Source organism: Rhincodon typus, chromosome 32, assembly GCF_021869965.1.
Source record: "Rhincodon typus isolate 14 chromosome 32, sRhiTyp1.1, whole genome shotgun sequence".
Lineage (NCBI taxonomy): Eukaryota > Metazoa > Chordata > Chondrichthyes > Orectolobiformes > Rhincodontidae > Rhincodon > Rhincodon typus.
Window position 1 is genome coordinate 21,234,304 of NC_063363.1, and position 63,703 is coordinate 21,298,006.

A 63,703-nucleotide genomic window follows, 5' to 3' on the forward strand; every position below is an offset into this window, starting at 1 on the left:
CGGATTCTCCAGCATCTGCAGTTCCTACTATCTATGTTGGGGACAGCTTTGTGGTGAGGTGTCTTTTTACCACTGCTTGTGGGCCATGAGGAGCCAGCGTATTTCCCTGCAGTCACCCAAATTACTCAGACTATTCCATGAGCTGGGATTCTGATCAACTGGAAAATTAAATAAGTGCGTAAAAAGACGGAACTAATGTGGGGAAATGCAATGTTGTCATTTCGCAATGGAAAACAAGAGAACAGAATATTATTTGAATGGAGAAAAACTGCAGAAATCTGCAACAAAGGGACTTGGAGGTACTGGTGCATGAAATACAGAAAGCTAGCTCACAGATGCAGCAGGCAATTAGGAAGGCTAATGGAATTTTGGACCTTACTTCAAGAAAGTTGGAAAATAAGAGAAGGGAAATCTTTCTGCAACTGTACAAGGTGCTGGTGAGACCATATCTGAAGAACTGAGAATAGTTTTGCCCCCTTATTTCAGGAAGGATATAATTTCATTGGAAGCAGTTCAGGGAAAGTTCATCAGGGTGATCCCTGGTAATAAAGGATTGTCTTATGAGCAAAGGCTGAACAGGTTGGGACTCTGCTCACTGGAGTTTAGAAGAATCAGAGGGGATTTCATGGAAACAGATAGGATTCTTAAGGGACCTGACAGGATAAATGCTGAGAAGATGTTTCCCCTCATGGGAGGTTCCAGGACTAAAGAGGATAGTATCAAGATAAAGTGGTGCCAAGTTAACACAAACAAGGAACAATTTCTTCTCTCAGTGGATTGACTGTCTTTGGAACGCCTTGCCACAGATAGCTCTGTTGGCAAAGTTCTTGTGTATATTTGAGGCTGACATAGATTTTGATCATTCAGGGAATCAAGGGCGATTGGGAAAAGGCAGGAAAGTGGACATGAGGAGTGTTGAGTTGGTTATGATTCTAATTATTGTCAGAGCAAAGGGTGAACAGGCTCGAGGGATGGATGGGCTCATTTCCGTTCCTATTTCTTATGGTCTTATTAACTATTCGTGATAAAGGATTGGCTTTGTGGCCTCCTCTGGGGTGCCTCCTTCCTAACTAGGAGCTAAGTTTGTCAATCAGACTGACCTCCAGGTGAAGACACTGTCTGGGCCACAGAGTATGGTGAGGTGTTAAAGCATACAGAGAAACTCAGCTTTCAAATTTTACATCTAAAGAACAGTTCAACAACACGTGTGCAACACCAGTTTGATTCAGTGTGTCCCTGCCATAGTTGAATTTTATGCATATTAAACTTTCACATTTATGGGCAAAGGACATTTCAATGTTCACTTGTTGGCTAAAGATGATTGTATGCTGGCCAACTAGGACTTGATGCTACAACAATGTTACAGGTTTGACTCTATGAAACTCTGCCTGTGATAATAGTGGGGTGCGCTCTAACACGATAACCTTCAAGAAGTTTGGCACTTTCTCAATGAAACCCCATTTGCACTGATGCCATATTTGTCAATTGGTCATTGAGATAAATCAGAACAACTTACCCTTTGGGCAAACAGTAGGTTCCACTGCGCTGCTGTTGCCGCACACAGTACCAGCAGGACAAGGCAAGCAAATACCAGCACCAGGGAATGCATTGTACGTCCCGGCTTTACAGGCTATTTCTCTGATTATACCAGCTGGACAGCGAAAGCCTCTGGGACACACATAACCCTGAATACCATCTGAGGGACGAGGCACAGTACTTCCAGCATGGCAGACGTACCTGTGAAAATTCCACAGATGCATATAAAAACAGCAAATATCCATTTTTAGACTGGAGCAACAGTTATGTTTGCTTAAATGCTTACATGCGTATGAGCGTGGATATTCTATACAAGGTGAGAGGTACTTTAACATTTATAAAGATGAAGGCTCAAGGGAAGGTATTTACAAAATCAAACTAACTTTCATATAAGTGGTTGCTGGAATGAGGAATATTAACAACAGAGGACTTCTTGTAGTGAAATGGTTTAAAATAAATAGAGAAATTTACATTCTTGATTCTAGACTTATAGGCTAGAAATTTATCTCAACTGGTGTCACAAACCAGGGTGTATTGGATCACCCACCTAGTCTGCACAGCATCTGATACCCAGTCCCGATGCCACCAGAACAGATGATTATTTTGATGCTGACCAATATGTGTCACTACTTCAGATTAATTTCTAGCCTCATTGAAGCACCTCACATGCATTGGATTGCTTCAAGTGTAAGCAATTGTTAGAACCTACTGTCTACAAATGTTTAAGCATTAGTTGCTTTTTACCCAAGCCAGTTTTTCAGGGAAGTTGGGTTGTCTCATTGATCACCTGCATCCAACGAGTGCAAAATCATGTATCAGATTAACTGGACTTCATTTCTTTCTCTTTCTATTATCATTGCATCGGTCAAATACGGTGACAGTGTCCAGTTACAACATTATTTGCAAAAGTAACTTGCTGCTCAAATGATCTAAAGCACTCACAATCTATAGGTTAATCAGTTCTAAAGAATGTTGTGGTTAAAAATATTTCAAAAATGCCTCAGCTAGAAATTATAATAATCACAAAGTGAAGGCAAAACAATAAACCAAACCTCAGAGAAAGCAAGAACTGCGGATGCTGGAACCAGAGTCGATAGTGTGGAGTTGGAGGAACACAGCAGATCAGGCAGCATCAGGGGAACAGGAGAGTCAATGTTTTGGGCCTAGACCCTTCATCAGGACTGGTGAAGGTCTGGGCCCAAAACGTTGACTCTCCTGCTGTTCTGATGCTGCCTAACCTGCCATGTTCCTCCAGCTCCACACTGTAATAAACCAAACCTACCAGACTGACAGCAAGAGTGAGAGGTACTTAAGAACATAAATGCAGAATAGAACAACTGTAAGTTTGAAGAGGTTGACACTTACCCAGGGTCACAAAGTTGAGCTTGACTCAAATCTGTCAGTCCTAACTGGTTACAATAGTAGCCATGAGGACAGCGTTGACACTGGCCTTCACTAGCCAGCCCCATGGTATGTGAGTATGATCCCTGTGGACAAGGCCATGGATGCTTACTACCCTCTGGACAGTAGTGACCAATGGGGCAAACATCATTACCAGTAAAAGTGGCATTATCAAATTCAACCTAAAACAAAGATATTTAAAAATGTACTAATTAATCCAGGATGCCACATTATGCAAAATTCTGTCTCTACCAACTCATATTTAATAATTCAATCCACAACATTACTTCAAAAGAAAAAAAGTTACACAGACTCTAAAGCTGGACACTGCTGTGTAAGGTAGTAGTTATGAAGAGATTCATATTTATAATACTTTGGCTCCACCCATCTTAACTGATACGTAGAGACATGGAGTTCCATTCTGGCTTTAAAAGAAAGCAAATATAATCGATACAGCTCCATAAGGCCCTAATAATTATATCAGACCAAAAGTAGGACTTGACCAAATGTCTTATTGTTATAATGCAAAAATCTTGTCATCTAAGTACAGTGTTTAATTAATATTCAACAGTGGTATGTCCTCCACTACTAACCACTAGGTAGGACAGATAATAAGATTTGTGGAGGTGAATGACCTCAAAAAATCCTTAGCTAGTCCTGGTAAAAATGGAAAATACCACAAGGTGACAGCAGTGGCCATCTGGCAAAATACTGCAGACCCATTCAACATCCTTTGGAAACTCTTAATTTTAATATGTACTGAATAGTAGACAGAGAAACATGAGCTTCAATATCTGAATTTATGTATTTTAATGAAGACAAATTAATACAGAAACTACAAATATGCTACACATTGTAGAAGCAGAATAATTTACTGGCCTCTTTGTTGCATTGATTATCCAATTAATGAGTTCAATCTTATTGTTTATGGACATAAACCTAGCATGTAGCTTTCTGCCATAATAGCTAAATAGGATGCAGGTAATCCCAGAACATGCTTAAAATGTAACTGATAATGAAGGGAATATATGGCAAAGCAGAGCAGATAAGCTATAAGGGAAAATTGAATGTACATGTGAATTCAGTAGGCAGGTGGAAAACAACGTTCCCTTGTTGAGAAAATTATAGTGCTTCACATTGGAATGAAAGAAGTCTGGGTCATATGTTGGAATATACAATAAGTTTAACGTAAAGCTGAAATAATGGGACAATCCTGCTGCTTTTATAAATCATTGACACAACTCTACCCACAGTACTCCAGCAATTCTAGTCATTGTAGCACAGGAAGGATTTTGTAATTATTAAGACAATACAGAGAGGACAACTGGAATAATTCAAAAATTGAAGAGATTAATTTAGGAGGATCCACCCTCCCCCCTTGGCTGTGGCCTGATGCCTCTTAGTCAGCCACTCTCTTAATCTGCTTGTCTGCAGCTAGGAAACGGAGACATAAATTTAATCAGGTTTTGCATTAAGGTTGATCAGAGCCGAGCTGTAAATCAGTCCAACTTGTCCATGCTGACCAGATATCCTATATAAATCTAGTCCCATTTGCTAGAATTTAGCATATATCCATCTAAACCCTTCCTAATCATGGATGCATCCAGACGCCTTTTAAATGCTGTAATTGTACCCAGCTCCACCACTTACTTTAGTAGCCCATTCCATATGTGCACCAACTTGTGTGAAAAAATTACCCCTCAGGATCTTCTAAAATCTTTCCCCTCTAACCTCAAACCCTATGCCCTCTAGTTTTGGATTCCCCTACCCTGGGAAAAAGACCTTTACTATTCACTCTATCCATGCCTTTCATGATTTCATAAGCTTCTATAAGGTCACCCTTCAGCCTCCGACCCTCCAAGGAAAAAAGTCCCAGCCTATTCAGCCTCTCCCCATAGCTCATCCTTGTAGATCTTTTCTGAACCCTTTCAAGTTTAACAACAATTTTCCTATAGCAGGGAGATCAAAACTGAATGCAGTATTCTAAAAGTGGCCTCACCAATGTCCTGCACAGCTGCAACATGATATCCCAACTCCAATACTCAATGCACTGACACTGCTGGTATCTTTGATTCATCACACAAAGGGCAAATTTGCTGGAATAGTCAAAAATGTAAATGTGCCCTTGGACATGGGAAATGTCAGTGGTGTTCCTGCATCATGGCTTAGAAGAAATCTTGGATTTGTATGGGAGGTTGTTGGATAGACTTTGTGCTTTTGTCTGGAATCTTTTTTCCTTTTTTTAATTGTGTAACTTCATGGATCATGCTAGGACACAGATCCATGCATGCTGCTGGGTCACTGATAGAGGGCCTATTGTATCAACAACATTAAAGGTTTCAAGTGTATTTCTCAATATGGCTCATCAGGATAAAGAGAGATAATGTCAATGTAAGACCCACTGTTAGCTAATCATTGTAGACTATATTACATTGTGTCTGTTTCCAGTGTAATCTCCCTGGTTAGTGGCATGGACGGGGATTAGGTGATGCCGGTTACAGGAATGCCTGTAAAAACGCTCAGTGAGGTTTGGTCAAGAGGAATGAGAGACGGAAAAGTGACCAAACAATTAGATGCCAGATCAAGGAAATCTACTCCTGCTGATTGTTGGTTACGTGTGTGTTCCGGATAATGGGGACTTTACTGTACATCTCTTGTAAGATGCTTAAAAGAATGATATTCACATTTGCACGGGTATCAATCTTGGCATTTACTGTACGTCATGGAATTTTTTGGGATACATTACTGGATGAAGATAAAGTTTTCATCTTTTTGACTGACAGCAATGTAGTGTGGCTAGTTTACCACACATCCTGTCTGACTGGAGACTGTGAGCTGTGATATTACAGATACCTCATGGACCTTGTTGACATGTTTCTTTACCATCAACGGGGCTTTGGAAATAGCCTTGAAATTGTTCCTTGGTTAGCTCTTCACTGAGGAACATTATGTTGCATTTTAGGTTTCTCTGGACAATTGGATTTTTAGCCCAGCATGCTGTTGTAGAAGTTATCTTTCTGTGTCACGTAAAATAGGACACTGTCTTGGTGGCTGAGACAAGCCAAATTTCATACAGGATTTGGATGTTTAACTGAACTTTTTGATGGCTGCAGTAATTGAATGTAGAGGTGATGAAAGTAGTAGATGTGATTCACTCAAATGCAAATTAGATATTTCACTCTCAGAAAGTAATATTATGGAATACAGTTAATGCAAATAAATGACTTGATAAGTGTAGAAAGTTTGGCAAGAAGGGGCAATTTTGCACCCAGGGTTCCCAAAACTGCTCATCACCCACAACTTTCTCTCATTTCATGTCTGGGTCTATTGTGGATTAATTGCTAGAAATTGATTGGTATGATTGATGAATAACTCTGCTGTTGCTACATCATGTGACTATCAGGTTGGATAATGGTCTATCTCTGCCTCATGATTCCTTAGTTGTATATTCCACAAATTACTTTCTAAGGCTAGCCCTAGTTTAATTCAGCATACACTTCCTGTATATCTGAGAACCCACCATCTTCACTGAATGTAGGAAGTTTAAGGGAAGAGCCTTGTGAATTGAGTAGTAACTAATCAAGAAAATCAACTTCAGAACCTCAAAACAGTAAATGACAACATGGGTATTTTCTCACTGAAACTGTACAAGGTCAGAAGACTCAATGTAAAATGTTACATTGTAATATTAATTTCTTCAGTATTCTCTAGTATTTGATACAAAAATATTTTGTTTAAATAATATTACATAACATTCTCATCCCAATTTGTCTACTATACCAAATGCTTGACAGGAGTTGGGCTAAAGGCACTTCCAGTGCAATAGTATCCAGGGTGACAAGGTCCAGTAGGAATAGAGAGTCCAGCAGAAGCACAGTGCATACCTGTGAGAAAGATACACAAGACCCTGAACAAATGGAGCTGAGCTTCATGCAAAGAGCAGTGTTGTCGTTATTGTACTAGGCTGGCAATTTTCTCCTGACTTCAAATGGCAAATTGTAATTTTGATTAAATAAACAGAGCAAATAATGATGATGAAAACTGCTATTATCTTGTAAAAGTTAACTGGTCGTTCAGGGATGGGAGGGTATCAGACCTACGCTACCCCAGTTTACGCAATGTGGTTGATTCTGAATCCCTCTGGAGTGACCCTGGCCCATTATATTATCTTCTCAGGGCATCTAAGGACAGGCATTAAAAGATAGTTTCATCAGAAATGGTCTACTTCCTGACACCAATCTTTGATACATAAATAGCACCTGTGATGTGCTTTGGGATGTTTTATTACATTAATGGAACTAGGCAAATATAAATTTTGTTTGCTAAAGCACACATGTACAAGAACTATTTATGCCAGAAGAATTACACGGTACAATATTAAAAACTTATCTCATTTGGCGTGAAATTTGCTTTTGGTCTACTGATAAATAAAGTAGAGTTATATCAAAAGTCAAATTGTTTTGACTTTTCCCAGGACAACGAAGGTGCTTTAAATAAAATATACAATTTCTTAATCTCATAGTTTGTATCAGTAATTGTCTCCTTGTTCCATGTATTTTCGTCAAAAAATAAAATTATATAACTTCAGCAATATTAATTTTAAACTTCCCTATCTTCCAAGGTTTAATTATCTTGATGTTAATCATTTAATTACCATTGCCTCAGAAGGACACACAGCACCTAACGTTAGTCAGAAAAATAATGCCCTGAGGATCAACAGAGAAATTGCATGTAGCATCCTTTTCACAGAACACCCAAACGTTGGTTCTTACTTGGTGAACAGGGAACACAGCTCGACTCATGAGCTAAACCAGGTCGAAGACCAAATGTACCCTTTGCACATGGATGCTCTGTGCCCATAGTAGTGCCAGCTGGACAGAAGAAACCTGCAGGACATAGTTCATACAACTTTCTGCTAGAACCTTAAGTGACAAAGAAAACAAGTAAAATGTATAACTGTTATTTAACAGTAAATGACTTGGTGCCCTGAAATATTCCATATTACTGAATAATTGAATAAATATGATTTTGCATTTTAGTGTAATGGATTGGCCTTTCAAAGCATATCTCATTCTATTAACGCAGGCAACTTAAGACCTCAGTCTACTAAAGGGATTCATTTACCAACAAATGAAGGTCTAGTCTTATTATTCATTTCATCGGATAGAATAAGGATCATGGATAAGAGTCCATGGCAGATGCAATTGAAAATATATACTAACAAATTAGTTCAACATGAGAGCTTGCTGCAGTGTCCTTTTGGACTAAATCTCATTTACAATCAATTACTTTGTGAACTTTCTCCTTTATCGCAGTGGTCATGACAGGATGGTGCTGAAACCAGTTCAGTCCTGAAGCTTACTATAGGCTGAACATGCAACTGGATTGAGATCAGTATGGATATAATACATGAGATGAGAAAACTGGGAAGTGTGACAATGCGCTGTGCCAATGATATCTTTTCACATATACTGACAGTGATAATCAGCCAAAGAGCAACAGTTGGTACATTAACAGCATTCAGTGGTGGTCTTGATAACTCGCCAATCTGACTTTCTTTTGAAGAAACTCTGCCTGGTAAATTTGTCTGATTGCTCTTCTCATAGCAAGTCAAGGAATGCAAGTCATGGTGTAAGCAAAGAGGGTACACAGTCGGATATCACGTTCCAAAATCATAAAATTGTGGACTGAAGTTGACATAGATATTAATGCAAATGCGTGAGTCAAAGTAAGTGTGAACGAAATAACTGCACAGCCCTTCAGATTACAAAGTAACCAAGCCTTGATGAACAATTATCCTTTCAAAAAATAAAGATTACATAAATATGTGTATTCAGCCGCAAGATATTTTGACAAGTTTCAAAGTTATGATGACTTCCTTACCATTATTGAACTGACAAAAGAAACCAGCTGGACATGGGTCACAGGATTCTTGGCCTTTATTTGCTTGGTAAGTTCCTCCTCTGCATGGTAATGGAACGGAAGTTCCTTCAGGACAAAAGAAGTTTATCGGACAAACAAACAATATGGGGCGAGCTGAACTTTGACCTGGAGGGCAGTAGAATCCCACGGAGCAAAGACCATCAGGAACCTCATTAGCGGGACCTTGAAAAGGAAGTAGTGCAATTTTAAAGATTGCATTTAAATAACTCATATATTTTAAATACCCAATAATTCTCCTATAACACGATAATTGTGTTCTTGCGCGCTATAGAAAATCACTATGCGTGTACAGCAGAAAGTTTGCGTTATCCAAACAGCGCCCACTATTCATCAATCACGTTACAGCCAATTCGCATTAATGAAACACGCATTATAGCAGAAATACCTATAATAATCTTGCCAATAAACTTCACATCACTGATGCAAGTAATGAGAAACATAGCACTAATCTAATACTAGAGAGAGACACGGAAGCATCAATACCCCAATGTACATGTAGGTGCAAGAGCCATTCAACTGCTTTATGTTAATTCCCTACTCTTGGTCATGCTGCAGTGAGGATGTGCTGATGAGGTAGGAGTTGCTAAATGAAGAACAGATGTGTCTGCACGAGCAAAGTGACATGCAGAGATTTCATTGTTTCAGACTGTAAATCCCACTGTGGTCACAAAAACAGCATAAAATCTCAGAGCAAGAAACATCTGCTCTCTTTATGACAGAACTCTACAGTCCAAAAAATCTGGGAAAAATATCTGGCATTGAAATTAGTGTTGGCAATATTTGTAGTGCAATGTTTACTGTGTTCTTTTGACAATATTAAATGCTAGTTGTGTAATGGACAGAGTGATACATTATGAAGATATTAAGGTTTCATTGTTGGAATTGCCAAAGCAAGTTCTGAGCTTATCGATATTTTCTCTTTGTTAATATTGCAATTTTAATGTTAGTGCAAAGTATCCCTGAGTGTGTTGCAATCAGCATTCCTATTATGCTGCGCAATGATTGGGAACATATCATTTGGGAAACAAACATTGTATGAAAACAGCTGCCCATTTGTAATCATGCAGGATTAGAAGGAGCAGTGGATATGTTTACAATATTTGTTGAAATTTGTACAATTTCTCAAGTGATTAAAGTAATTTTACGTTTAATGGTTCTATCCCATTATAGTGCCTCAGCATCTTGCCTACATACAAGGCTTTACTTAGATCCAGCTGTTAAGTCATTTTTACCATCACAAAACTGTCCACTGAGACAAGGTTGGCAGTCTGAATCTTTTTTGTTACCAGTGCTGTTGCTGTAAGTACCAGGTAGACAAGGCACAGGAATAGTTGTACTGTTTGGGCAGTAAAAACCAGCAGGGCAGATATGTTGGTCAGGCTGAGTGGAGGCTGCATCACAGTAATATCCTGCGAAACATCCATCTGTAGCAAGAGGAGGAAATAATCATCATAACTGGCTCAATCTGCCTTTTCACTTTACTCCCGAAACATAATATTTCTTCAACAATCCATCCTAGAATGCAAGGGAGCCATTCATTTAAAAACTACTGGAGCAACATTTAAATGTAATTTGAGTAAAGTAGAAATTGTTCTTTCAACAACTTTGTTGGGAAACTATTACAGCAACAGCAGAATAAAAAGGCAACAGAATATTAGCTAATTTAAATTTTATATTCAAAGAGATTTAAAGACTATCAGAACTATTGCTTTTCTGTTTAGGTAAACCACCTTTTCCTACTATTGTACATTTTGTAAATGCTCTGAAATTTTGAAGTGTTTGAGAAGATTTGAAGCTTGGGTTGTGGAGGAGGTTGTAGACTTGCTCGCTGAGCTGGTGTGTGTGATTGCAGACGTTTTGTCACTCTGTTAGGTAACATCGTCAGTGCGCCTTCGGTGAAGCGTCGGTGTTCTGTACGCAGTCTAGAAGTAATGCCAACCACCCCAACAAACTGAAGCATAAAAATAACAAGTGGGACAGAACACCAACGCTTCACCGGAGGCGCACTGACGATGTTACCTAGCAAGGTGGCGAAATGTCTGTAACCAAACAAACCAGCTCAGCAATTCTACAAGCTCTGAAATTTTAATTGACACTTTCTCATTTTACTGTAAATTAACATGTAAAATATTAAGAAAGAACAAACCTGTTGGCACACCAAGTCCTGGCTCGGAACAGTATTTTCCTCCATCACATGGTAGTGGAGCAGAAGATCCAGTTGGACAGTAATAGCCAGCTGGGCAAAGCCCACCCATCAAATAATATTGTTTGAAACACCACTCACACCTAGTAAGGTTATCAAAATAATAAATAAGTGGAACAGTTTATGGAAGTTTACATATATTTTAAACTTTAAGGATAAAGGAAAACATTAGATTACTAAACCTGGCATAAAGACTATCCAGTCCCTCTGATGTTTAGCCAATAATCAGAATATCGTACAAAATATATGATAAGAGAGTGATGGATATGGGGAAAGGCAGGAAATTGGAGTTGAAGCCAAGATTAGATATTACTGAATGGCTAACCAATCTCAAGGGGCCTTATAACTCAACCATATTCCTATTTCTAATGTTCTTGAAGTAACAGAAGCAGGAAAGCTAGATACAGCAGTTGGAATGACTACACTAATGAGTTTATTTAAATTGTACAGTTGTAAAAGAGGAAACATATGATAAACACTGTCTTCTGTTATAGAGTCATACAGCATGGAAACAGACCGTTTGGTCCAACCAATCCATCCATGCTGAACATGTTCCCAATCTAAACTAGTCCCACCTATCTGCGCTTAATCCACATCTGAGCTTATCCAAATGTCTTTTAAACTGTGTAACTGTACCCGCATCCACCACTTTCTCTGACAGTTCATTGCACACACTAACCACTCTCTGTGTAAAAAAAGTTGCCCCTCATATCCTTTTTAAATCTTTCTCCTGTCATCTTAAAAATATGCCTCCTAGTCTGTTGTTTTGCTTTTTCCTCATTCTGAAAAGATTGCTGGGTAAGACTAGATGAGAATGTTAGTTAACAGATAAATCAAATCAATAAAGTTCTTTGGAAGCTTATAATTGAATTATACCTTTTAAATTGGATACGCTGATGTTAAATTGTCATAGATGTTTGGAAGGGTAAGATCAGAAGGAAAGGAGTTTAAAACAAGCATGCATCAGATTTGTACGCAATATATTGGACAATCTCCATGAAGCAGCTTGGTAAGGTTGAGTCTCAGCAGAATTGAACATAACGCTCCATACATTTTCTGCTCTGATTACAAGAAATCATTCTGACTGTTTCCATAGACAAGGCAGTGTTGAGACCGCTTCAACTGAATCCAGATCCAGTTAAACGTTTGTTTAGGCCAGACGGCCTACTCCTGCTCCTAGTTCTTATGTATAATTACTGCAGTGATGAAATACTTCCAGCAGCTACTTTAAACAGTATCTATCTACATCTTAATATTGGAGCAACAAACCATTTTCAGGGTATGTATATGAAACAAAATGTATCAAATAGTATTTTAAATGCAGGTGAAGAAAAGGTGGATTTCAACACTCACTCTGAGGGGGAGTTCAAGGAAATGTTAGAGGTTAAATGACTCAGCGTTGGTTTGTCAGTTGTGGATCCTCCAGTACAGTAATAACCTGCAGCACAAAACCCAGAGGGTTTCGAGAGACCACATCCACTACAGTACTGTCCTGCAGGGCATACCAGACACTCCCTCTCACTTCTGCTGCCTGAAGAAAGATAAAATATTTGTATGAGTGCTGACGAGGCTCATGGCACCGTGGATTAACTCAGTGCCCTACTACAAAATTTAGCACCAAAAGCCCATCACATTTACAGAAACATTTTCTCTCAATCAGTTAGTGAAATCACCAACATTTCTTCACTAATTCCAAACCAGTTCCTTAACATTTTATTCAAAAATAAATATAGTTTTCCTATATTGTCAAATTCTCAAATCATATCAGAAAATCATGGACAGGTCACAGTAGGCTCACAATGAGAGAAACATTTTGATGTCTCTGTTTACAATATTGATGATTATTACTACCTGACTGGCCACCGTATGTTCCTGGAGGACAGGGATATTGAGTGCCTTCCTTTGTTGCAGTGGGGCAATAACAACCTGACGGACACAGTTCAGGAATCATCGAAGTGGGGGGGCAGTAATATCCTGCAACAACAGTTAAATTGCGATGGAAATTTTAGATGCCCTGAACATTCTTTAAAAAGAAAAAACAGGCAGTGGTCATTTTGAGTTGTAATTAGCTTATAACCAAACTTCTGTTGATCGCATGATCAAGACAAGTCTGGCGCACGATGGGTAGACTGAATCTGACAACCTTTTCTGCTGTACCACTCTGATTGTGAATTTCGCAGCAGCTGTTTAAAGAATTTGCCTCAGATAAGTTGCATTGTCAGTGTTGAGACTGAACACAACCATACTAAATTTGTTTCTGTCTCTAATCCTCCTGTACCTCAATCAAAGACTTAAAGAACTGCCACCTTCAGTGACAAATGACTAATTTACAAATCATGACGTTGGCAGTTTGACGGCTGCATGTAAAAGGATTGCAAACAAAAATTTTAAAAGTAAATTCATGACCAGACAACTTATCCATGAGTTGGCCCCTTTAAAATCAATTGAAAAGAACTGAATGCTATGAAGATACGAACAAGGAACAGGATAAGGCCATTCAGTCGCTCAGGTCTGCTCTGCCATTTAATAAGATCATGGGTGATCTGACTGTCAACTCAAATCCACAATCCCATCTATTCCTGATAACCTTTTACATAGAATCCCTACAAGTGCGTAAACGGGCCATTTGGCCCAACATGTCCACACTGACTCTCTGAAGAGCATCCGAGCCAAACTCAACCACCTACCCTATCCCTGTAACCCTCCATTTCCCGTGGCTCATACACCTAACCTTCACATCCCTGGAAACCACGGGCAATTTATCATGGCCAATCCACCTAACCTGCACATCTTTGGACAGTTGGAGGAAACTGGAGCACCTGGAGGAAACCCATGCAGACACGGGGAGAATGTGCAAACTCCACACAGACAATCCTCGAGGCTGGAATTGAACCTGGGTCCCTGGTACTGAGAGGTAGCAGTGCTAACCACTGAGCCACTGTGCTGCAAACATCCTCAACAAGATTCAATCTACCTCTGCCTTAAAAAATATTCTAGGATTCTGCTACAACTACCTTTTCAGGAAGAGTATTCCAAAGACTCAATCATCAGAGAAAGATTTTTGCATCATCTCAGTTTTAAGTGGGTGGCCCTGAACTTTAACAAAATTCCTAGCTCTAGATTCTCCCATAACAGGAAATATCCTCTTCACATATACCCTGTCAATACCCCTCAGGAGTACGGTTCAAGCAAGTTATCTCTTACTCTTCTAAACTTCAGCAGCTCTAAACATAATATATTTATATTTATGGAATAATAATGAGTGCAGCATAAAGAACAAACACAACAAAAATGGCACAATCAACAACAATATAGGGCTTTGAAACCAAGCAAATACTCAAATCAGACGTGCTCAATAGGGAGCTCTGGAAATTGTTGCAGGTGTCAATACTTCTGAAGCCATAGCAAGATCAATTATAAGGATGGATGATGGAGCAGCAATCTGTTGCATATGTAGGACAAGAAAAAAAATAAACATCTATGCTTATCGAGATGCTGTATCACTTAAGGATATTTTACCTGCTGGGCAGGTTTTGCAATGCTCCAGTCCCTCCTCTTCAGCATAGGTTCCTGGTGGACATGGCTGTGGTAGAACTGACCCTGAGGGACACTGTTGCCCAGTACCACACTTTCCACCTTTTCCCAAGAAGAGCTGGGCAGGACCAGGATTGGGAATGTTCATCCCTGCAAACACAGAAAAACTATAATCCTTCTCAATGATTTCAGAATTATCCTGCATCCAGATGTTTTATTTTCATATGACTGCTTTTCCATCTCACGTTTCTAAATAAAATGCTTCAACAAAATTTTGTAGAGTTTATTTTAAGATATCGGAGCAGAAGGAAGCTATTTATTCCATTGTGTCCATTCCACCATTCAATGACTGATCTGAATCCTCAACTCGAATTTCCTGCCTTTTCTCCATATCCCTGATTCCCTTATTGATTAAAAAATGCCTAACACAGTCTTGAATATTCTTAACAACCCAACTTTGACAATCCGCTGTGGTAAATGTACATAACTTCACATTTTCTGACATTTTATCCCACTTGCTGAGTTTCTTGCCCAACCCATTTATCATGTCTTTAGACTTTGCAGGCTGCTTGTTTTATCCTCACCATTTGCCTTCCCATCTACCATTGTGTCATCCAAAAATTGGCTAAAAACAATCACACAAGCTTTTCTGGAAGATAGTTCCAAAGATTTGTGATCGTCAGAGGAAACAGTTTTGCACCATTTGTTTTACATGGTCGAACCCCTGTTTTTTAAGCAGTGATCCATGGATTCTCCCAAAAGAAGAAACATCACTGGGAGCTCCCATGATGCTTATATCCCATGTTCCAGCTTTGATTCAAAGGCTGGATGTTTTGCAAGGATGTTAACTGGGAGACAACAGCTACCCTCTGCAAATATGCCTCATAACTCCATTACATAACCACCCAGTTGAGGTTGAGGTTGAATGTTGATAAATGCTGACTATTCTTCAACCAGGGTCATGGTGGCAGAGAGGGCTGGTCCACTGAAGACACAAATATGATGCTTTGATTGAGCTGGGGTACACGCCTTGTAGAGTATGTTGCATAATCTTTACGCGCTGTACTTTGCCCAACTGGAACAGGCAAAGAGAGGATATGGTGGACAGGAAAACTGAACAGGAGTTTCCTCACCTTCTGCACTATTGAGTGCTGCATCATTGGTGCAACAACCCACTCAGGACTTATTTGACACCTAGTTCTAATGGAATGTGAAGTGTCATGATCTTTCACTGACTGTAAATCGGTTGTTGCTCAAAAGGCCAGCAGTTCCTGTCCGTTCCAAGAAGCGAGTACAGCTTTTCTTTAGTCAATACAGTGTGGAGCTGGAGGAAGACAGGAGGTCAGTCAGCATCAGAGGAGCAGGAAAGTTGACGTTTTGGGTTTACAGCCTTCATCAGCACTGGGGAGGGGGAAGGGAGTTGGGAAATAAATAAAGGGAGGAGGGGTGGGGCTAGCGGAAGGTAGGTGGGATGGTGATAGGTGGGTGATAGATGAAAACTCTGCAGCTTTTCTTTATTTGATTTTTCTTTGCTTTCGTTCTTTCTGAATTGGAACCTGAGTTGGGTTTAAACTGTCATGGGACAGGTTAGTTTTACCCTACTAATGAATTGTTGTTACAATAGTAATCCTGCTCCGTACGGTAGGAAATGCAGGTTCAGACATTTAGTGTATGTGCTTGGCTGAGGTGCCAGCGTTGCAAAGCTACCGTCTGTGAGATTATGACTGAATGCCTCTAAGTCAGAATGTCGTCTAAATGTAACTATACCCTACCACCGCAGATCACTGGTTGGTTTGGGATAACCGACCGTGGTTGGTGCGTTGAGCTGCTCGATTCAGGGCAGGAGCTCGGCCATACGGGTGCTGCCTCTCTTGTAAATGCACAGAAATGCTCGTGGGGAACCTGGTACTAAATCATTCATAGACAACTTGATTCTGGCTCAGGATTTCGTAAGCAGCTACCTTGCAGTGATCTATTGAATGTCGAAAAAAAGCAAAAAAAAAAAAGAAAAATAAAAGAGAAAACAAAATGGAGGGGTGACACAGTAGCTTAGTGGTTGACACTGCAACCTCACTGCACCAGGGACCCGAGTTCAATTCTAGATTTGGGCGACCGTCTGCGTGGAGTTTGAACATTCTCCCCGTGTCTGCGTGGGTTTCCTCCGGGTGCTCCGGTTTCCTCCAAAGTCCTGTTAGGGTGAAGGGCAAGGCTGGTAGGCTGGTTTTGGTCATGAAAAAGAAGGAAGCATGTGTCAGGTATAGACAACAGGGACCCAGTGAATACCTAGAAGAGTATAAAGGCAATAGAGTATACTTAAGAAGGAAATCAGAGGGCAAAAAGGGGATTCGGCAAATAGCGTTAAGGAGAATCCGAAGGGATTCTACAAATACATTAAGGACAAAAGGGTAACTAGGGAGGGAATAAGGCCCCTTAAAGATCAGCAAGGCCACCCATGTGTGGAACTGCAGGAGATGAGAGAGATACTAAATGAGTATTTTGCATCAGTGTTTACAGTGGAGAAGGATATCAAAGATATAGAACATGGGCAAAAATAAAATCTTGAAAACTATCTATGCTGCAGAGGAGGAGGTGCTGAATGTACTAAAATGCATAAAGGTAGAAAAATCCCAGGGACCTGATGAGGTGTACCCTACACTCTGCAGAAGTGAGGGAAGAGATTACTGGTCCCTTTGTTGAGATATTCGTATTATCGATAGCCACAGGTGAGGTGCCGGAAGACTGGAGGTTGGCTAATGTGGTGCTGCTATTTAAGAAAGGTGGTCAGGAAAAGCCAGGGAAATATAGGTATGCCTGACATCGGTGGTGCGCAAGTTGTTGGAGGGACTCCTGAAGGACAGGATTTATACGCATTTGGAAAGACAAGTACTGATTAGGGATAACCAACATGGCTTTGTGCATGGGCAACCATGTCTCACTAACTTGATTGAGTTTTTGAAGAAGTAACAAAGAGGATTGATGAGGGCAGAGAGGTGGATATGATCTATATGGATTTCAGTAAGGTACTCAACAAGGTTCCTCATGATACATTGGTTAGCAAGGTTAGATCGTATGGGATACTTGGAGAACTAGCTATTTTGATACAGAACTGGCTCAAAGGTAGAAGACAGAGGTGGTGAAGGGTTGCTTTGGTATGCTACAAGGGTTGGTGCTGGGTCCACTGCTTTTTGTCATTTACATAAATGATTTGGATGTGAACACAGGAGGTATGGTTAGTAAGTTTGCAGATGGCATGAAAATTGGAGGTTTAGTGGACAGCGAAGAAGGTTATCTCAGAGTACAATGGGATCTTGTTCAGATGGGCCAATGGGCCGAGGATTGGCAGATGGAGCTAAGTTTAGATAAATGGGAGGTGCTGCATTTTGGTAAGACAAATCAGGGCAGGAATTATAAACTTAATGGTAGGGTCTTGGGGAGTGTTGCTGAACAAAGAGACTTTGGAGTGCAGGTTCCTTGAAAGTAGAGTTGCAGGTAGATAAGGTAGTGAAGAAGGCATTTGGTGTGCTTGCCTTTATTGGTCAGTGCATTGAGTATGGGAATTGGGAGGCCATGTTGCATCTGTACAGGACATTGGTTCAGCCACTTTTGGAGTATTGCATGCAGTTCTGGTCTCCCTCCTATAGGGAGGATGTTGTCAAACTCGAAAGGGTTCAGAAAAAGATGTTGCCAGGGTTAGAGCGTTTGAGCTACAGGGAGAGGCTGAATAGGCTGGGGTATTTTCTCTGGATTGTCGGAGGCTAAGGGGTGACCTTATAGTGGTTTATAAAATCATGAGGGGCATTGATAGGTTAATTAGGCAAGGTCTTTTCCCTGGCGGGGGGGGGGGGGGGGGGGGGGCAGTCAAAAACGAGGGGGCATAGGTTTAAGGTGAGGGGGGAAAGATATAAAAGGGACCTAAAGGGCAACATTTTCATGAGGAGGGTCATGCATGTATGGAATGAGCTGCCAGAAGAAGTGGTGGAGGCTGGTACAATTACAACATTTAAAAGGCATCTGGATGGGTATTTGAATAAGAAAGGTTTAGAAGGATGTGGGCCAAATGCTGGCAAAAGGGACTAGATTTGTATAGAGTATCTTGTCGGCATGGACTGAAGGGTCTGTTTCTGTGCTGTATATCTCTATGACTCTAAGTGCAGGTTAGGTGGATTGGCCATACTGAATTGCCCCTAGTATACAGGGATGTGCAGGCTAGGTGGATTAACCATGGGAAATGCAGGTTTACAGGAATATGGTAAAGTGTGGGTGTGGGTGTTGGTGGGATGTCCTTCAGAGGCCAGTATGGACTGGATGAGTTCAAGGGCTGTTTCCACACTGTAGGGATTCAATGAATAAAATCATGGAAAGAGTAGCTCTCTCGGACAGGGTTCAAAGACGGGATGATGCTAAGAATGAGTAACCATTTGTATCTTGGTTATTAAAGAACAATACAATTACGAATGTGCAGCTGTATTTGGAAAAACACATCCCATGCCATATATATGCCTCCAGAAACCTTTCTTTTTTCATTCCCCTCCAACTACTTTCACTGCAAAGGGCAGCTCTTGTGTGATAGTACTTAACTTGGTGCCTGACTTGGTGTGGTGCTAGGAATTCTAGAAGTTCCCAGCAGTGACATGTATTACTGGTGCACAGCAGTGTTGGTACAGCAGAGCTGGTGCTGAGATAATGGGATGAGCTGTTGAGAATTGAGAGAGAAAATTCACTGGAAGCTCAGGGAGAGAAATCTTAAGGTTCTGAAGTAGAGTTGTAGCTCAGGTTGTGGATGCCGTGGTTGGTTTGCTCACTGAGCTGGTTCATTAGTTTGCAGACGTTTCATTACGCTGCTGGGTAACATCATCAGTGCAGCCTCCGATGAAGCGCTGTTGTGTTTTCCCACCTGGTATTTAAACAATGAGGTCCATTGGAATTGGTTACCTCATTTTTGGTTTTCCTTCACAGTGGTGTATATATGGGGTCTAGTTCTGTGTGTTTATTGATGGCCTTCTTGGTGGAGAACCAGACCTCTAGAAATTCCTGTGCTTGTCTCTGTTTGGCTTGTCCTAGGATCCTGGTGTTGTCCCAATCAAACTGGTGGTTCTCCTTATCTGTGTGAATGGAGATGAGTGAGTATTGGTCGTGCCTTTTTGTTGCTAGTTGGTGTTCACGCATTCTTGTGGCCAATTTTCTTCCTGTCTGTCCAATGAGAAATCCTTCATGAAACTGCCCAAAATTGCCACGTAATCAATTTTTGGTAAAATTCAGCCCATTAACTCCATTTCTCTCCTTGTAGCTACAGCCAGACTTGCAGAGAATTTCTAACACTTTTTGTTTCAACTTCAGATTTCCAGCATCTGTACTATTTTGCTTTTGTATTAATACAACTTAGCAATCCAATTTGTTCAACAGGGAGAATTTGAATAGATCTAGTTGCCCGCAAAGAGAATTTAAACATATGGGTTCAATTACGTTTCCCCTTATGGAGACAAGATTTTTGTCTGGAACAAAATTTCTCATTGAAAGTACTAAAGAACTCAAGTATGTGAGTATTATTATCGGTGAAAGGTTGTAGAATTTTGAAGTAACAACTCCTAAAATATATTCATGCTGACAATGCTCCCACCTAAAAATTCTGATGGCACATTTATTCTAAGGTTTTCTCCTATCATTTTGCTTTGTCAGACTCTAGCTTGATTTAAATTCCATTTTTCTTTTACCTGAGATGCAGTAATGTCCAGGGTCACACTTCCCCTGTGGTGAAGAAAGACCAACTTGCGCACAGTAGAATTCCCCCTTTACGCGGAAAGCAATCATCCTCTTCTTTCAAACCCATACGTCCTCCATATGTGCCTGAGGCAAAAACGTAAATATCTCTAAGTTATTTATGTACTTGATGAATTTTAATTCAAAACAAAATTACAGAGAGTTGAAGGGGCTCAAATTCCTGTCAACAGTAGCCTTCAAAAAAACTGAAGTGGATAAACACTGAAGGGAAGAAAAGAATCCAGATGCTGGCTAATCAACAGCTTAGTGGGTTGAATTCTATAGCTCCTTAAGAGCCACCACAGGAATGTTGGACTGAGCAAGTGCATACTTGCTACAAGATTCTGATTAAGAACATAAAAAATTGCAATGTGAGTTGTGCATATGGCCTATTCAGCCTCTGCACAATGTGACCTGGGTTGAAACTGAACATTTTCGTACCTGTGTTATCCCTACATCCCTTAATTCTATGACTGAATGATTTGCTTTAATTGCTGTTTCCTATTAATATATCTAGATCACTTCAGGTGAAAATCTGCCATAATGCCACGGTCCCTTTTTTGACCTGTTTAGCACAAAGTCAAATTGAAAACAACTCAACTTGGCATGATCAACAGCAGCTATATTTGTCACAGTATATTGGAAACAATCATACAGCAAGACTACAATGAGCAGGCAAATCTGCTTCCAAATTTATTTAAATTTAAAATAGTTTAGACTCTGGTATTTACTTTCGGATTGTATTTCATAATTACTGTGAAATAATACATATAACAAAAATTCAGTTGTTTATTTGAAATATATAAATCATAATGATCATGATGAAGCTAAACCAACATCATGAAGCAATTTTATTTGTCTCCTACTCACCTGCAGGGCAAGATGTGATGTCTGCACCCGTACCTTCAGTACAATAAAATCCTAATGGACACAGATTAATCTTATTGCCAGAGACACAAAAATATCCTGCAGGACACACAACACATTCAGTCCCACCACTATGATTCAGGAAGGTCCCACTTGGGCAAGGGACAGGTTTATAGGTTCCAGCATGACAGTAAAATCCCTCAGGACAAACACCACCACTTTCTCCGTCTAAAAAAAGCAAGTTATTAAAAATACAAATAATAACTTTTATCTGTACTGGGAGATTTTATAGTTATCCACATTCTTTGATTAAATTATAATTGTCAATAACAGCGACGATGTTAGGGATAGCTTTGTGCTATGATCTGGTTAGGAACTATCAATGTTTAAAAATAAATCTGTTCTAACCAGTTCAACTATATCACAAGATTTTACTTTCTTTTAACAAAACAAATGTTACTATATAAAAGACTTTAAAAAGTTATCCATCCTAAGCATAGGCTTATTTCCTACTTCCCCAAGAATTCCTGTCCATACGCATCAATCTTAAAGTGATTGCGTTGTATGGTAATGCCTGATAAGTATGTCACTGTCGTCTGGAAATTCTCCTTAGCTCCAGCCAGTATCAAACATGAAACTTTAAATTTCTCTTTCTCGAGTGTGGAGGCCTCAGTCCCTTGTTCTTGTTAATTTTCTAAGATTGCCAAACTAATCAAATTATTTTATTTCACAACAAAACACTATAAAGCCTATGGTAGATTATCTTCTAGCTTCAAATTAGGCAGTTTTCTAGTTGATGTTCCCTCAATATTCAAACTGATATTAAACTCTGTCCCCGTTCAATGCAATTAATGAAGAGGCAAGTGTTCTTTATGCTTACAGCACAGGTCTAACTCTTTTGTTTTGACTAACCTGTCTCAGTGGGCTGCAAACCACACAATGTCTAAAGTGCAACAGACAACCTCGCCCAGCAAACACCCAGCTAAATGGAGAGCAGAGAACCTTCCCCTGCTTCTTCCATCTTCAGGACAGCTTACCCTGGTCTGGACTATTGTCAAAACAACTTTCAAACTAATTATCAGATCTTTACAATTTCTCCGGCTATGTAAACCCACCTGCTGGTTTATAGATTATACTTCTATTTCGAAGTATTAAACAAATAAGGGCAATCTTCAGAACTGCAATTTCTTTAGGTGTTCTGGCAATCACAAAGGCCCAGCATTTTAATGAACTCCCATTTCCCATAATAATCTTTCCAGAACTAAAGTTTGCCTGTAAAAAATTTAAAATGAATTGCACGCGAGAGCCAATCACACAGTTGCTGGCAGACAGAAGGCAATTTGTCATTGATAATCAGTTATCATTGTACAGACCAATCAGCTACTTCTTGCTGGCCAAATTTCATTTTGTACACACATCCCCCTCCCCCAGCTCTGGCTCCAGTCCATCAGTTGTCCTTCCCTCATTGCTTAAATAAGCAGCTGAGTAGACAGCACTTAAAATGAGTGTCAAGTAACTTGCTTTTAAAAAGTGTACTGATTCCTTCAACGATCTTTGGTTTTAAAACTATCCACTTCCCACTTCAGTCCACAAAAAAAAAAGCACAGAAAAATGATAAGACCTTTACATGTGTGAATCCTGTTACTGGTGATAGGATCTCCCTTCAATCAGGTTGTTTAACCAAGATTTTACTTCGCCCATCAAAGGATGATCTTTCTTCCCCCCGGGGCTCTATAAGTAGATGAGTTTAGCATCTTCTTATAGAATTATAGGATACTGTTACTTTAATTTGCCTAACTTTGGAATAGCTTTGGAAATTCTTGCTGAAACTGTCTCCAATTTTCAATTGAAGTACTGTATATACTCAAATTATGCGGCTTAGACAAAGAGATACATTTCTACTTAACAACGAAGCATTCTGATCCCCCCCATATATACAATACTTCATTTACATTTAGTCTTCTCTGATTAAGCTTTGTGGTTATTTACCTATACATCTTAAGATCTGTGTTTCCTGAACCTTGAAAGTTTTACAATAGTTGCTCTGACTCTCTCAGACTTCAACTATGACAAGCTGTCTGCCAGTATTGAACCAGTTGCTCCTGTGTCAAGTTAAATTCTGTTTCAAAGCTCTGGGGCAGATTCAAATTCATGGTCCAGAATCTGTTTTGACTCATTTTGACATCACTTAGGAATACTGTCTTTACGTTCTGTTCTGCACCTTTAAATTATTGAATATTTTCCTTAGAGTCTGATTTCTATTTTGCTGTAAATTTTACTTTTGCAGGATCTTGTCTTTGTTTTTGAAGTGATGAAAACGCAGTTAACTGGCGATATTTTCCAAAGTGTATCAACTGGCCACACTTCTAGCACTCAGCACCCCACTGGACATTTGTTGTGATTGTGATTCTATTTGTAGCCTAATCTTGTAGAATATATGATCAATGACATTAGTTACCATGCTTTTGGGAGTCTCATGATGTCACCTTGGGGCCTCTCCATCCAACTATATTGGGAGAATCTCCGATGTTGCCTTGTAGTACTGATAGATTCTGGCCCCTGATTACTGCTTGCATGTCAATTACATTGCCTCTTCCAGGATTACATTCCCCTTGGGGGGGATCTTGCGGCAAAATGGTTGTGTTCCTATCCCTGGACTGACAGACCCAGGTTCAAGGTTGTCTTGCTCCCGAGATGTGTAATAACATCTCCGAACACGTTGTTTGGAAAAATAGGTTAAATTCTCCTTTGATTATAGAAAATCAGAAAGCTTCTCATCTGCTACACTAATTACTATGGAATCTTTAAATAATTCATCCTTCAAAGTTCTGTAACTGAAAAACACTTTGAAGTGATACAAATCTGTTGGAAAGGCTCCTTTGATTCCCCCCAGTGCTGAGATCTTTAATTAAATCTCACCTGTCCTATCAAGTTTCAGATTTCACTGTTGGCCATAGTGGGATTCAAATCCATGTCCCTAGAACATTAGCCTGTGGTTATGCCTTACTAATCTAGTGACATTGCCATGACACAGCAATCCCCTATGACTTTGTACTGGAGCTCCTGTCCCTACAGGCGATCATGCCTGACTGACCTGGCTGAATTCTTTGGGTTTTCCTTCTTCCTTTCGAAATGTTCCAATCCTGTGTTTTCCTCTCCAGAGTGTTGCCAGTTTGTGGGTATGCTTCAAAGTATTTCAGGTTGTTTTTCCACCTTTCAAAGGTTTGTCTCTCTGTAGTTCCATAATTGAAATTTTCTGAGGTCTTTCTCCACCTTCAGTGTCTTCTCATTTTCCTGCTTCTTTTTCCACTATGTCTTCCGTGGTCTTCTCCTGCCTTTGGAGGCTTCCCTATGCAGCTGTGACCCCTGGATCTTTTAACATCAGCTTTTGGCTCTGATTATTTAGCCCCTGGCTGTCACTATGCTTTAGTTTGTGCTTGAAACCAATTCTGCTACCTACATAATGAGATACCAGTCTGGTAACGCGTGCTGTGGGTGTCTGCACGTACACTGTCCCTGAGGCTACTAATCCTGGTCTCCAAGAAAGGTTCTTCTAATCCTTGTATGTTGTAATACACATTTATTTACATCTGTACATAATATGTTATCAAATATAGCTCACCAGTGTGGTATCTATGACCTTGCTCTTCAAATATTGATTCTTGATTGTAGATTGTACATTGTAGATTCTAGACTGGTCTCTTCTCTCTTACTGATCGTAGTTACATTGTGTTTTACATATTATTGTGTGACAGAGTTAAGCCCAAAAAATATTTCATAAAAGAAACATAGGAAAATTATAGAAATGGTTGTTTGACTTGAACCACAAGCCTAAGCTCAACATTTAAACGAAAGGATTTAGGGAAAAAAACACTACAATTCAATCTCCTAGGATGAATTGCTCTCTTTTCAATAATATAGACATTCCTATCAAACCTCAGCCTTTAGGTTCAAGCATTGACATATCTAGAGTCTATAGATTCATTAGTGTAAAAATCATTTCTCTGGCCTGTATGACTCTCTTCATTTCACATTGAAAATATGATTTATTTACTGTCAAAAGGCTGTGACAAGTAATACATTTACCTGGAATGGATTATTGGAAAGTTCCTTAGGTGTTTCAATTGAAAGAATTCATATTATAACATAAAAACTCTTACACATACCTTGTGGATTAGGCTGGGAAGTGTGTCCGATGCAATAATAGCCTTCGAAACACAAGCCGCTGGGTTGAGTGAGACCAATGTTTCCACAGTAATGTCCTGGATCACATGGCAAACAACCAGCCACTGAATCCCTTCCTATAGAAAGCACCAGATCATTCCCATATTAGAAACAAATTAAATGCAAAGAACTGCAGATGTTGGCAATCCAAAACAAAAAACAGAGTGTGCTGGAGAAACACAGCACGATGGGCAGCAGAGAAACAGTTAACTTTTAAATGAAGGGTGACTGGATTTGAGATGTTACCTCTACTTTTGTCTCAACAGATGCTGCCTGACCTGCTGTGTTTCTCCACCACATTCTTTGAGAAATAAATTAGTATGGCAATATAAAATGATGAACCCTGAAGTGGGGTGTTCATAGTTGGATTTTTTTAGTAGCATAAATGTTTGCCTGGATGTAACACAATTGAAAAATCAGAATGGTTGCAATTCACACTTCTGAAGCAAATTATCAGGAAGGAAAATTGGGTGCCTTTCAGGTTCGGTCACCAATTCAGTTGACTGTTCCGTGAAGTCGCATCAGGCATCAAGTGAACTCAAATGGGGATCTCTGCAAATCTCTGTTTACAAAACAACAACTGCCATATGGATCTCAGTATCAGTTTTACTTGGAACTTAACTAAAACCATGAGTAGCCTGAGATCCAAGGTTGCTGCTGACATTCAAATATGGTTTAATTATTTCTATAATAGAACTATAGTGAACATGGAAGCAAAATTGCATATATGTAGTGAAACTAAGCATGTTGATATTGCATACTGAGGATATTCTTTGGGATTTCATGTATTAAAATGATGAATATGGTTTTGACTTAAGTTTCATAAGTTATTTATACCTTTTGAAGGATTGTATGTCCCAATTGGACAAGGCACTGGCCTCTCAGTCCCACTCACACAGTAATAACCAGCAGGGCAAACAGTACCTTCAATGCCATTATCTGGATTTGGTGATCGAGCACCTGTAAAGATCAAGCAGTGTGCTGTAATCCTAAATTATTAACAATGTTTTGTTCTACCTAATAATTCAAAAGTATGCTCCAGAATATGCAATATGTTCCAGATTCTCTCTCTCTCTCCAAGTGATCTTGATAATGCATTAACAAAAGGTAGCTTTGTACAGTATGGGTTTAGGTTCTAGACACTGCATTTGCAGATAATTCCAATCATTCTCAAATTGAAAAGATCTCTGCTTGTGAGTCAATTTCACCCAGATGCTACATTCTGTTATAATAAAACAAAGACTTGCAGATGCTTGAAATCTGAAACAGAAACAGAAACAGAAATTGCAGGAGAAACTCAGCAGGTCTGTGGGCAGAAAGCAGAGTTAATGTTTCTGGTCCAGTGACCCTTCTTCAGAACCAGGGAAAGCTTTTCAGTTGATATCAATCTGCTGATGAGCATCCTAGAATCTTCAGCCAACAAACAGTCTCTCAAACTCTGGATTCAATCATGATTAAACACATTAAAACATACTGCGGCTAGACTGCTACTCTAAGCTAGATAAATGACAGCCTATTCATTTATTTTTCATCATGTACTATTGAGACATATTTTAAGTTTGGCCTGCCCAGGTGAAGTTTGCAGGTCTCAGCATGGTGCAAGTGTTACAACCACAAACACATTCCAATTATGTTTTAAATAGCTTTTTGAAAGGCTGCTGCAGCTTGGATTATTTTCCTTACACTTTATTAAATGCCAATTACTATCTTGATGTACCACACAATATTACTTGTGTAATAGTAATTCTTTTCCTACTTTATGTCGAATATTTCATTCAATTTTTTTTGCCAAAACGGCTGTTAATAATGTAGCTTCTGCTGTTGGAAATGTAGAATAAAATTGTAAATGGATATAAATTACATCTACACCCATTTTTATACTCTATCGTTAGAGAGGCAGATACAGATATACATAATTTCATATTAGATAACCAACAGTGCACATTGTACACCCAATATACATTTGGTTAATACCCAAAATATATTTAAAGGAATGAAATGATTAAAAGCAAATCAAAACCTGAATGCTTAAGCCCAATCTCAGTTCTATCCTCTAATGTTTAAAGTCAAAAAGCATCAATGTTTTGACTCCTCATTGCATTCACTGCAATATCCTAGGGAAGGATACAATTTGTGGTCTTGAATACTGTAGAAAGTGAATTAGTCTAGTAATCAATTAAATAAAACATGGCAAGTACCAATATTGAACTAGCAGCAGAGTGATAGTCTAAAATCCACTACGGTAAGTTATTAAATGGAATAAATCTGATCAATATATGCTGTGAGAAGTTGCCTGGCAACCTATCTACTGTGTAAACAATCAGCCATCAGGGATGGGTAGTTAACATGCTCTTTCCAACATTGTCCAAATTGAAAGGGAAAATGTGAAGAAATTTGCTCTGTTACCCAGTTTGCAGTAATATCCTCTTGCACATGGACCCTGTGGAGATGTCAATCCAAGATGACTACAGCAGAAGCCAGGGTCGCAAGGAGTACAATTACTTGGAGAGGTCAAACCAGTCTTATTGCTGTAATGGCCAATTGGACAGTCAACACCTGCATTTGGTTTTGAAAAAAAAACATATTCAGATTAAATGTGAACTTGATAAGCTAAATTTTTACCCACCTTCAATTCCATCACAAAGTTTGCTTCATTAACCACGACTCAAACAGACGACTTGTGGCTCTTTCAACTTCCTGGCAATTCATTTTAAATACTGCGCTGCCCATGTTTCCAGTTCTCCAAGCAGCACTTTCCTTGATTAGGGTTGTGTGTCAGGATAGGACAGGGTCTGGCAAGTTTTATCCCATAATTTCTTATAAGAAATCAATAAGTAAGAGGATTAGTGCTTCATTATATGGGCCTGTGCTGTCATTTCCTCTCAATACATTTTATTCCATATTTGAACATATTTCTGAGCAGTAGTCTGTGCTAGTAATGAATGGAGCACTAAGGAAAATAAAGACAGACAAGAACCAACACAGTGACAAAGACAAAAAAAAGCAACTCTGGTGCCATTAATGGAAATATTTAACAGGAATAATAAAAGGCAAGATATTTATATTAAGAGCTATTATTTTGTGCAACAATTTGAAGTCATATTGACAAGACCCTTTTGGGGACCAAGCTGTGATAAGTAGTGCTTACTGCAATAAAATACTGTTACAAGTCCTTGCCTTCCCTTTTAACCACTTAAAGAGCTTATTAATACTATTTTCAAAAACTACCTTTACTGTTCATCACAAGAGTTTCACAATCACACGGCATTTATTTGAGGGGAACTGCTCATCTATAATTTCCAACTTCAGTCCAAGGAAATAATTCCCATATAATTATGAGGCCCATACATAACTCTGACCTATGTACACAGCGAATATAAAAATAAGCCAACATTTTCACATATGAGGTATATTTGCAGAGATTTTGTTTTAAAATATGAAGGTTTCTTACCTGCAACAGAGCCTGCTTCACAGAACTTGCCCATTGGGCAAATATCACCAGTGATGCCATCAGTTGGATTGGGGTACATTGCTCCAATGAGGCAATAAAAACCAGTCAAACAGGATCCAGAGGGTTCAGTCATGCCTTCTTGGCTACAAAACTGTCCCGGAGGGCAAAGGTCACACTCAGCTAGAAACAGAAGAAATGTTTTGGATACAATTTTTAAAAAAAATCTAGATTGTACACTAGAGGACACAGAAGAGGGAATAGTTGAAGCAGGCAGCGATAAGGACAGTAATAGCATGTAATAGTCCCATTATTTTAAGTATTTAGTAGTTAATTACTCCGAATCATGAATAGGCTGCAGGAAGCAAATAATTACACAGATCAGAGTCAATTGTGAGATATAGCACTTTTGGTTGTAAGCAGTATTTGCAGATAGCATACAGAAATTGGAAACAAGGAACCTCCACAAATGACAACCGGCATGTTCAAATGTGATTTCACTGGAGGTAGTTCAGTGAAGGTTTACTAGGATGATTCCCTGGTATGGAACAATTGTCTCATAAGCAAAGGTTAAACAGTTTGAGATGCTACTCATTGGTATTTAGAAGAATGAGAGGTGATCTCACTGAAACATAAAGGATTTTTAAAAGGCTTGACAGAGTAAATGCTGAGAAGGGTATTTCCCCTCATGAGAAAATCAAACACCAGAGGGGATAGTCTCAGAATAAGGGGCCACCAACTTATGACTGAGATAAGGAGCAATTTTTTCTCTCAGAGGGTTGAGAGTCTTTGGAACTCCTTGGCACAGAGAGGACAGAGACATTGTGTATAATTAAGGCTGAAATAAATAGATGCTTGATCAGTCGGGAAATCAAGGTTTACAGGGAAAGGGCAGGAAAGCAGGTGTAAGGAATGTTGGATCATCCATGATCCTATTAAATGGTGGAGCAGGCTCAAGGGGCGAAGCAGCCTACTCCTGTTAGTATTTCTTACGGTCCAAACATCATTCCCCTTTGGGAGTCACCACAATGGACTCAACACAGCTTCTGTTAATGAGCCCTGTTTAACCTGACACAACTAACTACTTAACATAACTTGACAATAAGTGAGATGCCAATATCATCAGAAGAAAACAGCAGGATATTGACAAAGATTAATTAGATGAGATGCAGCATTAATTTTTTTTTAAACAAACATGATTTATTTGTTGCCTTTCAGAACACACGTGGTGCTAGGTTGACCTTGTTTTTCTGCCATAATATTAGCATTTCTTCAGAAGGAACAGTTCTCCGAAGAGGAGCAAGCATTTACCTGCTGAGGTTCGTCCTTCTTTGTTGCTGAAAGTTCCATGAGGATATTTGTACTCGGTGGCAAATTCTATTCTTCTTGGGCAGAAATGCCCAGGTGGACATTGCTGAGGGGCTTCGACTCCCCAGTTGTCCAACTCAGATGTGTAGCAGTAGCTTCCAGCAGGACAAGGATTACACTCAGACTGGCCTTTCAGTGCTTGGTAGAAACCTATTAATCACAAAAATTATTGCAAGTATTACTACCCAGGGAGAAAAGAAAATACTTCAATAAAGAATCTAAACAAATTGCTGATGTGGGATATAGTTCAGCCACCCAGTTCTGGATGGTTTCTTATATCTATATTGGGCATTAAGTTGACCAAATCATCATGGGCAGCATCTTCAAGAACCAGCACTGTTACGCAGAAAGACAAGGGAGCAAGTGTGAGAACACCAACACCTTAGAATTCCTTCCAAAATACACAATATCCTGACTTAGACATGTTGAAATTCGCTCATCGCCTCTGGATCAACATTGCCGAACTTCTTTCTTAACAGCATTGCAAAAGTACCTGTATCACATGCACTGCGCAAAAAGGGTAAGCAGCGAAAATCATCTTTATTTGGCAGAGAATTGGTCACAAAGAGCCTAATTACAAAATATAATACGAGAAGCCGAAAATCAAGTGTGGATCAGATGAATTCTTTTCATGAAAAAGTAGTGTTCTTTGAAGTCAAGCCAATTAAGACATTTTCAAAATGTACTCAGGGATCAAACTATTAAAGGAGATCAGGAAAGAGCAATAAAGAGCTATGTAGTCCTATCAAAGTGTACAGAATCACCCAAATGCAGCGAAGTGCATGAGGCAGAAGAAGCCCCTTTTACCAAACACTTTTGATTTTCTTTCCATTGCTAGTTAATGGATTTTATGGATGTGTACTTCGCCCTGCTGCTACATCACTGTGCCCACATGGTCCAGTATAACTGGGCACAGGATGAGAAAAATCATCCTTCTAATTTAGTTGACAAAACAGAAGGATCAGTTGAAGTTATGAACCTTATGATTATTATTGATGAGTTTGGTGACCTCCAGAGGAGATGAGGGACATCTCATTTTGAAAGAGGCAAAAAAGACAAATTGTCACTGCCAACATTAAGCTATGACTAAAGTCATAGGTCACTCTATCTAGCAGACAAAGTAGGATGGAGAAGGGAACTGAAGCAATGGCAAAAGTAACTCAAAAGAACAGGGTGAATGCAGAAAACAGAAAAAAATCAGAATGTGTGTAAATTCACTAAATTTCTGGATCTTTTAAAATAAAATTAATTTACCTCTTGGACAAGGGTCAGGACTGGGGCTTCCTGCTGGACACCTGGACCCAGGAGGACATAAAAGGTTTGCTGTGGTGGGAGAACTCTGACCTCCTGGGCAGTAGTAACCAGATGCACAGAGGCCAGTTGGATGAAACAGCCTGACGCCTTCGCAGAAGAATCCTAACAAAAGACAACCATTAGTATCTATTTCATTTTAAAGACAAAATAGCGTACCTGGCAGAGTCATATAGTTGCACAGCACAGAAAGAGACCTTCAGACCAACTTGTCCATGACGACCAGATATGGTAAATTGATCTCGTCCCATATGCCAGCAGTTGGCCCACATCCCTCTAAACCTTTCCTGTACATACACTCAGCTAGATATCTTTTAAATGTTGTAATTGTACTCGCTTCCACCACCTCCCCTGTCAACTTGTTCTCTCTGTATGAAAAAGTTGCCCCTTAGATCCCTTTAAAATCTTTCCCCTCTCAACTTAAACCTTTGCCCTCCAGTTTTGGACTCCCCTACCTTGAGAAAATGACCTTGGCTTTTCACTCTATCTATGCTCTTCATGATTTTACAAACCCCTATATGGTTACCTATCAGCTTCCAGTGGTCCAGGGAAAAAGCCCCAGTCTATTCAGCCTCTCTCTATAGCTCAAACCCTCCAATCCCAGCAACATCCCTGCTAATCTTTTCTGAACTATTTCAAGTTTCCCATAGCAGGGAGACCAGAATTGAATGCAGTATTCTAAAAGTAGCCTCAACAAAATCCTGTACAGCTGCAACATGATGTCCCAATTCTTATATTCCATGCACCGACCAATGAAGGCAAACGTGCCAAACACGTTCTTCACCACCCTGCCTACATGTGACTAGTGGAATCATTGAATCATAAAATGGTTCCAGCACAAAGAGTCCATTCAGTCATGTCTGTGAGAGTGACTTACCACCTTTCTCAATAGCCTTATATGTTTATTCTTTTCAGAGAGTGAAGTTACCTTTGGCAACCATCATTATGTAATTAGTAAAATTATGTTTACACAGACAGATTTTTGAAAGTTTGCAAATTATTTTTAAATATATAAGAGCTATTTTGAATGCATATGAAACAAATCAAAAGACGAGCACAGTTTTTATACCTGGTAAGCAAGGCAGGCAGTTCTCAGGCACCTTGCTCATGGGGGTACTGGAGAATATTCCTTCAGGACATGGCTTGGGGGTTGGTGAGCCCTCAGGACAGTAATGCCCAGCAATGCACCTGAAAGAGTCTGGGGCATGCTCAGTACTATCAATAGGACAATAGTATCCTGCATCACAAGGACCTAAGATGTAATGAAAAATATTGCAAATAATGCTCTTATCTTTTGGATCAGAAGGTGCTTGCTCACATTAATGTCTCCTTAAATTATAGTGATCCTCTTTCATGATTTTAATGTTCTATTGGCGACTGAGAAAACAAACATGTTGATCATGTTGCTGAATGAAATCATCATATAACATACGCATGGCCTAACTTTATATTGCTAACAGGATCATTGGGGTACTACAAGTGACGAAATTCTAAGTCAGTTCTTTAAAAAAAAACACGCTACACAGTCCAATGATACCATTTGATTTACTTTTGACTTAATCTGGATCATTCCGAAAGCAACTGAAATTAAACTAAAAATGGTCCCATGAAGTAGTATTGCAGCAGGCAGCAAATAGAACAATTTTCTGCTTGGAATACACCTTATATTCAAAATGACAACAGTGACCATAGTTTCAGGAAGATATTACACCAAAAATCTTTTTAAAAGTAGCCAAAAGAATAACACTTTTCAACAAAAAAAATCAGACCCCAAAAGGCATAATTTTAAATTCTACTTCCTAAAGCACCAATGCTAATTTCTGTAATATGATTCACGTGAAGGCAGTTGCAGTTAAGAGGCAATAACACCTTCCAGGGCTTTGGAAAGTCAGAATATCTTGAAAATACAGCAGTACTAAGAGAATGCGTGGCTTGCTTGTGATATTTCAGGAGAGGATGTGACAATAAATGTTTAAAGAGAGTTTGGAAATCTGGCAGAAAATACAGTCAGGTTGAAAGCACTAGGCTAGGAGAAATTATTTAATACTGAGCTTGTATTGGGGTCAGAACAAAAAGGGAATCCGTGGGGTTCAATGAAGAGAATAAATCACAAAAGATAATTGAAATGGAAGATGAGTGACACTTTGCAGTGTTAAGGGTGACTGGGGTCCTGTTCAACAAGTGATGAGAGAGAGAATGATGAGTCAAGAGGGCAGAGAGTATATAGCTCAGCGCAAGCAATGAAAATCGATGCCAGAGACATGGAAGGTTGCCATTTGGTCCATTGAATATATGCTGAGTCCTTGTACAACTGGCCAATGTTGGGTATGGTGAAGTAGTTCAGTTCATCACATTAGGTGTTTGAAGTAGAGACACTGCAGTGGTCATCACCTGGATGTCAGAGCTGGTTTTGCTGGATGCTTGATGTTCGGAGTTGTCCTTATAGCCCAGGATGGTCTTATGTGAGTCAATTTAATTGAAAAAGAAAGCGATTAGCCAAGTTGCATGCTTATTAGAAACAATCAAATCTGGGGCTATTAAAAAATGTGTTGGAAAAGACTTAAAGAGGTACATGAGAAGCTTAACTAAAATGTAATAATATTGCTGCTGTTATCCAGTTAAATGATTGACAATTATAGGCATCCAATGAGATATATCTATGGTGATCCAGAGAACCTGCCATGTCAATTTTCATCATTTGCAGTTAATGTGGTTTTAATTTACTAACCTAAAATTCAACAGTTGTAATCTCAATTTGAGAAAGTGTAAGAACTCATCACCTACCCTGCAATGGTAAATAAATGATTTACAAGAAATGGTGTGGTTGTAAGTGTAAAGGAAAATCAAATGTCCGACTGGTATCCAGCAATAACCGTTGAAAAATGCATTCCCACTGCTAAATACGTGTAGGACTTGTAATGAAGTGTTTTGCCCTGTTGTTTCACCTCTAAACAAGTTATGGGAAAAACCAAACCTGTTGGTTCAGCGAGCTCATATTGATCACAATAATATCCTGCTGTACAAATCAGAGGAAAAGATGATCCTTCTGGGCAGAAAAACCCAGGAGAACAACGATTTCCTGGGAAAACATCTTCTTGGGAAGCACAATCTGAAATATTTGAGAAATCGCCTGAAACAAAAAGATTGAAAACAAAATGCCAATTTACATCAGCAACTTTTGAGAAATGTTATAAAAATAAGAAGTTAAGATTATTTTCAGTGAAAACATGATTTTAAAAAAAATATTTTTCCTCCGAATACAAGTGATACTGGCAGGATCACAATTATTGCCCCTTTGTTGTTGCCATGAAAAAATGGTGTTTAACCTATGCCTTGAACTGATGGAGTCCTTGGAGTCATGTGTCCTGCAGGATTTTTATGTCGAAAATTCCATAATATTTATACAACATCAATGAGGAATTGTAGATTTCTATTCAAGTGAGAATAGTAGCTGACAGCCTTAGCTTAATGGTAGCTGTGAACACATCAAGATTAGAGATTGTGTTTTAAAACCCCATTTCAGATACTGAGGAAGTGCAGCATTATTGGAAGTGCTGTCTTTTGAATGAACAGTTGAACTGCAGGCCCAGATTAAAAAAAAATAGCACTATTCAAAGGTAGAGCAGGGAGTTCTTCATTGATTGCACGTACCCTTCAATCAACAACAAAAACACATGATTTGATCATTTATATCATTGCTGTTTTTTGGACCTCACGAGGCACAAATAGGGTTTGAATTAGCAACCTGTAACCTTGATGTGGTTGCCACTGTTTCAACACTAAAACAATCTTTTCAAAGAGTACATAATTGGCTGTATGGTGCTTTGGGACACCCTCATAACAGAAAAGCAGTTTATAAGTGCAAATATCTTCCTCTATCTTTCATGGTAGTGGGGCTAGTGGAGAAGGGAGATGTTACTGAAAAGCTTTAAGGAAGTGCTGCAGTACACCCTACAGACATTACATTCTGCAGCTCCATGTAACTGTGACAGTGTGTGTAGAGTATACTGGACCAAATGATAATTGAGCACTCTATTTTTTTTTAAAACGGATGGTGCTGACTTTTCAAGTACTGTTGCAGCTGCAGCCATATTTGCAACAGGAGAGTACTCCTTCATCCTCCTGACTTCAGCCTTTGAAGGATCAGGGATAGCCACTGGTTGGAGAAAAGCTGGTCTTCGCCCTGTTCTCGCAAAAATGATGTTGATGTGGTTACTCAAGGTTAGTTTTTCTTCAACAGTGGCATTCCAAGATGCTAATGGTGGGGGAATTTAATGAGATTAGACCCATTGAAAATCAGTAGTAGATAAAGAAGATTCTCTTCTTTGTAATGGTACTGTGTCTTTGGTCTGGTTCATCACATGTTTGAAATGGTCATTTGTTCTATGTATAAATTTAACTGACCATTTGGCAAAACATCTGGATGTCATTAAAGTCATGCTCTAGCCTAGCTTGTCCTCCATTATTGGAAGAGTTTTGAAGGAAGCTGAACATTGTGGAATCTTTAGCCAAGATTCATGAACAGTTTCACTCCTGATTTTGTAACAAAGAGAAAGTTATTGATCTGCCAGTTGAAGATAGTCAAGCTAGCATTGTTTTCTGAGGAACTCTTTCTGGTGTCATCCGCTTTGGGCTATTGTGACTAGAATTTCTCAGACACAGCCATGACCATTTTTCTATATGTCTGTATGATTCCAGCTACAGAGGGCTTTCTCCTCTCATTCCAATTATAATTTTGGTTTTTGAAGGTTGTTTTGGCTGAATTTGGTCCATCTAGCATTCAGCTCTTAAGTCAATTCGTAGATTCAGGCTGTGTTGGAGGTGTGAACTGAAATGGACTGGTAGAATTGAAGATCAGTGAGTTGACGTCACTTGACTCCTTTCCATCACTTTTATTAATAATTGGGAGGACACAGAAGTTTGATAGGGAATTATTAAGTTGATTAGTTTAACAATTGGTTTGTAGTAGAAAGTACACAGTTAAATAGTGAGGTTATCCAGGTTAAATTCACTGAGGGAATTGAAAGCAGGTGCGCATACTTATGGAACCTTGGCACAAAATCTAGAACATTACTTATTTGATTTTAAGTCCTTCTCATTTCTTACTATTCGTGGAAATTTCATTTTGTAGCAAGTTGTAGATTTGAAAACTCAATCTCACTCAAGCTGCCTACCTTGGGGCAAGGGTTTGCTTGTTACTGACCCTCCGGTGCAATACCAGCCTTTAGAGCAGTTCCCACTCGGTGAGCTCAGAGCAATCCCTTCACAAAACTGGCCTAAAAATATTCCAATGTTTTGAGAAAATGTCAGAACATATTTCAGTAACATTTGATTCTATTTTTGACTCATTACAACTTTAGAGTGGAAATGTTATTCAAGCCATGTGCTCTCACACAGCTACTATATATCAGATACATAACAAACACAAAAAGCTAAAGAAAGTCAGCAGGTCTGGCAGTATCTGCGGAGAAAGAAACAAAGTTAACCTTTCAAGTCCCATACGACTCTTCTTTAGGAGAACCTTAAAAACTGATTAAATAAGAATACATTCATTGCTGATACTGAGATATCCACAGTTCATACATATATTTGCAACTGACTAAGCTGTTACTTCAGAAAGCTGCAGAAATGCAAATAACCTTATCTCTATTTCCTCCTCTTCTCAGCATTAACCTGATGCAAAGCATATTTCTTATCCCCTACCTTCCATTGCTGTAAGTTTACCATTTTTCTAAGATGTAAATCATTCCCTATTCCTTCCTCCTCAAAAAACATTTTTCTTTGTTACCTGTAATTGAAAGAGATTTTTCTGCCTCTTGTTTCTCAAGACTGACCAAATGTGCAAGACTGTGGTTATATTAGAATTTAAAATGCTTAAAATAAATGATGGCTCATTATTCAAAGCACTCAAAGGACTGTTGAAGTTATAAGATATTCATAAAAGGTGCTGTATTACTTTCAAATTATGTAAAATTTCATACAATGTGCACTTTGCTAATTTACAATAATTTGAGAAAACCTTCTTTACAAGAGTAAAAATAAAACGAGAAAAAACACCACAGCAATTCACAAATTACAATTAGCAAATATTGCAAGTGTGTTCGTAATGGCTTATAACTATAATGTTAATTTCCTCAATGATAATTGTTTAGCCTAGGCGGCTATACCCTTTATATTGGCTTAATATTATGGGTTAGTGAATACCTACTTGAAACTTACATGTTTAATAACAACTTTTGTTCTAAACCAAAACGCAAAGTGGGTAGTTTTGAATGATATATAGATTTAAAAAGAACTGTGCATATTTTAATCCACAGCCCAGGAGTCATTTCTGAAAGAGTATTAGAGGGAATATCTGTACTTCCTAATTTACCATTCCCACTTACCTGGAGGGCAAATTAAGCAGTCAGCAGAGCTTTGTTGACCAAGTAAACTATTATAGGTCCCAGGGGGACAATGGTATTCTTCTCCAAAGCGGGTACGTTCTGGACAGAAGTGACCTTTTGGGCATTTCAGTGGGAAGGGGTTGGAAGTTCCACCCAAACAGAAATATCCAGCCAAGCATATTTTGCAGTCACTCTGACCTGAAAGTTGTTCAAAGGCATGTGCAGTTAGATAGAAAAATACAGTGTGCTTCAGACACACAGAGAAAAGTAAACGCTTGTGCATTTTTATACATCAATAAAATATTTTTGTTGCTTACCCACGTTTCAGGAAAGCTTTGTACCAAGTTTCATTATATGGGTTAATCCTCATAAGTCTCCCAAGTTTTTTTCACTGCAATATGTATTTTCATAGTAGATAAAGAAATATTGCACAATGTTTCAAATACACTCTCTTCACTGAAGCCGCATTAAAATAGTCTATTCATAATTAGATGCTGTCAACATGCATTCTGCTATTGAAGGTCTCATAACCAGATGTGATGCATTGAGGTCACACTTGAAAACGAATACAATAATGTAACATTCGATTGTATGTTCTACTGGGAGCAAAGGCTCACTTCAGAGTGCAATATGTTATGACATGGATTTCTCCAAAGTGGCAGATTTGAATTATTAAAAATTGTGAAAAGCAGAAGTGTGCAGAATTCAAATTACTTTAACTATCAAAGAGATATTGATGTGATGTGATACGTATTGTCATATTTCAAGATTAATACAACTTAAAGATTGCATCCAGTTTTCATTTTTATGCAAGACTGGGCTGTACCTATTTCTGAGTTGTAGGTTCCAGGGGGACATGGTATAGACACTGTAGAGTTTCTGGGACAGTAGGAACCTACACTACATTCACCACCTTTCCCTGTATGAGCCGAATACTGTGAAGGCCGTGGTGAGTTCACTCCAGATTCACAATAAAAACCAGGATCACAAGGACCTTCAACTTCTGAGAGACCTGGCCGACTGCAGTAGGAACCACCTAAGAATGAATGGAAGAAGATTTTAATGTTGCTTGCTAACAAACTGCATGATAAAAGGCACAAAGCAATTTTAATTTTCTATCTTACAGGTTTTTTTCTTGCAGGTTTAGATATTTATATGCTATTCATACTAGAGAAGGTTGACAATGAATTATTTTCAGGCTCCTACTGAAGTTGCTCTTATAGTGGAAGCTTGCAAGAGCAAAATATTTCGCTTTTTCCCTTCAAGGAGCAGTGACCAGAGATGGTCAACTGAGATCGTGAACTCACTGTATGGGGGCCCGGAGTGAGGAAGCTGTACTTTAGACATAACACAAGCATACTAAAATACTCCAGGTTCAGAATATGGTAATATCATTTTTCTTCAGGGAACCTGCTGGAATGTGTATGACCGATACATGTAATGCTTCATTGTTGGAATTTTAAAAATCTTTAACAATGAGATTGTTATTAAGCATTTAATGAAATTTTAAAATATGCCATTATGAATATCTTGTTGATAGATGGGCCAACATCTATAGTTGTCTTCAGGTCTTACTTTTTTTTTTAACTCTTTCAAGATCAAGATATTATTAAAATCTACCAATTTAGACACAATTCCAGTTTAAAGTTTTTGAGAAGACTTGTCGATCGGGCTGTTGATTTGCTTGCAGGCAGTTCGTCACCATACTCAGTAATATCATCAGTGCGCCTCCGATGAAGCGTTGTTGGTCTGTCCCATTTGTTATTTATGTGGGCCCGTTTTGATGTGGTGCTTGCTTCATTTCTGGTTCTGGTTCTGCTTCGTAGTGGTTGGTATTTCAGGTCTACTTCCACATGTTTGTCGATGGAGTTCCGAGTTGAGTACCAGGATTCTAGGAATTCCGTGCGTGTCTTTGATCGGCTTGTCCTAGGATGTTTACGTGGTCCCAGTCGAATTGGTGGCCTTCTTTGCCTGAGTGTATGGAAGCAAGGGATAGTTGATCAGTTGGTAGTAGTATGAAGCAGGAAAAATCACAACAGGAAAGTGGATGCAAGGAGTGTCAGATCAATCTTGATCCTGTTGAATGGCACAGCATGCTCAAGGGGCGAAACAGCGTACTCCTGTTCCTTACAGTCTTATAGTAGATAGTTGATAATTGGTCCGAGTGTATGGAAATGACCAACTATCCCTTGCTTCCATACACTCAGACAAAGAAGGCCACCAATTCAACTCGGACTACGTAATCATCCTAGGACAAGCGAGCCAAAGACACGAACGGGAATTCCTAGAAGCCTGGTACTCAATCCGGAACTCCATCAACAAACAGGTGGAAGTAGACCCCATGTATCAACCACTACGAAGCAGAACCAGAAATGAAGTAAGCCACCACATCAAAGCGGACCCACATAAATAACAAAACGGGACAGACCAACAACGCTTCATCGGAGGCACACTGATGGTGTTACCTACTATGGTGATGAAACATCTGCGAACCAACCTACCAGCTCAGCGAACAAATCAACAATCACAATCCCCAGTGCTAGCCCATCTATCAACAAGATATTCACAATGGCATATTTTAAAATTTCACTAAATGATTAATAACAATCTCATTGTTAAGATTTTTAAAATTCTAACAGTGAAGCATGATGTAAAATTAAAATTATGCTTGCATGACAAAAAATTCAGTACACATGCATCACATTTTATAATTAATCTGAAGATTCACCAACCTAACCAGACAGTTTTGATGTGGATCAAAGGATTATAGCAACATAACAAATGAAAGCATTATACAAAATCTTTTGAGTTTGTGGAGATCTACAAGTAGATCTAAACACAAGTGAGAAAGATTACAATTAATCATTATTTGGTCTCCAAAATATTAAGAAAATGGATGCAAAATCATCATGGTCAAGGACCACTTTGTACTTTTTCTCACCAAGGCATGGAATGCAGTCAGACCTCTTCCTTAATCCCCTGGATGCTCCAAAAGTCCCATAAGGACAAGACTGTGGGAAGGTACCAGAAACTTCTGGACAGTATGAATCTTGATGGCATGGCTCAGTTCTTTCTCTGTAGAAAAGGAGAAGAAAATAGAGATGTTTGGAAATGTTAACTGTTAATCTTAAAGAAATATATGCTGAAATTGATCTTCAGCACTGGCACCAAATGAGAGTGTGAACTGCATCCAAACAGGGAATGTGTGAAATAGCTGATGATTCTATAAGACTGTAAGGAACAGGAGTACACTGTTTCGCCCCTTCAGCATGTTCTGCCATTCAACAGGATCAAGATTGATCTGACACTCCTTGCATCCACTTTCCTGTTGTGATTTTTCTTGCTTCATACTATTACTGAAGTCAATGTTTAGTAAGCGTTAGGACTATACTGATAAAGAGAATCTGTTGGTTCCTAATAATAGGGGTCTAACATTAGGCTTTTATAGTTCTGATCAGAATTTTGCACAGGCAGATGTGTGTAAATATGAGATTTTCAGGAAGGTCCGGTCAGGTCAGATGCAGAAAAGCAGATAGTTCTAAATTAGGTAATAAAGAGGCCAATTAAAATCTTTCTTCTGTGCTGAGTGGAGTTTTCCCATTAGCAGGTGGGACCGCACAGAGGCTGCAGTTCACTGAACAAAGGCAAGGAGGGGTGGCAGTGATGATCTACATTTTGTTGCACTAGGCACACTCCCTTTACAACCACACCCAAATTGAAGGTTGGGCCACAACTGCTGGCTGGCCATTTGAGTCCCTCCATCATCGTAACCAGACAGTTCCATTTTTTAAGAGTTAAATGCTTTTATCTTCTCTTCAGCTGTTCTTCCATTGTAAGGCACCCCTCTCTCCTACCTCTGTAAGTGCGATTGCCTCCTATAAGCCATCCCTCCAGTTTTGGAGCCTACCTGCCATCCTTATTTGGATGCCAAGCACACCCTTTTACCAATCCAGTCGAAATCAAAGTCAGATCACTGCTCTTGACATGGTCCAGAGTATCAGCGGATATTTGACCCCAACATCACAGTCCTGACCAATGACTGAACATCAGCCAGGTAAAGCCAAAAAGGGTTCTAAAGCCTCTTTTTCAGGAATTCAGATTCTATTTAAAGTTTTGACTTTAATTAGGTTTGGGAATCATTTAAAAACATGCATTACTTAAACAGTTTCACAAGCATTCATACTTTTTAGTTTCATTTTGAGTGTATTAGTTGAAATAGTTAGAAAAATGTTGAAGAATGACTACACATTTCTGTAAAACATCTGTTAGCTCATTTTTCTGTGTTGAACTCCTGATAAATGCGATAATGCTCATTTTCATATTCATCTTTTTTAGGTTTGTATAATACATGGTTCCATTCTGCAATCTTTTGTTCTTTGTTTATAACTATTTTTCTTCTAATCCAACTTCACTTTATGACACTCTGGTTGAAGGACTGTACCTGTCCATTACTTTGCTTCAGCTGGAGGTTATGTTTTACCTTTACTTTATATCTTACCTATTGGTGCAGAGAGACCCTTCAGGACAGATGTTAGATTCTTCAGTCCCTGTATGGTTCACAGATGTCCCATTCTGATGTAACTTGAGGCCACCAGAACCCAATGGACAATAATAGCCAACAGGACAAATGTCACCTGGATTCACATAATATAAAAAACAGCTGCTCAAGGTGAAGAAAATGCAGACCACCAATAATTGTTGTTTCTTTTTAGCATGGTTGAAAGACTGTGTTTTATATTTTTTTCTTACTATGCACTCTGTAACCATTCTGACTTGCAAATGACCCCAAACTTTATTTCTGCACATATTCTGAACTTGGTATTTCATATTTTTGAACCCTTCAGGTTAAAACTTGGGAAAGGCAAATAGGAAGGAAGGGAGAAAGTGTAAACTATTGAACTTTCCTCACGGACTAGCTGGAACAGGAGTAGACAAATTCTGCTCCACCATTCAATCAGGTTAGGGTGCACCTGAACCTTAAGTCAGTTTTCCTGCCTTTGATTTCTCTGACATTTTAACCTCACAAAAATCTATCAATCTCAGTCTTGTCAGCTCCAATTGTTTCTGAAACCACAGTAAGGGAGAAAGGGAAGGGGAGTTGCAGATTTCTATGACCCAATTTATGAAAACATGTCTCTGGAGTAGTCTAGCTGTACGCTAAGATTACAGCCTCCTATCGTCAATGTCCCAACATAGGAGATAGAAGCTATCAAATCCTTTTAATATTTTAAAACTTGAAAGGTGCTACAGCACTTACAATTTGAAACAAAAGTGTTAAGTCACAGCATCTTGATCTAATTCCTTAAGTTTGAAAGATCCTAAATTAGTGTGTTATGAACAATATAGATAAAAATAAAATGATCGATTTTTGCTGAAATCATTTTTGGAATTGTCCAAATCTGCAGAAAATATTTATACACTGGTTTCCATTAAAGTTGAAAGTGGGGCTTTCAGGTGAGTATTTAATGTGGAAGAATACACCAAAAGAAACAATAATTACCATTCCGAAGTGCAAAATTTCCAAATGCTCTACAGTGGAGGAATGAAGAATGAGCAAAGTTCAGCGAATTGATCACAACAATGGTCAAAAAGATAGGCTTTCAGGGGCTGGAGAGAAATACTGGATAGAGAGGTTTGAGGAAGGAATTCCATAGAATAGGATTGAGATGACTGAGCATTCTCCCACCAATCAAAAAAGTAAATGTTGGATACATGAATAGGTATATAATGTTATAATATGTTTTGAGAATTTTAAGTTTAATGCATCAGAGGAGCTCAATGCCACTGGTATCTGACCAGGGCAGCAAGGGTGCTGTTAGATGTGCTACCAAGTTCAAGACAGGACAGGATACTGACTGAGGTCAGTGCTGATGGTTGGTCAATTCAGGAAAAAGGATGGGTGATTGATATTTCAAGAAGTTGGAGATTGTGTCACTTAGATTTCAGAAGCAAAACAGGAAAATTGTTGAATCTCGAGGTGGCAAAAAGGTGGGTAAGAGGTTGAATGGAGAACCAGAAAGGCAGGGTGCAGAAAAAGAAATGGGAACAGCAACCTGTTTTGCCAAAATATCAAATTATATCTGATCAGCACATTTTATTTAATGCTTTGACATTTGTTCCGATGATAGAATTTATTGATCATAACACCAATCAAGAACAATATTAGAATACTTTCACTATTTCGTAACTTTCAGTGAGATTATTTCAAGCGACAACAGCAATTACTCGCATTGTTGTTACCATTTGTAATAAAATGTGGTACCTGTAACACCATCACGGGGTGTTGCGGTCTTTGCTCCAATTAGACAATAAAATCCTGGCTCACAAAATCCTTCAACACTGTCCTTGCCTGGTTCCTTACAATAGAAACCTACAAAAACATTCAGATAGGCACATCACATGACACCTCTGACATGGGACCTCAGGGTCTTTGGGAAAGCAGGAATCACCACTCTCATACAGACATGATTCAACTTAGTCCAATGGAGAATAAATTCAAATTAATTTAATACATATTCTGATCTTCAAAATGGCAGCTTAAATGTTACCACGTGCACTTGAACACCAGTCATAATAAATACTGCTAAAGAAACATCACCTGAAGGACACAACAGGCAGTCGTCTTCACTTTTTCCCCCTGGTGTAGATCGGAATGTTCCAGATGGACATGGAACAGGGGGGGCAGTAGCACTGGGGCAAAAGTGACCAGGGGTACAAATGTCACCAAAGACAGATGCAATGGGAGTGGGTGCTTTAGATCCCTCAAGGCAATAAAATCCTAAAGAGGAGAAAATAGCAATTATGAATAAGAAGCAGGAATAGGCCATTCAGTCCCTTGTGCCTGGAAAGTGATATCAAAGTATGGCAATATATAGAATATGGGCTCAGTATCTGGCTTCTCCTCTGAAACCTGGCAGGGGTTAACCTAAAAAATATACATGAGTAATGGCTTAAGAAAAACAAGAGGGTTTTGTTGCTCATGGGTAAATCCACAGACTGTTGGGGACTATTTAACTTTCACCTTTATTTAAGGTTTACATTTGTCTTTCGGGAGAAGAATTAAACTTCTTTTTGATGTATTCAAAATGTCTAGGGGTCAGTGGAAGCATAACATAAGTACTTCTAGCAGGTTATAAGAATACAAAATAGTGAGGTATTTATGATATTAATCCAATGTGGTATTGTATTTATCTTGAACTATCTGTTTGGTTGAAATCTGAGAAAAATTACAAAAAGTGGAGAAACTCATTTCCTTTTAAGCTACCAGTTATCTATCATCAAACATCATGAAAATTGAGTGGTCATGTGACCAAGCCTTCCTGTAGAAATATTGACACTTTTTTTCACAAGCATGGACAAAAACACAAAATATTGAAACCAAATTTAAACTTAGCTGGACTATGTGCATACTGCAGACAGTAATCATGCAGTCAGACCTTGGACAATTAACTTCCCGTCAAAACCAGACAGACCTTGAAGTGCCTGGGTAGGTGTTAATGCTTATACCTCCAAATAACCTCCAGTCAACCTGCTTTGTTAGAAGTACGCTACACAGACTTGCAGACGGCCAGAGGCAGAGCGTGACAAGGACAGCACTTGACAGCTGAAGATTCAAAACAATGTTCTGCGACCTCCAAATATTGGAAGTAGTCATCTGATTGGATCCTCCTGCCCCTGCCCGATGTGAGTATTGGACACGCTACAGAATTTTCGAGAAAGGCACCAACAGGAGACACAGATCGCTCTGCTTTTTTGTGCCTGCTTCAATAGCATCCCTAGAGAGATGACCCGAAGACCAGAACCAGCCCTAGATGAGAGGGGAAGCCTAAATTGACAACTGCAGATCCTGAAACATTAGTCAATCATCAAAACCTAGGAGCAGCCCGTCCCAGCCTTTTTGAATAGAACAGAATATCCTTTATTGTCACTTGCACTACAATACAGGAGTATAGGTGTACAGTGAAAATTTTTACAATGGCTGCCTTTTAATGGTGCCATCTCAGGTACAATTACCTAGGTATAAAGCTTACAGAGTAAAACAAAAAGTCTTACACAAAGAGGATTAAGGGCAAGCATAAGCATTACTTATAGAGATAATTACAGCATAGTGAAAAGGTTTTAAATTACAGTCCTGTAACAGCAGCCTAGCATGTGGCACCAGGCCCAAACCCAGCAATTGTCCCGCAACGCTTCAGCCTCCAGTTCGCTCCTCACCGGCATTCAGCACCAACCGGGTAAGTCGCTCTGTACCGGGATTCGTACTTTCGTCGCTCCGGGAATCGCCCCAAACCCCGTCTCTCTGGGGACACGGCCTCTCTAACCGTCCGGCGGCTGAGCCGCGCTGTCGCCGCCTCGAGCTGCCCTGCACCCAGTCACGCGGTTGGCTCGCGCTCGCGGCATGCGCGATGCTTTGAGGCTGCTGAGCTGCTGTTCCCCCGCCCTGCTCCGGGACTCGCTGCTCGCGGTGTTCCCAGGCACGGAGGCTCGCTGCTCTGGACTTGCTGTTGGCTCCGGTGCTGAGGGGAGAGAAGAAGAGAGAAGTAGAAGATACAAAAAGGAAACAGGAGGAGCAGAGGAACTCCGACAGAAGCGCCCTACTGTGCCACTATCGTGCACTTATTGATTGGATATTACCAGTCCTTTCAGAAAAAGATTTGAAATACAGCAGTAGGGACTTGTAGATAGGGTGTAGTGAATCCTCAGAAGCGCATGTCAGAGTAGATAGCTAGTGTAGGTTTGAGACTGGTTACTTACAGATTTAAGACTGTTTACTGAGGAGTCCTGTGAAGAGATTGATAGAGTTTAACTAAAGTACAATAGTAGAGTCTGATAACTATTGTTTTTCCTTGATGAAGTGTTCAGTAAAGTTGTGTTGGACCTTCCCCTGACTCTTGTCCTCATTGTCTCTCTCACCATGTCATGCACCTGAGTTTAAAAAGGTGACTGCAAACTGGTCAAGGTTAGTCAAGGTACATTTGCCCACCTTTCACTTTACAACATTTCCAATAGAAATCATCAAGGCTTATGATGATGTGCTGTGTATTCAATTTATTACCTGCCCAACATGGTCCTGACGCAGCAGTAAGTCCAATCTCTGCGCAGAAATGTCCAGGAGTACACTTCTGACAATGGTGAGCTTCTGACAGCCCTAGTTTATCACTGTAAAAGTCACAAAATCAAAAAGTACATTATAAGTAATTGACAGGAATTCCAGAGTAATGGTTTTGCTCCAAACATTCACAAGAGGAAGTCAAGAAAAGACTTTTGAGGCACAACTCAATGGATTGGATGTTAATAAGGACAGGTTACATAGGTCAGGTTTCTGATAGGAAACCAAGCAGTTCTGGTTTCCCTGCTGCTGTGAAATGTCAATTTCACAACTCGTGTTTGTTGGCCTTAGCTTGCTCCTTCCCAGAAGTCAGCCTGAATGCCAAACATGGCCTCAGGTTGCACGGGGAAGACTGTAAAGATAAAGGTAAAGTAGCCATAGTCTTTAAAGTCTAAAGTAGCCAGACTATAGAGCTGCTCTCTCATTAGAGATGACTGGTGGTGATTTAACCCAAAGGTCAGGTGAGGGAAGAGGTTGAGGAGGGGAGTCCTTCATGGTAACCTCAGCTGGTGTGGGAATTGAGCCCACACTGTTGGTGTCACTCGGCATTGCAAAACCAACTGTCCACCTCTCTGTGCTAATCGACTTCCAAATGTATAGCAAATCATTAGTTGCTGGTTGGTTCAATTGCCAAGCCTGCATGTAGGGTCAGGGTCTTTAGATGGAGTGTTGGTTAACTTGGTATGAGGAAGTTGTGGCAGTGGGAAGTACTATTTCTTCTCCTGGTTCACAAACAAAGCTCTAAAAGTAACTGACACAAATGCAAAGCTAGTTAGATCAGGCCATTTTCACTGTCAAAGCACCACTAGGATGGGAGTGGATTATTCACCCATTATCCCATCTCCATGAAACAGGGAAATGTGTATGTTGGAGACAGGTTTCAGGTTTCTAAAATGTTGGTACCCGATTACAATTGACCCATCTTACGGTGTCAAAATTCACCTTAATGTATTTTTTCCTTAATTTGCTCTGGGACTGTGGAAATAAAGATTTGCCTCTTCACAAAACCAGTGTCAGAAACATAAAATGTGTTGAGGTTTGGATGAATATAATGAATAAAAAATTAAAGAACGCTGAAATGAAAAAAAACCCTTCAAAATAGCTCAAAGTAGGAGACAACTAATTGGATGGAATGGTCTATATATTTCACTATTTTCAAGATTATTAAGATTTTTTTTTAAACTGACAGGCAAAAACGTCCCAACCAGCCAGCAGCCAAGGTTGTTATGGTAGCCCTTTAAAGTTTGTAACTCCCATTAGACAACCTTCCAAAGTTAGAGCTAAACCAAATGCCTACTAAAAGACATAAAATGTTTATGGTTATTGTCACTCCTGCAGGGGCACAATTTGAGAACAAGTCCTCAGGAATGTTAGATTTAAATTGAAAATATGAGTTATGCTATTGGTCATTTTGATTTTATATTGCTAAATGGTACTACACTTAATTAAATAACGATTACGTTATCAAAAATACCTGAAGGTTCCCTTTGGGCAAGGTTGCCCTGTGACACTGCCCCTGGTACAGAAGAATCCTGGCAAACATTTGTCTCCTGTAATGCCATCAGTTGGAGTTGGTAGAGCAGCCCCCAAGATGCACACATATCCAGCACTACAAGGCCCAGTGGGCTCAGTGTTCCCTAAGAAATATAAAGCAAATCAGCAAACAAAACCCTTCCTTTCCAGTTTTCTTTCTTCAGAGAAAGTTCAAACTAAACATCTCCCATACTGACTTTGGTAAACAGTAAAAGTACAATACTGCATTCATGACAAAGAGCTTCAGGTGGAACTACAAATCTAAATTTATCCCAAAAGCTCCACAGAAAAGCCAGATCAGAAGTTGGATGAAATGGAGTTTCAGATTATCAAAGTTTTCAACCAATCCTCTCACTTTCATACTTTAATTTACACACATTTTACATATTTTTTCTTCACTATTAACCACCCCTTTGTCTTTTGCACTGGGTATCTTCACCGCCTCCCCTCTTGCTCCTCCTTTGCTTCTGTCAAAAGTATAAAAAAAATCTTATTTCCAACAACTTTCAATTCTGAAGAGTCACACTGGACTGATTCTTTCTCCACAGATGTTCCATTTTCTCCAGCATTCTCTGCATTTGTGGAAAATTTGAAAAGACCACTTGGAGTCAAAGAAGATCAAGGTTTATGGGAGAAGGCAGGAGAATGGGGTTGAGAAACATAAGCCATGATCAAATGGTGCAGCAGACTCAATGGGCCAAATAGCCCAACTCTGCTTCTATATCTTATGGTCTAAGGCAAGCAATGTCCTTTCTCAATCACGATAAGGGTCTGTGCAGTCGGCTGTCGAAATAATTAAGCAAGGCTGACAGGGGAATTCCAAGCCCAATTTGCCAGTTCAAAGTCCTGGAACACTTTCTGTGAATACAAGTCAGTCCCTTACAATGCTAAACTAGCTGCTGATATTTCCTTTTCTTCTACCCTTCACATGAAGTGGTACCATAGAAAATGTCAACCACCAGAAAATAGACACAAGCCTACCACCCTGTTCAAAATCAAATCAGAAATTGCTGGAGAAAAATCAGGTCTGGCAGCAGCTGTGGAGAGAAAGCAGAGTTAACATATGAAGTCCATAATAAGATCATAAGAAATACGAACAGGAGTAGACCACTTGGCCTCTTGAGCCAGATTCACCATTCAATAAGATCAGTGCTGATTCGACGCTCATCACATCCACTTTCCTGCCTTCCCCTTTTGATTCCTCTACTGATCAAGAATCTATTTCAGCCTTAAGTATGCACTAGGATTCTGCCCCTTCAGTTCTCTCTGGCAATGGAGTTCCAATGACACACAATCATCCGAGAGAAGAAATTACTCCTCATCTGAGTCTTAAATTGGCACCTGTTTATTCTGAGACTTTGCCCTCTGGTCCTAGACTGACAGCCTCTCAACATTTACCCTGTCAAACCCCTTAAGAATCCTACATGTTTCAATGAGATCACCTCTCATTCTTCTAATTTCAACGAATAGAGACCTAACCTGTTTTACCTCACAAGATAACCCTTCCAGACCAGGGATCATCCCAGTTAACCTTCTTTGAACTGTCTCTCATGAAATAATATCTTTTCTTAACTAAGGGGACCAAAGCTGGCTACAGTACTCCAGTTACGGCTTCACCAGCGCCTTGTAATGTTGCAGTGAGATTTCCTTGTTGTTATATTCTGACCCCTTGGAATAAGGGCCAACAGACCACAAGTCTTCCTGATCTGAGTACAGTGACCCTTTTTCAGAACCATTCTGTCTCGCTTAGTTTGGCTTGTATGCCTAAAGTACATCAGACCATAAGCCAAATTGTTAGTACACTGCACAAACGTTGTTACCCTTCCAGTAATTTACTCGGAAGATGCTCAATACTAGATCAAAGGTGTTAAAATAAGCTTAAAAGATTGCGTTCAAGTATCAAAATCAGAAAATATGAAATTTCAACTAAGTCTGGGTTTGTACAACAAATTGAAAAGGGCCTTTCACTTTGGTTTTATAATTCAATGCAGCCTTCATCCCTATTGAATTCTATGTCTCTTGTTTCAAAATGTGGCAGCCTAGTCTGAAGCAGGTCTCATTCTCTCAGCACATAAAATGCTACATGGGGTTGGTAAAAAAACGATAAGTGTTAAAGGACAATACCACAGCTGAAAGCATTGGCATATGAGATTGAAGGCTGCCACATATTGTAGGTCAAATTATTTTGAAAAGTCAACAAAGAATTGGTGGTTAAATTATTCCAAACATTTCCCTCCCGATCAGCTCCCAAAAGCTTTGACTTTATAATGATACATAGTTCCACAGGGTCCAATTCCCCAGACCTCAGCCACGTAACCATTTCACCCCTCCAAATTCAGACTTTATGTGTTGAGAAGATATTGTTCCTAATTTGACCAAATGGTGCATACATGGCTTGTGCCCTGTTTAATACACTGTTAAAATGCAATTGGGGTTCTAACAAGACTGACTTGTGTGTTAATGGCACTCCTGTTTAATTGGCCAGTTGCCAATAAAAAAGCAGCAACAGAATTCCTGCAGGGGGGAAAGGAGCAGAAAATGAAAGTATTCAAGTTTAGCTAACGCTAATTTTACCCAATATCCAGCAAGTGGAAGGAGTTCAAATTTCTACCAGAGGTATCACATCATAAGTGCAATGCAACAGAAATTCATTTCCACCTAATGTTTTTCTTCAAACATTTGTTGACAAGTAGAAAAAGTGTTTTGAGAATACATGAACCCTGGCAGTACATTCCAGGATCACAAGGCAAGCAGCCTGATGCTTCGTGAAGCCCAGTTTGGTTTCCATAGGTACCCTCAGGACAGAAGTGCTGGCTTGTAGATTGAGGTGGACAGTAAGATCCCAATGGGCAAATAACAGGTTTGAACACTCCTTGAAAAAAATGGTAAAAGAGAAGAATGCAGACAATTCAAACATTATCAACTATCTAAGACAATCATTCAAATGTGGACTGCAACCAGAGACAATAGGGTTCAACAACAGGTAATGTAGTTATGGGGACCCAAGGGGCTGCTTTCATGGAATCTCTGCAACTATCCAACACTAACAAGAACAGTGGTTCTTGCAAGTTATGTGGATGAGAGCAGAGACGGCTGCAAGGATGAGAGAACTGACCACGTTACTGTGGGACAGGGAGCCATTCAAGTGGGGAAGAGGAAATAGGAATGTAGCGGTTGTAGGGGACAGTATAACAGGGAGATAGAAACTGTTCTCAGTAGCTATGACATGAGCCCTGAAGGGTGTGTTCCTTGCCCAGTATCAGGGTTGATGACATCTCCTCATAGCTGGAGTGAAACTTGGAAAGGAAGGGCAGAGATACTGCTGCTGTTGGCCATGTTGGTACCAATGACATTGAGAGGACCAGAAAGGAGGTTCTTCTGAAAGAATGTGGACAGTTAGACAATATTTTATAAAGCTGAACCTCAAAGGTAATAAGCTTGGAATGGCTACTTGAGCCAGGGGCAAACTTGTCAAGGACTTTAATGTTGTGGCTCAAAGGTTGGTGTGAGAGGAATATATTTCAGCTCATGGGCACTGGTGCCAATATTGGGATAGAAGGGAGCTTTTCCAGTTGCATGGGCTTCACTTGAACCACACTGAGACCACTGTCCTGGTAAATTAAATAACTAAGACTGTAGAGGGGGTTTTCAACTAAGTAGCATGGAAGGGTCTTGAAGAGCGGATATGTAGGCTTACAAAACTAAAGGATATGGAAGCACTACAGGGCAGCTATTTCGGTAATAATAATACCCAGAGTGCTACAGTGAGGGTAAATTTGTACAAACATTAATCAAAAAGCTGCAATAAGGAGGTGGTTGGGGTGGGGGCAAGAGAATAGTTAAAAAGGATAAATTAATGCGTGTAAATTTATATGCACATTCAAACAAAATAAATGAATAAACGGTGCAAATAAAGGTTAATAGATTTGATTTTATAGCCATTATGGCGATATCATTACAAGAAATTCTATACTGGGATCTAAATATTTGGGAGTATGTGACTTTTCAAAATGACTGGCAGGAATGTTAATTTCTGAGGAGAGGTTAAGTAGATTGGATCTGTATTCATGGGAGTTTAAAAGAATGATTGGTGACCTTACTGAAATATGAAAAGTTCATAGCGGATTTCACAGGATCGATATGGAGATGTTGTTTAGTTTGTGGGAGAGTCTAGGACCAGATGACATGTTCTCAGAATAGGGGCCATTCACTTAAAACAGAGTAGAGGAGAATTTTCTTCTTTCACAATGTAGTTGATCTGTGTAATTCTTTACCACAGAGAGTTGTGGAGGCTGGGTCTTTAAGTGTATTCAAAGCTGAGACAGAGATTTTCAATCAGTGAGGGACTCAGGGATTATGGGAAAAGGCAGGAAAGTGGAGTGGTGGATTATCAATTGGCCAAGATCTTATTGAATTTCGGAGTGGACTCAATGGGCTGAATAGCCTACTTCTGCTCCTAAGTCCTATGGTCTAAAGGAAATAAAAACAAAATGGAATTACATTTTTGAGGGTAGTGAGTCATTAGTTTTCTTCCCCATATCAACACTATAACAAATGGTCCATAAATACCTTTTTATTCAATGTTTACCTAAGGTTTGGCAGTAGTATCCTGGAGGCAAACCTCACACCTTTCCTTTGCCCATTTGGGCTGGTAATGACCAGGGGCACAGCTGGTTTGATTGGGACTTCCCTGTGAACATTGAACACAGAATTACTGTAACAATCAGATTTTTAGCCTGTTCAGAAATATCAGTACTTTTAATGAACAAGTCTTCAGTAATTAGGCAATGATTTGGAGTGTATGCTGCAAATATCAACATGGCTGACGAAGATGGGTGCTGTCCATTGAGCATGCAAAAATAGCACTAGCTATTCTTGGTGTTTGAGCTTTTGTCTTGACTGTGAAACAGCAACAAACTTGTAGCCTGTTGCAGTGATCACAAAATGATGTTCCTGGCCATGATAATTATTTTAAGAGTCATATTATAAATACCATGATTTTTTTCGGCACTTTCAAAAGACCTGGATCATGCTTTCTGGAACATGCTTGAATCTTTGTCATAAAAAAAAGGTGCCTGGTAGATTTTTCACTTGATCTCTTTACACATGTACACACTTTGCATCACCCAGAGGTGGCATCTGTATGATTCACTGCTGCAACGATTACTGAGGAACTGTCATTGCAGGGTTAGGATCTTCAGAAAGTTAGAAGCAGAATGGAATGAACTGTTACTGGGAGATCTGCAGCCACTGCACGTCACAAGTCAGAACACCGGTGACATTGCCAGTCAGCTGATGCTGCAAGCTGCCATGTTTGTCTGCAGTGTGGAGTGACAGGTACATCTTCTTTACAAACACCTTATAACAGTAGCAGCTTAACGTGGATGAACAATTAATGCCCATTTCAACCATCCTGAGAAGTCTTCCAACAGGATAATCTTCCCCAACATGTGCTAAGGGAGTCTTTGTTTTGCATTTTGATTACAGTTGCTCTCCTGCAGTAAAGGATTTTGAGTTTGAGCTCTTTTTTCATTTGGGTTTCAAAAACTGCCAGTAAGGATTAGAATAAATGAACACATATGTGTTTGATACCTGTGAGGACCATCAAAACCATTCACTGATTATGGGGAGGTACTCGCTGCTGCAAGTCCAGTCTGGTTTCTATATTTCTTTAGGGTTTGTCCAGCTTCGTCAGTAGTGATACAATTGGACCACTCTTTGTGATGGATATTTAAGTCCCTCTTCCAGAATACATTCTACTTCCTTGTCACACCCAGTAGCACTTCCAATTAGCTTCAACACGGAGAACTACTGATTCATCAGCTAAGAGGATGCTGTAGTTGGTATTCAGCAGGAGGCTTATTTACATACATTTGTCCTGATAAGGGACATTTAGGATTTCAAAAAAGTTATTTGTTCATGAGATACAGATGCCACTGAATAGGCCAACATTTAACGACCATGCCTAATTACCTTGAAGGTGGTGGTGATGAATTGTCTTTTTGAACCATGGCAATCCTCGGAGTGTAAAAATACCCACGGTGCTGTTCAAAAAGGACGTTCCAGGATTTTGATCCGAGACAGTGAAGGAATGACGAGACAGTTCCAAGGCAGGATGGTGTGTGACTAGGAGAGGAACATGCATGTGGTGGTTCCCATTAATTTGTTGCCCTTGTTCTTCTAGGTGGCAGAGGTCGCATATTTGGAAGGTGCTTTCAAAGGAGCCTCAGTGAGTTTCTACAGTGCATTTTGTAGATGGTATTTACTATTGCCACTGAGAGTCAGTGGTGAAGGGAGTGAAAGTTGAAGCTGGTGGATGGGACATTAGTCAAACAGACTATTTGTGCTGGATGGTGTTAACCTTCGAGTGTTGTTCAGTTGCACTAATCCAGGCAAGTGGAACGTATGATTTGGTGAGTAAGATTGTCACACTGTTGTTTGACTAATCTGTGGGAGAGCTTTCCAAATTTTCGGACATGCCTCCAGAAGGACTGAAGGTTAGTAAGGAAGACTTTGCTAGGTTGATAGAGTGAGTTTGCTATTGTTGTTTCTGGTGCTTAGGTTGATGATGGGTGGTCCATCTGCTTTTATTTCTTTTTTGAACTTGCGGCAGTCTAGTACAACTAAATGATTTGCCAAGGCCATTTCAGAGGACATATGAGGGTCAATACATTGCAGTGGGTCTGGAATCACATTCAGGTTCAACCATCTTAAGGATGGTAGATTTCCTTGTCTAAATGACATCAGTAATCCAGATTTTTATGACAATTGATTTTTTTAAAAGTCACCATTACTGAGATTATCTTCTAATTCCAGTTTGTTTTTTATTAATTGTGGATGTGGGATTTGAACCCATGTCCCTGGAGCATTAGTTTGGGCCTCTGGATTACTAGTCCAGTGACATCACTGCATTTGTTCTCCCAAAAGATCCCAGAGACTGTCACTAAGAACCTAGTATTAAGAATGAATGAATATGCTGTTCTAAGACAGTCTTCTACATGGCCTTATATTCTTAATGTGTTTTGTCATCACATTTTGCTTGGCCTCTGTTATATTTGTTCTGTAATTAAACTTGTCAATTAGTTTTAGCCCATGAAAGTATGGTCTGACATCATATTATTTTCATCTTTGGAAGTAACTGAAATACAGAGGGTAGACCTTGTACATTTCATGGTTTAACGATTTGCTGGCTAATCAAATCCATTCAGGCATCATTATCATGTCTAGGGTTAGATTTTTCCTCTTGCAGTTTCAATGTGGTGATAAGTGACTTCATGATGTCCAGTTTATAATAACCTAGAATACATTTTTGACTTAATTTTCTGCTTTTCATTTCATTAATTATACAACTGAGCTGATGGGTACAATCCACAGGGAATCGCACTGTTAGAGATGCCGAAGTCCTTGCCACCAGTGAGACCTTCAGTTTCATGTCTCCAGTGTCACGTTTAAAAACCAGCTCCACACCACTTCATACTCCAATCCAGGCAATTCTCCTCAAACAACAGTGGTCAGCTCTGAAGTTACAAGGTGTTGCAGAGGAAAGGCAAGCATCTGCTTTCAAGACAGGAACGCAGCGAGCTGCAGCCACGAAGGAAGTGCTCTGATTTACCTGTCAGGAACTTGAAACATTTTTGTTTCTCAGTAGCAGAAAGAAGAATGGGAATTGGTAAATAATTACGATGAGTTAGCATTTTAGTGAGGTGCAAATGCATGGGAATAAGATTGTCACTACTCAAGGATGAGATTCTGAAGTTCCCATTTAAGGCTTAAGGGGAAACCTAAGAAAGGTATGCTTAAATTCAAGAATCTGATTCTTTCACTCTCAGGGGAGGCAATGGCCCAGTGGTATTATCACTTGATTATTAATCCAGACAGTCAGGTAATGTTCTTGGACCTGGATTCAAATCCCGCCACGGCAGATGATGGAATTTAAATTAAATGAAAATCTGGAACTAAAAATCTAACAATGACCATGAAGCCGTTGTCAATTCTCAGAAAATCTCATTTCGTTCACTAATTCCCTTTAGAGAAGGAAACTGTTATCCTTATGTGCATGAGTCCATCTACACATGACTCCAAACTCACAACTGCCCTCTAGGTGATGGGCAATAAATACTGGCCCACCCAGAAACAATCACATCCAATGAATAAACAAAAAGGAATATACTTTCCCACCTTTCTTGTCATTACTCTCACCACACTAAGAAAGGGAAAATTCTGCTCTTGGGTTAGTTTGGTTATGATGAATGGAAAATGCAACAATGGTATTTCATCAAATTATTTTACCACTTCTTCATTACAAATATGAAATAGAACAATTAAATAATATCACTTAATACTCACCTCAGGACAGAAATGACCTGGAGAACATATGTAATCCAAAGGTTCTGATATACTCTGTCCTCTTGGGCAATAATATCCTGCAGCACATAAACCTGATGGAGCTGAGAGGCCATAGGTCTCACAATAATGACCAGATGGACAAGGACTGCAATCAGTCAATGCAACTCCTCCTGGACTTACTTTGTGTGAGGAAAGTGACAAAGAAATGATCAATTAACGAAAACATCTATATTACCTCATGTTAAATTAGACATTCAATTAACAGAATTTTTGCTTTGTGATATGAGCTTTGGTTTTTATATGTTTTATGATGATTTGTTTTAAGTTTGGATTTTTAATTTTTGATTTTTAAAAAATTTTTAATTAGTAACATATGGGTTGTGTATCTTAAGTTAATTATTAACTTACAAATATTTCTGTAGCAATGGTGATTTCTTTTAGAACAGTTTATGAGGGTTACTTTGGCAGCCTAATGGGCTTGCATTTACTTTATAATTTTATGACCTAGCAGCGTAAAAATTGTCCTTCAAGGTTTTTATTAGAAGGTTCTAGAGTTTGTTTTAAAAACTTAAGGGAAACACCCACAGTAGAGACAGAGTAATTTTTGTTTCAGTTTTGCTTTGCATGGAGAACATCTACAGAGTCCTTGCATAGAGATGCATGCACAGAGCATTGCACCTGAAAAGGTGAAGAACATAGTAAACTAGATTATTTTAGTTTAAGATATTAGTAATAGTCCTAGACAGGAACTGTTGCAACAACTGAGTTTATTTAAGGAGAAGTTGGTTCGGGAGGTGTGTCAGGGGTGAGGTCGGGGGTTTGTGGTAGGTCAGGTCTGGCAGTGGAGGAAGGTGGAGGCGTCAATAGCAGAGAATGGGAGGGTCTGTTGGATCCTGTGGGGATGTTGGGTCAGGATCTAGGGGTTACAAGGGGCAGTGTATTCGGGCATGTGTGAGGTATGTAAGGGTAGGTTGTATAGTTACTCGGGAGTTAGGCTATGTATTCAACAGTCTTGCTTTCCCTGAGTCACTATTTTACTTAATTTCATCAGTACCCTCTAAATTCTCTGATTTAAATGGTAACATCCAGAGGTTTTTAAGAGTAGAGAATTGACGAGCGGAATCTTCAATCTCCCACGTAATTCCTTAGCAGCTTCCCACATTGGGGATCCCCATGTACATCTACACTAGAATAATAACTGTTTGACCAGCGGTCAATATTAATACACATATAATAAACATCACCTTGGTGCATGCTTCCTGTCCATAAACCTTCATTTGAGGCTTTTGGTCAAGCTTCTCTGTCTATATTTATGTTTGTAACTTGTTAAGTCGAACTTTCCCATTCAATTTTGCAAACCATGACAATGCAGTTGCAAGTTATCACCTACTAGAAAGCTGTATTTGTATATATCTCTCTGCTCCAACACCGCCACCACCCTCCACTTCCCTCCTCCCTGCCCCCATATCTCTACTATCAAATGTAGTCTAAAGGAGCGATTAACCATCTGATTTGGGCAAAATTGTATCATTTACTTATAAAATAATGATACATTATAGCAATCAGTGCAAGATTTTTGTGCATCCTAAGGATTTTATGCCTGTCTGCCAATTTTCATTCACTATATAAAAACTGAACCAGCTGTCCTTTCTTAGAGGAATTGCATTATTGAGAATATGGAGTTGTCAGTAAGAAAGCTTGGTTTGTCTCAGGAGATACTTCTCTTACACTTAGGAGCCTCACCCAGCACGTTTGTGAAAGAGAGTATTTCTTCATCCATGAAGAGATCACAATAATTTCAACTGGGATTCAGTTAACCCCACGAGCATTTTTTCCCCACTCTCGTTCAAAGATGTACCGTAAATTTGTAAAACTCACCAGTGAAAACAAACTAAACCAATGCATGCATGAATTAAAGACATGCTGCCCATCTGCCATAATCTTATTGACAAGTACCTGGAATGGATCTGAAATGTTTAAAAATTTCTAAAAGGATGAAAATCGTTTATTTTTCTCCTTAAAATACATAAAACATGAAATGCTACTGGTTAAAAATGCAGCATAATCGACTCAATCTATTTGCTGCTTCTATCACCTTTAGGACCAGAGTGTTATTTGAGATACTGGTTTCGAGAATGAGCTCTGGTAAATGCAGGGATTTATCAGTCATACTGATGTGAACGTGTTGATATAAATACAGCCAGAAAAATGCCAATAGGAGAAAGCTTTGACTCGTCCTTCAAGAAGCAATTAAAAACTTTCCCCGAGTTTGTTTTCATTTAATGATATTTTTAAACAACCTGTTCAGGCATGTTATGATACACCTCTGGAGCAGGTGGGACTTGAACCCAGGCCTTCTGGTCCAGAGATATGGACACTATCAATGTGCTACAAAGGCTTGTACTTTCATTAAAAAAAGCCAGTTGAAAGACAGTGTTTTCGACTGGATAATAAACATTTTGAAAAGCATAACTGTAAATTATTGCAGCTAACATTCTTACCAGAGAGGGTTCCAGGAGGACAGGGTTTGGAATAAATTGTTCCTTCTGGGCAGTAATGCCCTGCAGGGCAGGGCTTTGGGTTCATTACTGATGCTTTCCCATCACAAAGAAATCCTGCAACACATGGTCCAGTTGGACTTGACAGACCAGGCTGTTCACAGTATTGACCAAGATCACATGGGACTGGCTGAGAGGAGCCTTCAGGACAATAGAACCCTGAGGAAGAAATAGGTTCATCAACTGTCCATCAATTAATCAGGTAAAATGGAAAGGAGCTTTCAAGTCAATGAAGCAGCAAGGAAAAGACTGGGTGATGTAATATGATTTTGTGAGCTCACTTACTGGGAACATAGGTTTGAAACAGGGTTACAATTCAGTAACCATGACTCTCTAACCTACACTCTTTGACAGCATGGCTCCCTGCCTGGAGAACAAAATCACATAATTATCTATTGCTCATCCACTCTTAGGGTTGGAGTTCAAACACAGCAGATATTAAACTTTCTCTTTTTAACAGCTGCAAAGGTTTAATGTGAAATTAGCTTCAGCAGTGGTTACCCAGTTGACCACGAATATGGATATTTATGGACTTATAAGGAAATTTTCATCCATAATGCAACTCAGATCAGTTCAGACACAAGAAACCGGTGATCCTCTTCACAGTTAAGTCATATGAATCGATGCTTCACCCAGTTTGTAACCTACAAAAAGGATGATTCATAGAAATTAGCAGAAATTTGTCTCTGTCTTTGGAGCAGAGTAAATAGCTTACCAATGATAAATGTTGACACATGAAAAGGAGAGTAAATCCTTCATAGCTGGTGCTTTTCAACTGGATGAGTGCAATTTTAACCTGAATGCAGACAATACTTTTATTTTTTGCTTGATTCATAAACAGATTCATTGATTTATAATTCATATTTATATTTGGTCACTTAATTTATTGCAATAAATGCTTTAAAGAAGGATTTAATTCAATTGAAAGATTAAAATATACAAAAACAATTTGTTTATTCACATGAATAAGAGTTTAATTAAGGTGTTTTTAGATTTATCCTAACATTTATGATACATTTATGAAATTAATGTTTAAATTGTCATATCATCAATTTCTCAAAACTTTGAATTCAAGTTTTAAACAATTAAAAATTCTTTAAAAATTTTTGTGTAAATTATTAAAGAATTTACAATACAATTTATGTACTAGGTTAGCTCATTTTTAAGAAATGCTCATAATTCTTTAAAATCAGACACATTATCTATAATACCAAAGTTTTTGCTAATTTTCTGGCTTCAATTCTATTTTAATGAAAAGAATCTTTTCATTACTGAGCAACTTTAAACTCTTTCATTTTAGAAACAATTAAACATGGCATCTCATTTTAAGAAGTTCAGAATTAGCATTAATGTTCACTTTATAACCATATCATAGAAATTCTGCATTACGTGCAGCACGGTGGTTCTGTGGTTAGCACTTCTACCTCACAGCACCAGAGACCCAGGTTTGATTTCACTCTGACTGTCTGTGTGGAGTCTGCACATACTCCCCATGTCTGCGTGGGCTTCCTCTGGGTGCTCCGGTTTCCTTCTACTATCCAGAGATTTGGAGGTTAGGTGGATTGGCCATGCTAAATCACCCATAGCGTCCAGGGTTGTGCTAGCTAGGTTGATTACCCATGGGAAATGCAGGGTTACAGGGATTAGGTGGGTCTGGGTAGGCTGCTCTTCAGAACGTCAATGTGGACTTGATGGGCCACAGGGTGTACTTACACACTGTAGAGATTCTATGAGCTGGATACCAGGGTTCAATTGTATTTGATGATCTTCAGTACGAAGGAGAAATTCTTTTGTCATCACACAAAAAACAAGAAATATCTTACTTACAGTACAAAGTCAAGCTTCTGTTAAAGGAGAACTGAACAGTTTAACTTTGCAGATGTGTTTATTACTGATCAACTCATGGCATTCAGATTATGCTCTATTGGATCTTCTTTCATTATTATATTACAACCTTTAACGACAGTAATCTCAGGATCAGCCCCTGTGCTGGACATGCCAGAAAGACTCAGTAGGCAGGTGAATTGCACAATTACATCACATTGAAAGAATAGAAGAAACCATTCAAAAAGGCTTCCATTAACAACATTTATGAAATCTGAAACCTCAGATTTCCTTTCTGTTTTATATAACCAAAATTCTATTCAATGCAATACTTCTAATGTAATAATCAACATGAGTTAGTAATACTACCTGGAGGACAAACATTCCCCGTAAAATTTTGGCATCGGTCAAGGCTGTCTGCATGGATCCCAAGATAATCAGATATGTTGGCATGAATTTCAGGTCGGCTTTTACACACAGCCCCTGTACAATAAAATCCTGGTGGGCAGAGACCTGAAGGAGCATTTAGACCTTTTCTGTCACAATATTGACCAGCTGAGGAAGACAAATTCAATAAAGAAAATGCGGTACATCATGATAAAATTCAGGATTCAAACTGGAGTTAAAGATTATGGCTCTAAGTCTGTCCAACAAATATAAAAATCAACATTAAACTTCTGATCATGCATTTATATATAAATTTGCAAAGATAATATAGTGATTGATATTCTGCTCGCATTCATAACATGGCTAATGATCCGACCACATTCACAAAGTTAATCACTATGTTTTAACGTACAACTATTATTAAATCAGAACGTACCAACAAAATAGAACTCCAACTTCCCAGGCAATTCCTTCAAAGATTTAGATGGGTATTTCCCTTAAACCATTCAATGGTATCCGTTTAAATTGGAGAATTTGAAGGGTTCCACTGTAGTTAAGAGAATAGCTACTTGGGAAAATTTAAACTATTGAATACCTAGTTTATATCCTGGCTAACTATTAAATTGACCTCCCAAATTACCATACACATACCCTCAGCTATACATTCCCAACTCTGACCCGACACTCCAGTTCCCCTGGGACCCAACAAACCCTTCATTCCTCCATGACTAGATATTCTCTCACTTTTGCTCGCAGTGAATAGCCCCCTCGTCTACTCCTGGGACTTGACACAACCCTGCTTTTGACAACATACCTCACTCCATCCCACTAAAACTTGACATGCCCCCCAGAAACCTGACAACATTCCCACTCTGGACCCAAAAACCTCTACCTCCTCACCAGACCTGACATCCCAACCCCATAATCCCTCCCCTTCCTTGACTGCCCTCTATCAAACCCAATACCACTCTCACATCCAATCTGCTATCTCCCACCACCCTGCCTAGCCTAAGCACTCCATCACTTCCCTCAACCCCTTGCTACATTGTGCCGTGGCACCCTACCTCCTAGTTTGGCTCCCTCTCCACTTGCTTGGCCCTCCCTTAGCCACCTGGCACCCTAACAGATAGCCACTTACACCCTACTTACATGGCACCCTTGGCCCTTACACGTCAGACATCCTAACCTTGCACTTAATTTTCATAGGTGCTGTCAAAGTGTTGTCTGTGATGCTAGACCTATACAGTACAGAATACGATAACTCAGAAACATAGAGTTGAAACAGAATGGATTTTTCTTGGAAAATCCAGCTCATAGACAATTCTACTTCAGTCAAACTGAGCTCCAGTGCAAGATCCTTGAAACCAGCTCTGTGATTCCCCCAATACCTCAGCTACTCACACCTCACTGTATATATCTCATTGGCACTTGTAGAAAGTTTGAGCTGTATTTTACCCAGTTCAATGATTTTATTTTGCACAAAGAGATTTCAAATTTCTTTTGGTATAATGAGCTCAATATCAGTTCATCGCTGCAACAAATCCTCAAACTATTTATTTATTAAACCTAAAATCAACAAACTTCTTTTGAATGCCATTCAAACTCTTATTCGTTTCACGAAGCTGGACAAGAAATGCAGTCCAAAACACTCTGAGCCATTGTTCTATTGTTATAGGTCCCAGCAGGACATGGGTATTGGGCTGGATGCATAGTACCTCTAGGGTAGTAATAACCTAAATTGAAGCAGTAAACAAATAAATGCACAATGCATTAACAATTCAAGCTCACAATGAAAAGTTTTATAGACACTGTTACCATGAATTTAAATAAAATGAGATTTGAAACATTGACTTGGTTTTTCTCTCAGCAGATGCTATACATCAATTTCTGCTTTTGTTTCAGATTTCCAGCATCTGTAGTTCTTTGTTCTTATTTAATCTAGTAACATTGGCTATTTGTTCCTCAGTA

At 39.3% G+C, this 63,703-nt stretch overlaps 2 protein-coding genes across 2 annotated transcripts in view; both read right to left on the minus strand.

Moving 5' to 3' along the window:
- LOC125486737 (uncharacterized protein K04H4.2-like) overlaps positions 1–9,274 on the minus strand; it is an 18,094-nt gene extending 8,820 nt beyond the window's left edge. The window contains exons 1-6 of the mRNA XM_048615624.1: positions 9,266–9,274; positions 8,821–9,042; positions 7,710–7,859; positions 6,718–6,821; positions 2,902–3,119; positions 1,517–1,737 (exon numbers count right to left, since the gene is read on the minus strand). Of these exons, the coding sequence (XP_048471581.1) occupies positions 1,517–1,737; positions 2,902–3,119; positions 6,718–6,821; positions 7,710–7,797 (631 nt within the window). The 5' untranslated portion in view covers positions 7,798–7,859; positions 8,821–9,042; positions 9,266–9,274. The remainder of the gene's footprint in view (positions 1–1,516; positions 1,738–2,901; positions 3,120–6,717; positions 6,822–7,709; positions 7,860–8,820; positions 9,043–9,265) is intronic.
- Positions 9,275–14,661: 5,387 nt separating this feature from the next.
- On the minus strand, positions 14,662–47,140 carry LOC125486735 (neurogenic locus notch homolog protein 3-like). The gene is made up of 20 exons (XM_048615622.1): positions 47,034–47,140; positions 46,193–46,494; positions 44,577–44,756; positions 44,241–44,348; positions 42,477–42,612; positions 40,920–41,053; positions 38,805–39,014; positions 37,979–38,176; positions 36,767–36,868; positions 34,567–34,722; positions 32,662–32,844; positions 31,536–31,697; positions 30,225–30,431; positions 28,917–29,096; positions 27,872–28,021; positions 26,303–26,425; positions 25,408–25,542; positions 21,245–21,469; positions 20,329–20,461; positions 14,662–14,767 (listed from the first exon to the last, which is right to left on the minus strand). Exons 1-19 carry the CDS (start codon positions 47,042–47,044, stop codon positions 20,352–20,354), a joined length of 3,012 nt encoding a protein of 1,003 aa, XP_048471579.1. The 5' UTR covers positions 47,045–47,140; the 3' UTR covers positions 14,662–14,767; positions 20,329–20,351.
- Positions 47,141–63,703: the final 16,563 nt, after the last annotated feature.

Excerpts from the sequence above, each read along its gene's own strand:
- LOC125486735 (XM_048615622.1), bottom strand. Across the intron at positions 29,097-30,224 it reads AGAAGGACGAACCTCAGCAG|CTGAGTGTGACCTTTGCCCT; the intron begins GTAAATGCTTGC and ends TTCTGTTTCTAG. Across the intron at positions 25,543-26,302 it reads GACATACAATCCTTCAAAAG|GAAGGGATTCAGTGGCTGGT; the intron begins GTATAAATAACT and ends TGCTTTCTATAG.